Source organism: Trachurus japonicus, chromosome 13 (genome assembly GCF_045865225.1).
Source record: "Trachurus japonicus isolate A0001 chromosome 13, Traja_1.0".
Taxonomy (NCBI): Eukaryota; Metazoa; Chordata; class Actinopteri; order Carangiformes; family Carangidae; genus Trachurus; species Trachurus japonicus.
In genome coordinates, this window is record NC_140919.1 from 43,930,993 (window position 1) to 44,002,887 (window position 71,895).

Genomic DNA, 71,895 nt, shown 5'->3' on the forward strand with positions numbered 1-71,895 from the left:
TATCCGAGCACAGTCTGCACCTTCCACTGATATCAGATGTAAAATGGATTCATGCACAGCAGTAACTGCAGATGTGATGGTGTTGCTGAAGGTGCGCTTGAGTGAAGTGGGGCAAGATGACTTTGATGCTAAGGCAGAAAATGCAAGATTGCACATGAGGCTTGACAGAGAGAGTGCACGGTCAATATTTAGTGCCTCAGTCCCCAAATCTGTTTGCAGCCACCAGTCAAGATGTCCATCAGAGCAGCAAAGTATCACAGTAAAAAGAGCAGACTGTGTTGCACAACTCGCTGCCAAAAGGGCAGAAATTGAAATGGAGGAGGTAATTGCTGCACAAAGGCAAGAACTTAAAAGACTGGAAAATCAGCGGGATCTTCAAGTGATTGCTGCTAAGATGAAAGCTTATTCTGAAGCAGGCTCAGGTGAGGCCCCCGGAGCAGGTGAGGTGAGCCACTGTCCTCCTGTGTCTAACAGAAACAAAGAGATAAAAAAGGAACAATTACATCAAAACGGGGAGCATACGTCAGTCCGACTGCCCACAAGTCCGACGGCTCATTTCTCCGACTACCCATTCTACAGTGTTGAGGTTAGGTTTAGGGTAAGGTTAAGGGTTAGGGCTACTTAAGTCGGAGAAGTGGGAGGTCGGAATATATAAATAACTGGCCAAAGATTAGTTCAAGAGACTCTGTTAAACTCAGACAATACAGTGATTTTCTGATTGCTTGCAGCAATGCCATGCCACACGTCAAAGGTCTTCAAGTATTAAATGATTGTGAAGAAAATCAGAGGATGCTACAAAAACTCCCTGATTGGGTGACATCTCGCTGGAATCGACATGTAACAAAGCAGTTGCAAGAAACACATGAATATCCCAGTTTCAAAGAGTTTGCCAAGTTTTTGGCTCATGAGGCAGATGTGGCATGCAACCCTGTAACATCCCTCTATGCCTTGAAATCAAATGACGAAAGGCCTTCCAGAGACATGAAGCGGCCAAAAGCCAATGTGTTCATCACAAATACAAAAGAATCAGAAAAATACAACACAGTGATGAAAACACAAGGTGCTGTGGACAACAGCACAAGAGACACAAATGAATCAAAAAGAGTGAACATGCCATTCAATTCTACAAGTCCAGTTAAATGTATGTACTGTAGTGAAAGTCACTCCATTTACAAATGTCAGGCATTCGCTATTAAAGCAGAAGTAAGTGATATATTTGTGTTAATATAAGTCTTAAATAGTTATATCTTCCAACAGCAATCACTTACATAGAGTGTTTGGTCTGAAACACGGGTCTGTCAGTCCCTCTGCTCTGCTCTGAGCCCAGGAGAAAACATTTCTCGTATCCTACAGTTTTTATCCAATGAGGAGAGAGAACGGCATGCAGGGCTGTGTGTGCAGCCAAGGGACGCCGTGAATGTGGCGACGTAGCGATGAGGACTGTTATGGTGCGTTCAAGGCAACTCGTAACTCCGAGCTGTGAAGTTGTATCAGTTTGATCTGGTACGAGTTCACCGGTCGGAAGTTACGAGTGGCCGTTATAGTGACTTTCACCGGTAAAACAGGTCGGAGAAACACGAGTGGGTTGCCTGGAACGCTACAAAGTCGTAAGTTGTGACTTGAAGCTGTAATTTACGATTTCAAAAGCCTGCCTGGAACGCAGCATTAGCGAAAACGACCGGATCAGTTACTTCTGCTTTAAGTCACCAGATTCATACTGGACAAAAATCTGTGTTTTGGCTGTCTTAGGAAAGGACACAACTCAAAGGACTGCAGAAACAAAGCAACATGTAGTATATGTAAAAAACACCATCCAACAGCGTTGCATGAGCACCGCAGCACTGCTCCAGACACGTCTCCCCATGCTGTTGTGCAGACAGAAGAAAAGTCATCTTCACTCTGTTGCTCTATAGACAAAGATGATGGTGGGAGCACATCCATGATAGTGCCTGTGTGGTTCTCATCAATCACCACCCCTGAAACAGAGACATTGGTATATGCTTTGTTAGATACGCAGAGTAGCACTACTTTTGTAGACAAAGAGGTGTGTGAGAAAATGGGTGCAGGTTTAGAGCCAGTCAAGTTAAAGCTTACCACTATGATGGGAAAAGATTCCATTGTTCAGAGTGACAGAGTTAGTGGTCTTAGAGTAAGAGGGTTTTCCTCACATAGCTTTGTTAACTTGCCACCTGCATACACCAGAGATTTCAGTGACCTCGTCTGACACAAAGTGTCGACTACACACACAGGTGTGATGAGTTATGGTCAGGTTGTCTCGTCTTATGTTTATTATCCATTTTTTTCTTTGTTGATCGTCGGAGGGGAAAGGATGAAAACTAACGGCCGAGTTGAATTTGGCCGAGATCGTACACTGCGGGACGCAACAGTGCTCGGCTGTCGTCCCCTCACGACGCTGAAATTTAAACGACCTTTTCATCCTTTTTAATACATTTTGTTCTGATACGCCGAGCAATAGCTACACAATTAAAACTATATAGCTACCTCACAAGATGAAGATGATGAGGAAGATGACGGCAAAATGACAAGTCTTTTTAATCTTTCTTTATTATGTAAACAAGATGGCAGAATGACAAGTGACGTTTCAGTTTCAGTACCGGTACAGTACAAGTGACGTACTGCCGGCAAAATGACGTTTCAACGGAAGTTAGCGAGCTGGCTTATCCAGAACCCGGAAGTTGTCACCGACGTTCCATGCATATAGCGAATACCCCCTGTGTAACTGGCTGCTGGATTTTCTAACACTTGGAACCAGGGCCGAGGAGGAACTAAAATGGTACCTGGTACCAGGTACTAGCGCTAAAGCAAAAAAAAGTGTGCCATGCTGTGCCGCGCCGCGCCGCGCCAGTGGAAAAGCGCCATTAGAGGGATTCAAGTGAGTGACACGTTGCCTCTGAGTCCACAGTCAACCTGGATTATAAAACCCTGCACAGAGCTACACATGGCTCATGTTAGCATGTTAGCATGTAGCCCAAAGTGTGTGTGACTCTGCTGCTCTCATGTTGGTCTCATTGGTCCAACTGTGTTGATCCGTGTTGGTTTCTACACGTATGATGCAAAGCTCCCGTCATGAGTCGCTGCAGCGGGCGAGGACGTCATGTTTGGTTCCTCAGACCGAGGGGACGTGAGGAGCTCGTCCACTGGAGAGCACTGTGTCCTGCTCTGTGGAAGGGGTCTCCCAGGCCCAGCAGCAGGGGCTCCTCCAGGTAGCGTTACCTTCAGTCAATAATGTCTCCTGGTTTTATTCTGACTGGACAACATTAGTTTAGTTACCTTTATTTAAACTCGTTAGTACACTGAGGCAAGCCTCATTTACAGTGCAGACGAGAGTACAAAGCAAAACAAACAAAATACAGAACAGATATACACAATAAAATACAGTAAAGGACAGAACAGAAGACATAAGAGGAAACAATGACAAACGGAAGACAGGGAATTATTAATTAATAATTTGAAGTGATTGAATGGGACAAATGAGTTTAATTTAAGAGTTAGTTGTAGATGATTCCAGATGTGTGGGGCATAAGCTGAGAGAAACATTGACCCCCACTTCCTGTTAAAGAAGTTTCACAGCCCTGTGTGTGTGTGTGTGTGTGTGTGTGTGTGTGTGTGTGTTAAGTTAAATATACTTTTCCCCCCCTCTTTTCTTTATTTTTAGACTGTTGCTAATTTTCCTTTTTTGTTCTCTAAATTGCAGTCCAAAATCTGGATCAGGCCGTTTCCCGGTACAAGAAAATTCTCTGGCCGTTTGGTCTGCTGCTTTCAAGCGTGTTGGGATGGACCGGAACACTGCTCCAACCGCAGAGAGCTGCCCCCAGCAAATATAAGGAACTGACTTAATTTTTTGATACAGAAAAAAAAATAAAAAAGGCTACAGAAAGATTTTTTTCAAAGAATTATTTGCTGAACTTAAACTTCTGTGATCCACTGTTGGTGTTGGCAAGTTTTTATTCAGCCATGCTTACCCTTGTTTTACATCAACAGAACAGTTGTACAGTTACAATATGTTGGGAAGTTGCAATAAATACAATGCAATATGAACTATCCCTTTGTGTTGTGTCTCTCCTTGTCTGTTAAGATAACCAAGACTTTTATGATTCTTGAGGCATTGCCAGCCTTAATATCTCATTTGTAAATGCTCTATAAGGCATAGATAGTGCCCACTTTAGATGAGCTCACACAAAATACTTAATTAACGAGTAGTAAGTGCTTTGTAACTGCCTGAATTCATGAATTCCTGCATTAATAACTGTTTATAAGTCATCCATTGGAAATTAAATTTGTGAGTTTTTATAAAACATTTACTAACACTCACTAACCATTCATACTGGACGTGTAAGAGCAGCTTGGGAATGCTGAATCCATCATTTATATAGATGAGCTTATTAATGAAGAGTAAAACATTTACAACTGTGATTGTAAACCACATACTAATGAGTATTAACGTCAGAAACATGCTTTATAAATGATGAATTCAGTGTTTACTGATCCATAACTACTGTGCTTACCAATGATGAGTAAAACATTTATAACTATGTTTACTAACTACATACTAATGAGTATTCATGTGTTATAAATTATGAATTCAATATTTATTAATGCAAAATATTCCAGCGTGTCCTTATCCTGCAGCAGCGGTGGTAGTGGCTTTCTGTGTCCTGACCAGCCGGCTGAGTGCGGGATAATGAGCACAGCCAGAGCGTCTTCGAGCGGGGGCACACCGGGGAACACAGTCTCCGTCTCGCCCTGCACACGCGGAGGCGGCTCACCGGCTTCGGGGGCAGTGGGAGGGGGGGGGGGGGGGGGGGGGCAGGGGAAGCCCGACACACTCCGCTGCAGTCGTCATGACTTACGGGAAGTTGAGCTTGATAGAAGCGGCGCCAAACACCGTCGAGCCGTCGGAGAGGGAGAGTTCATCCTCCTCGTCTCGTAGCGGCGGCGAGTCTGCAGCAGAGGCTGAGGCGGGTCTGGGCGGCGAAGCTTCATCAGGCGGCGTGGAGGTGGTGTACGCTGGAGCGGCGTCCTCCTCCTGCCGTCGCTGCTCCAGCCCGGCGGTGGCGCGCTTCCTCCCGAGACGCCCGAAGCAAAGAAGATGTAGGTCTGCCGGGGCGATGATGCCGTTAGGGCAGGCCGGCAGAGGCGTTGTTCCTGAAGCGGCGACTCCATCCTAGGAGCTAGTGTGACAGTGGGCACTCGCCGACGCTGAAGTAAAAAGGAATGAGGGCAGCTGGCGGTGCATCTGCTTATATAGCCCGCTAAGGGCGGGAAAGGTAGGCACGCCATACTGGCCGGCTACGTACCTGCAAATTTCAGTGGGCCATCGCGCGTACGCGATTGGAGGAGAGATATACCCATAGAGTCCAGTAGAGGGCGAAGCCTGTGTGAGATATAACTGTCTTCCTCTTGCTTGCCGGAGGCCAGGCCACGTCGTTTCCTGACGTCCATCACTTCCGCCCCTCTGGTAGCAGAGGCTTGTTTGGGTGTTGCTGCTGGCTGCACGCTGCTCATGCTGCTCACTGCTCATTCTGTGACAAACTGTAAACTGTTTTCTTGTCTGTAACAACATCTATTGCACGTCTGTCCGTCCTGGGTGAGGGATCCCTCCTCTGTTGCTCACCCTGAGGTTTCTCCGACTTTTCCCTGTTAAAAGGGTTTTCCATGGAGTTTTTCCTCAGTGGATGTGAGGGTCTAAGGACAGAGGATGTTGTTACGATGCCATGTAAAGCCCTTTGAGACAAACTGGTGGTAAAAACGGGCTATACTAATAAAATTGCCTTGCCTTGCCTTGCCTTTCTTCAGCTGTCCTCTCAGCGTTATTAACGCGTTAACGCAAAATTATTTTAACAGCACTATTTTTGTATTACACACTATTGTCATAGTAAATGGTTCAGTTCAACATGTTGATTGTTGTTACTGTAACTTACCTCACTTATGTAACTTCACTATTCACTATTTCATGAAGAAAAGTCCAGCGGAGCAGGTTAATTATTCCAGGTAGATAAGAGCATCACGTCCAACAGGTGAGTCACAGTTCAGTTTCAAAGTTTAACTTTGACCCAGCGGTTGTGTCGCAGTTTATTTCCTTGTGTGAAGGTAAGGTGAACAGTTTGAATGTTTTCCTCGTTAACACCTGTTGTTTCCCTGAGTTCTCTGCCCTTCAACTTGTCGTTGTGTTGTTGTTATTATAATGTTACTGTAGCTGAGTCAGAGCTGTAACTGTAAAGTCTGGACCGACAGAATCGTGTCCGCCATGTTGTGTGGATGTTGTGGGTAGAAGCGCTGGAATGAGAGCAGAAGCAGAGTCAGTGGATGGTCAGTAGTTGAACACAGAGTGGTTCGTTGTGTGCAGCTGGAGGCAGCTTTACCGCCTGAATCAGCCTGTGGAGGAGGTGGCGATGAGCCGCTGCTCTCCTGCTGTCTGACAGCCGCTGGAGAACAGCTGGGACTTTGTCTGTGGTGAGTGGTCTGTCATTAGTCATTAGTTCACTGACTCATTAGAATGAATGAGAAGAGGAGCAGCTGGAAACTGTCTCTGTGTCCTCACCATTCATGTCTGTTATTACACACAGCAAACACTCTGGGTTAATGTAAGTATCTGGGTTGTGCCCATGAAAAATGTGCCAAATCTTCTCTGCCAAGTCAAACATTTTTGAACACTTGTAGGATCAGCTTGGGCGTGCTGTTCATGCCAGAGTGACCAACACAGCCACGTTGACTGACTTGTGACAAATGCTGGTTGAAGAATGGGATGCCACCCCACAGCAGTGTGACCAGGCTGGTGACCAGCATGAGGAGGAAGTGCCAGGCTGTGGTGGCTGTGTATGGTTCTTCCACACGCTACTGAAGCTCCTGTTTGTTAAATGGATAAATTGTAAAATTGCCAATATGTCTTGTTTCTTTACATTTCAATAATCCAATCGACCAAACACCAAACAATAGTCAACAGCAGAATAAGATGTTTGACTTGGTAGAGAAGATTTGGCACAACCCAGATACTGACTTCTGCTGCTCACCCCACAAGCGCATGTTCCTTACAAGTGTGGCACCATTTAAAAGGGTAATAAACAGGCTTTCCGATCCTATCCTATGTTATTTATTTCCAAGAAGCATTGTTACAACAAAGATATAATCTACCAAACACAAATTTCCTTACTTTTTGTGCAATGTTATTTGTATGGATATTTTGTGGTGCATTGTTTGAAACGTTGGGTTATCACTTTTGTTCCTTTACTGGACTTTGGTTCCACCTGCCCTTGTGTTACTGGGGACAGGTTTTTTTTTTGTAAATCTGTGAATTAATGGTCTCACTGTTCTGTCTTTAAAAAAAAAAAAGTTTTATGAAGAATGAACCTTTAACCTGCAACATGCTCATAGAGCAGGGTTACATTTGTTTAGATTATCAACTGAGGGAGAACGAAATGGAGCAAAGAGCAGTAGAGCAGGTTTGTCCAGGTAAGACCACGCCCTCGATGTCCAACAGGTGAGGCAACTTTCATAGTTTACTTTGACCCAGCGGTTGTGTCGCAGTTTATTTCCTCGTGTGAAGGTAAGGTGAACAGTCTGAATGTTTTCCTTGTTAACACCTGTCGTTACCTGAGTTCAGAGCTGTAACTGTAAAGTCTGGACCGACAGAACCGTGTCTACCGTGTTGTGTGGATGTTGTGGGTAGAAGCGCTGGAATGAGAGCAGAAGCAGAGTTAGTGGATGGTCAGTAGTTGAACACAGAGTGGTTCTTTGTGTGCAGCTCCACTTCCTGATGACTGGAGGCAGCTTTACCTGAATCAGCCTGTGGAGGAGGTGGAGATGAGCCGCTGCTCTCCTGCTGTCTGAGCCACTAAGCACGGCCTGAGCTGTGACTTTGTCTGTGGTGAGTGGTCTGTCATTAGATTTACACTACAGAACTGATGTGGACTCAGTGGGGCGGACTGAGGGGCTCACAGGGTTTTTAAAGGAGCATTAACACAAATACAGCAGTAATAGCATAAAATAAGCTGAAATATGCAAAAGATAGGTAGGGGGGAGCCATAACTACATTTACAAAGAAATTAGCCAACAGTGTAGTGTCCGAGGGGCAAATGCAGAATTTGTCTTTGTTATGACACAAGCCGGCCCGGCGCCTGCTGCGTTCGATTGCACTCAGAACTCGGAAAGATTCATCCTCCGAATCGGAAAATGCAATAGTAAATTGTAATGTAGCAGTGTGGCTGCTTACAGTCACTGAATTTCTCGGTAGAACACTTTCTCTCCACGTCTCTGTGTCTTTCTTCAGCTGTCCTCTCAGCGTTATTAACGCGTTAACGCAAAATTATTTTAACAGCACTATTTTTTTTTTAACGAGCAATTAACGCGGGCCACTCTGTAGTTTTGGAAAACAGAGAGGCTGCTTCTCTCCAGACGCGCATGTGTGTAAGTTACTACGGTTACTGCGACTCTCCTGTCCCCCAGATATTTCCGCAGCTGGATTTACATGATCCGGTCTGAGAAATGAAACTTCATGGATTGAGGAGTCGTCCCACTGTGGTCTGCACGTCACACCGACTATCGTGCATTTGTAGGAGGAAGTTGTTGTTGCTGTTGTTGCCGTGTTGTGGTTGTAGAGGTGCCGCTTCGACTAGAGAATTTTTTTTTCCCTTTTCCCAATCGCACGTTCATTCAGCCTGGTGAGGGAGGAGGAGGAGGAGGGAGGAGGAGGGGGTGAAGAAAACCTGCATGTTTGTTCTCCTCATGTCCTACACTAGAGAACTTGTTCTTCTTATCACCAAATGAGGCTTCTCTCTCTCTCTGACAGCTGATTTTTAAATACCATAAAGCATAACATGTATGGAGGAGAGACACTCACTTGTTGTTCAGTTCAGCCATTTTGTTTAAACTTATTATTCTTACAACCACCACTTTTTTGTCCATTAACTAGTCCTTCAGACTTTGTGCTATTTCAACAATTAATATATCAAAACGTTCAGCTTTTCTGCGACATAGGTGCTATGACTTTTCTCTTTTCAACTATTCATACTTTTTGCAATATTAAACTATTTCTGATTTTTTCCCCCCATAGGAATTGGATTGGAACAGTCTTCAAACTCTTCAAATCTTCTTACTTCTTTCAGCCTCTAAAGCTTCAGCATACTTTCTGCTAGAGACTTCATTCAAATTCTAAGCTGTAGACAAACTTTTTAATATGGATATGTGTTGTAATGTGTTTGAATTGTATTTGTGCTGTAATCAGGCTGCCATTGGAAATGAGAGCTTGCTCTCAATTGCCCCCCCTGAATAAATAAAGGTGAAATGAAATGAGCCCATTCCCCTTGTGCATGTTGAAAGTACGGTAAATTATCGGTCCAAGACCGGAGTCAAAAACATTTTGTTGTCAAGGTAACATGTCGTTAGAGTGGATAAGTTCCATTCATGTTTACAGCATCTGGACCCTCACAGACTCTTACACTCTGTCACTTGCAGCTGACGTCACTTAATTCAGTGAGGATTCAGGGCTTCAGTCTTTAGGGGGCAATTGGGCCATGATAGACATATGAGCTGCTGTGCAGATGAATGATGTGTGTTTCTTCTGCAGGTAAAGCTACAAAGTGTGTGTGAGCTGATGTGGATGTGAGCTCAGCAGCATGGATCAGTGTGAGGACAGAGAGGAGGGAGCCCCTCCCTCTAAAACCACTCTGTGTGGGGGACGTCAGAGCCAGACCACAGGTCAAAGGTCAGAATTTAAAACAGTCAGAAAGACTTTACTCTCGAAAAGTCAGATATTGTAACACACTTAATGGAGGCTGTAGCTCCGGGCTGGCCTGTTTTATTCCGAGCATGACAACAACAATCACATTCTCTTCACTTCCGATATCCCTGCACGTCAGCAGCATACAGACTCCCTCTGCTGTCGAAAAGTGGCAATTACAATGTTCTGATTCATCACAAACAAGTTGACAAATACTGATCCTTAATATATAATAATAATAATAATAATAATAATAATAATAATAATAATAATAATTAAAGCCGCAAGCGGCGATGACGGGCCCTCGCTCACCCATGCGACCGCGGGGCCTGAGGCATGTTGGGGCTGCAATGTTTTGTTCATCCACCAGGTGGCGCTAAGCAGTTGTGGGTGGGTGCATTCAGGGGCGGCCCCTCATCACTCATGTGAAGTTTGGAGTGAATCGGACAAAGCATGAGGGAGTTATGAGCAGTTGATGGTTCATCCACCAGGGGGCAGTAATGGGATGCGTGCAGGTGTGTTCAGGGTCAGCCCCTCATCACACATGTGAAGTTTCGTGGAAATCGGACAATGTTGATGTAAAATATGCCACTTCCTGTTTCCACTAGGGGGCAACATGAGTGAGATCGCCTATGAGCATATGGAAACGTTGAGGTCGTGACCCTGGACCTGTGTACCAATTTTCATGATGATACGAGTTCATTAAAGCCATCAAAAAGCCAAACGTATTTTCATGGCGAGGAATGGTCGCCGCGTCGCCACACGGTCGCCATTACTCGTAGCTTCACAGCGTTGATGATGTAGCTTCACCACCTTAGTCTGCATGTTTTAGAAGTGGAATGAAGTTAATGGAACTATGTGGAATCAGTACACGTTAAAGGAAAACCTGGCCACTTCCTGTTACCACCGGGGGGCGCTATGAGTGACGTAGGACATTAATATATGGGGACGTTCAGGGCGGAGCCGTCATCATGTCCAGTGAGTTTGAAGCTGATCAGATAAAGTATGTGGGTGTAACCGATGGGTTCTTTTCATTTCATTTCACCAAAAATCACTTTATATTACAACTTTTAGTTTTAATACATGTTTTTCTTTAATATTCGGTTTTGGGGGCTTTTATTTTGTTAGTTTTATTTTGGTAACGTAACCTTTCCTTTCCGTCAACATCCTGTGCACGTTGCGCCGTTTCTCTCAGTCCGAAAAATGGCTGATGAGAAGAGGTAGGGGTAAAACGTGCTAGTGCTTAAAATATTTGTTGATACTGTGAAATGTATGTTTTCTTTGTGTTTTAACCAGGCGGTTTTAATGCCATGGTTTTTTGAGCTAAACTTGAGTGAATGGGAATGTTATGTGTGCAGTTGTGAGTGTATTTTGCACGGTGCTCCGAGTGACGGTCGTGAGTCTAAGCTAAGCTAGTCTCTCATGCAGTTGTTATTCCTCCCCTCCTCTAGAGGTGTGTGAGACTGAGAAGAAGAGTGCTGTGCTGTACTAACAATAATATTGCTGTACGCAGGTGAGCTCCCATTTGCTTTTGTGTATTTCTTTTATTGCATTTGTGATGATTTCACGTTTCTTATTCACCCTTTTGGTGTTTATGTTCATATGTGTTCTTATTTACTTACTAAAATATTGCCAGTGGGTCTTGGGGGGGTTGTTTGGTGATTGTATTATGACCATGAGAATGAGATTAGGAGTTACACATCCAGTCCGAAAAATGGCTGATGAGAAGAGAGGTGTGTGAGACTGAGAAGAAGAGTGCTGTGCTGTACTAACAATAATATTGCTGTACGCAGAATAAATGTCCCCTGCTGGCCGAAAAAGAGAACTGTGGTCCTTCTTTCCTCAACAACACAACACAACGCAGACCGGTTACAGTGGTGCCGTGACCCGGATCCACGCTGCTTCAGACTGGTTCTTCGTTTCTTCTGGAGCTGTGGATCAACACCAGCTTGGTCACATGGGGTTGCTACCCGCCAACCATCTTCATTAATGTATCTTTTGGTATAGAAAAAAAAGAAAAAAATTGAAAAGTGATTTTGTTCAGCTATTTTGTATTTCCTGTTCTGAGGGTAAATTTGATATTTTTCTGTATTTTATTGCGTACAGTTGGGTGCTGTTTAGAAATTTAAAATGGCATTCTTTTGGGAAAAAGCTGGGAAAGTTGATGATGACAAAAATTCAGCTGACATTTTTAATCTTTCTGTTGGGAGGGGAAGATTTCTCAGTGAGTTAGCCAGTACTCCAGTCAGAGGTGCAGCAAATGTTGGTTCACCCGCTCACTGTTCCACACGTGCACCTGGTAATGTCGCACCTAGTTCCAGTCAGGGTGCCACACCTTCAGGTCTTCCAGACACGACAGACCCAGTGTTAAATGACTTGATAACACATATTGCTCAGCAAGTAGGACAGACCATAAGAGATCAATTGAGGGTTGATTGTGATGGGAGGGATGTTAAAGGCACACAAGCTCAGAGCAGTGTTAGCCAGATACCCAGTGACCCTACTTACCTCAACTTGACTGGTACCAAGTTAGTCCTACAGTCAGACGTCAGAGAGCCTCCAGTCTTCAGAGGAGATGACTCCGACAAGAACACAGTCTGTGAGTGGGAAGAGTTGATGGGAGTTTATCTCAAGAAACGAGCCACGCCTCCACACGAACAGTACTTTGAAATAATGTCCAAGCTCATGGGAAAAGCTAAAGACACAGTAAGGATAACTCTGAGGAGCAGTCCAGACATGAGACCTCAAGAAGATCCAAAAATCATCTATGACATTCTCAGGCGACATTTTAGTGATGTAACTTTTTCATGCATGCCTATGGCTGATTTTTATAGCACCGTCCCAGTGCCAGGAGAGACCCCTGTAGATTATTGGCTCCGCCTGAACAAGGCCGTTGATGCAGCAGAGGAAGGTTTGAGAAGGTTAGGCAGACACATGGAAGATCCTTGTCAGGAGGCAACCATGATGTTTGTTAAATACTGCCCTGATCCCACTCTCACTGCTATTTTCAAGCTTAAAGCACCAGATAAGTGGACAGCTAGTGAAATTCAAGAGCACATTGATCGCTACCAACTTGAAATGAAAGAACACACTCTCACCAAATCAAAGCGCCTTAAGCCAGTGACAGCTCAGGTTCAGACTCCTGCACTTGATGATCTTGGGAAAAGCTGTCATTCAGTAGAGTCGCCTGCGCAGAATGAGAGTCTTGCATCATCCAATCCCCCCTGTAATGAGAAATGCCTTCAAGTATTAGTTAGCCTTTTTGAAAATGCACTATCACAGAAGAGTAATGCTGCTCACAAACCAGTCTCCCCAGGACAGTTTCAGCAAAGCCCCTGCAGGGTCTGTAAGTCCACGGAGCACTCCACGCTTGCGCATTGCAGGCAGAAGCGCCTGTGCCTGGCATGTTTCGAGCCGAACCACATAAGAAGAAACTGTCCTAACCGTAAGTCTGACCAAGCTCGGAGTGCCTCTCCACCACAAAACCCTCAGCCTTTAAACTAGCGGGCCTGCATCTGGCGAGGGGATGTGCGGGTGAAGAAAAAGAAACCCTCAACAGTGTTGACGAGCAGCACTACATAAAAGCATGTGCGGCAGCACCAGTTGGTGCTAAAGTAATAGTCCAAAGTACACAAAGACTGGGTCCTTATGATGAACTGTTTTATACCCCAGTTACAGTAAACAACACATTTCAGGTGCAGGGGATGATAGATTCAGGTTCCATGGCCTGTACACTAAGTGAGCAAGTAGAGCAGAAGATGTTGAGTGAAAATGTGCTTTCAGAACCTTCTCCCTTGACTCAAGAAGTTGTGTTAGTGGGGTGTGGAGGAACATTAACAAAACCTAAGTGTATGTATGAAGTTGAAATGAAGCTGTATGGAGAGACCTGTGTTGTGCCTGTCCTCGTAGTGCCTGGCCAACGTGATGATTTGATCATCGGCACAAATGTCATCAAGTTTCTTATGCATCAACTGAAAGTAACCGATGACTATTGGCGTCTTGTCTCTAGTGGCAGTCTTCTTCCTGAGTGTGAGCAGTTCCTGGACCTCATGGCGAATTCTTCCGGTGGAGAGGTGAAGAGCTTCCGGACAGGATAGGAACTGTCAAGCTCCAGCAGTCAGTCACTCTGCTGGCAAGACAAGAACATCTAGTCTGGGGTAAACTGCCAAATAATGTTCCCATGTCACCAGGCAGCACAGTAATCGTGGAGCCCACCTCATCCAAGTCCCTCCCCCGTAACATCATGATTGGTCGTGTAATCACACCTTTGTGGGGTGATAGGTGGATTCCCATGAAAGTTACCAACATGTCAGACAAACCTATTACATTGAAGAGAAACAGTAAACTGGCAGACGTGTCTCCCTGTTTAGCTGTAGAAGATTTTGAGGTTTTCCAGGGCACCAGTCAACCTGAAACAGTCAAACATGAGAAAACACATGATGAGGGCAGACCAGTGGACCTAAAGCAGCGACTACAACAAGCTGGGCTCACTGACATCGACATTGATCAATGCCACGCTGGTTCGATGGGAAAAGAAAAATTAGTTGAGCTGCTTATCAAGTACAATGACATCTTTTCAAAACATGCACTGGACTGTGGTGAGGCAAAAGGGTTTGTGCATCGCATTAGGCTCACCGACGAAAGACCATTCCGCCTCCCTTATCGGCGAGTACCACCAGCCCACTACCAGAAGCTGCGACAGGTTCTGTCTGAAATGGAAGAACAAGAGATAATAAAGAAATCAGTGAGTGAGTATGCATCCCCACTTGTTTTAGTGTGGAAAAAGGATGGGAATTTGAGACTCTGCACTGACTTTAGGTGGCTTAACATGAGAACTCTCAAAGATGCCCACCCACTGCCACACCAATCAGACTGTCTGGCTGCGCTGGGTGGAAACACCTACTTCAGCACAATGGACCTGACATCAGGTTTCTATAATATCCCGATGGCAGAGGAAGACAAAAAATACACTGCATTCACGACCCCCATGGGACTATATGAATATAATAGGATGCCGCAGGGTCTCTGCAATAGTCCTGCCTCATTCATGAGGATGATGCTGAGCATATTTGGGGATCTGAACTTCAGTAGTTTGTTGTGTTACCTTGATGATTTACTTGTTTTTGCTTCAACAGAAGAGGCAGCTTTGGAGAGGTTAGAGACTGTGTTCCAGCGGCTCAGGCTTCACAACCTCAAACTGAGCCCCAAAAAATGCCACTTAATGCGGTCATCAGTCAAGTTCTTGGGCCACATTATAGATGGCAGTGGTGTTGCGGTGGATCCGGCAAAAATTGAGGTCATCTCCAAGATGTCAAAAGCGGATCTCATGGAGGAAGACGGCTGCACACCATCGGTCAGGAGGATAAAATCTTTTTTAGGGATGGTTTTTTATTACCAACATTTTATCCCCAATTGCTCCTCTATGGCCAAGCCCCTTTTTGCACTCACTGCTGGGCAGAAGAGGCGTGGTAAAGTCCGAGCCAACTCCAACGCTGGCTCTTACAGAAAGCTCAAACCCTCTGATTGGACAAATGAATGTGATGTAGCCCTGTGTGACTTGAAAGAGAGCCTTTTAAACTGTGTTGTCCTCTCACACCCAGATTTCTCTCGTCCTCTCATCCTATCCATCGATGCCTCACTGGACGGACTGGGGGCTGTATTGTCACAAATTCCAGCTGGTGAAAAGAAAGCCCGCCCCATTGCTTTCGCCAGTAAGACTTTGAGCAGCTCTCAGAAGAAATATCCAGCCCATAGGCTGGAATTCTTAGCCTTGAAATGGAGTGTGTGTGAGAAGTTTAGTCACTGGCTGAGAGGGCTCCCTTTCACAGTATGGACTGACAACAATCCTCTCACCTACATCATGACTAAACCAAAGTTGGATGCGTGTGAACAGCGCTGGGTGTCCAAGCTCGCCCCTTACACCTTCGACTTGAAACACATACCTGGCACTAAGAACACAGTGGCTGATGCTCTCAGTAGAGATCCCTTTGCAAGAACAGTCAGTCATAGGCTCATCACTGAACATTACAGCCACCTTCTCGCTGAAGCTGAAGCTGTCAGTCAAGATGGCATCCAGGATGCCTTCCGATTAAAGGTCCAGTCTCATCAGGTGAAAAGGACAGCTCGTGGTGTTGCCAGGTCTCAACATGATTTTCCTAAGTGTAACTGTGATGCTGTAGCTGTTAAAGCTTTGTTAGACAATCATGACCAGTGGGAGGCTGCTAGTGAAACCAGAGCTGTGGAGCTGATTCAGTCAGTTCAGAACCTGCTGCCGCCTGGGCAGGATGCACTTCCTGCATTTACATTGGAGGAACTACAGCACAGTCAGGAGCTAGATCCCACTATTTCAAGCATCATGTCATTTGTCATCCGCAAGAGGCGTCCCTCTAGGCGTGAGAGAGCAAAACTAGACGGGAAAGCTATGGTGTTTATTAAACAGTGGGAGAGACTCCGGGTTCAAAATGGTATCCTCTACAGAGTCATTAAAGATCACATCAGCAAACAAAGGAGACACCAGTATGTTTTGCCTGATAGTCTCAAAGAGAAAGCACTACATGGCATCCATGATGTTGCTGGGCACCAGGGGCAGGCAAGGACCCTGCATTTAGCAAGACAGCGGTTTTTTTGGCCCAAGATGGAGTTTGATGTGAAGGAGTATGTTAAGTGCTGTCAAAGATGCATTCTAGCCAAAACACCAGACCCCTCGGCCCGAGCCCCACTTGAAAGTATCAGGACTTCCGCTCCTATGGAGTTAGTGTGTCTGGATTTTTGGAGCGCAGAAGACAGTAAGCAGCGCTCAGTGGATGTTCTCGTTTTAACAGACCACTTCACAAAGTTAGCCCATGCTTTCCCGTGCACAAATCAGACTGCAAAACAAGTAGCTAAAAAGCTGTGGGATCACGTCTTTTGTGTGTATGGTTTTCCTGATCGCATACACTCTGATCAGGGGGCAAACTTTGAGAGCGAGCTTATAGCCGAACTGCTGTCACTTGCTGGAGTTTCAAAATCACACACTACAGCCTACCACCCCATGGGAAATGGAGGAACTGAGAGGTTCAACCGAACACTTGGAAACATGTTACGGTCTCTCCCTCTCAAAGAGAAACACAAGTGGCCTCAGCAAATACAAACCTTGACATTTGCATATAATGCAACAGTACATGAGACCACAGGATACGCGCCGTTCCAGCTCATGTTTGGTCGTATCCCAAGGCTTCCGGTAGATGTTATGTTCAAGCAAGTGCTTCAGGATCCAGTGGTTGTTGATCACACAAGCTATGTAAACACGCTGATGTCATATCTCCATGAGGCAGCCAGAGTTGCACAAATACATGCAGTGAGAGAACAAGACAAGCAGGCAAGGAGCTACAACAGAAAAGTAAAAGGCACTCACCTGAACATAGGAGACAAAGTACTGATTGCAAACAAGACTGAGAGGGGGAAGAGAAAACTAGCTGACAAGTGGAGTGCAACAGTGTACACAGTTAAAGACAGAAACCTGCAAACTCACACATACAAGCTGGAAGACAGTAGGGGTGACACAAAGATAGTACACCGCAACCTGGTTTTGGACATCAGCTTTCTGCCTGTGGTGACAAGTGAAGAAGGGCTGTGTGACACTGAATCTGAGGACCTGGATTGTGAGGAGGAAGAGGATACAGGAGACAGAACAAGTGATTGGATAATGAGTGGATCAGAGGACATTCAGAGTCAGGAGACCAGGAGTGAAGGATGGGCTGACACAGACCAGTCATGTCAAGATACTCCAGAGCTGGATTATGACGAGCCATCTGAAGATGACCAAAACAACCACTCAACCAGAGACAATGACATGGACAGTTTGATAGTAGAACCTGACTCAGACTCCCCAATCCTGTCAGATGTGTCTTCAGGACACCCAGACACTCAGTTACATCCAGAAGACTCACACGCTGACGCAGAGACCAAGTCACATTCAACAAACCTGAGACATGACACTGACACACAGCATTCTTTAACAGACACAGACAATGTTGTCAGGACACGGGTGGGTCGGGTTAGTAAGAAAGTCAACCGGCTCATTGAGTCTATGGTTCAGAAACCTTTTTATTTTAGAGACTTGGCAGGTTCAGTCAGCAGAAAGTCTCAGTCACTCCTCACATTGTTTTAAGAGGGCAGACATGTTTTTTTATTTTCTTAAGCTGTGAAGATGTATTTAAGGGACACTGAGACAAATTGTAATGTGTTTGATAGAGGCAGGTAGTTGTATGGTGTAAAAGGCATCATATTAATCTAAGAGATGCTAAGGCTTGATCACCCTTATGTTTTCTCTGAACCTATATTAGTAGGTGGCTCATATGGCCGATGTTAAAGCTGAGGTGCTTTCAGTGAGCCCTGGCCGGGTTTAAGCATTAGGGTTCGGGTGTCCCAGTGCTTTACTTTGATTTATTCAGAGGTATGGTCTGGATTTTGGTGAAATTTAGGAGGGGAGGATGTAACCGATGGGTTCTTTTCATTTCATTTCACCAAAAATCACTTTATATTACAACTTTTAGTTTTAATACATGTTTTTCTTTAATATTCGGTTTTGGGGGCTTTTATTTTGTTAGTTTTATTTTGGTAACGTAACCTTTCCTTTCCGTCAACATCCTGTGCACGTTGCGCCGTTTCTCTCAGTCCGAAAAATGGCTGATGAGAAGAGGTAGGGGTAAAACGTGCTAGTGCTTAAAATATTTGTTGATACTGTGAAATGTATGTTTTCTTTGTGTTTTAACCAGGCGGTTTTAATGCCATGGTTTTTTGAGCTAAACTTGAGTGAATGGGAATGTTATGTGTGCAGTTGTGAGTGTATTTTGCACGGTGCTCCGAGTGACGGTCGTGAGTCTAAGCTAAGCTAGTCTCTCATGCAGTTGTTATTCCTCCCCTCCTCTAGAGGTGTGTGAGACTGAGAAGAAGAGTGCTGTGCTGTACTAACAATAATATTGCTGTACGCAGGTGAGCTCCCATTTGCTTTTGTGTATTTCTTTTATTGCATTTGTGATGATTTCACGTTTCTTATTCACCCTTTTGGTGTTTATGTTCATATGTGTTCTTATTTACTTACTAAAATATTGCCAGTGGGTCTTGGGGGGGTTGTTTGGTGATTGTATTATGACCATGAGAATGAGATTAGGAGTTACACATCCAGTCCGAAAAATGGCTGATGAGAAGAGAGGTGTGTGAGACTGAGAAGAAGAGTGCTGTGCTGTACTAACAATAATATTGCTGTACGCAGAATAAATGTCCCCCTGCTGGCCGAAAAAGAGAACTGTGGTCCTTCTTTCCTCAACAACACAACACAACGCAGACCGGTTACATGGGCGTGAGAGCTGTTCGAAGGTGAAATGGCGAGCAAACGAAAAGTCGCCAAAATCCTCAAGGCCCCAGAAGCCACGCCCTTTGACCTAGAGACCTGCGGAGCACAACTTTTGATCAGAGTGGCATCTCGGTGGTCTCTAGCCAATTTGAAGTCAATCGGACGAAATCCCTAGGAGGAGTTAGATCAAACAGGTCAAAAGTTCAAATCAAAATGGCTGACTTCCTGTTGTGATTTCACCATGACATTAAGAGGCTTTTTTGTGCGTCTTGCCATGTTCTTTCTATAAGCCCACCAAATTTCATGCGTCTAGGTGAAACACAAAGGCTTGGCTGATGTTTTGAAATTTTCTAGGGGGCGCTATTTAGCCATTTGACCACGCCCATTCCCAACGACTTTAAAATATAAAATTTTTCGCGAGGCCTGATGTGCATGCCAAAATTTACGCGTTTTGGGGCATGTTAAAGCCCCCAAAAATGCAATCCTTTTGAGAGACAAATAATGAAAGAATAATAATAAACAGAGCAATTACAATAGGGCTTTCGCTGGGCGACTTGCAGTCGCTGCTCGGGCCCTAATAATAATAATATTAAACCTTAAGACATAAACATAGTTTCTCCACTGACCGACCCAATCACTGTTACTGTAAATGTAAACATGAATAAACAAATAGAAGTGGGTGCCTCGTATTTAAACACTTCTCCACAATATTTTTCATAATTTTTTTCTCCAACATGCACATTTATCAGTTGTGTTGTTGTTTCAGATTCCAGCAGCAGAGACCAGACTCTCCTGAACCCAGCTGTCTGTCTTTAAAGAGCAACATGTCAAAGGATTGGGAAATTGACTTTAAAGGAGGACGTGGATCAGCTGATCAGATGTAAGCTGTAACTGACAGTCAGACTCAGGTTATTGTAGTAAAGAACCAGTTTGTACGACATGTTGTTGGACCAGGTCTGAAACCAAAGTGTCTCTGTCTGTTGTGAACATCCTCAGGGGACATATAAAGTCCATCTTGTATTATCTCTCTGTCCTGATGTTGACTTGACACTGATTCCTCCACAGAGTGGAGCAGGAGAGCTCAGAGGTTCCCAGTGGTCAGTCTTCCCAGCAGCATCAAACACACCTGGACTCCATATTTATGGTGAGGACATGTCCAACAGCTGCTGTTACATCTGTTGTGTTCACAATCATCTCCATGCTGCACTTTGATTGTCAGTCTGTCCAACATGAATCTGATGTTTGTGTCCATGGTTTTAGTTTGATGCTGTCACTCATAGAGTTTCTGTTCCAGCTGCTGGAGGAGAACATGGTCACTTTTGTCAAGAACGAGCTGAAGAAGATCCACAAGGCTCTGAGTCCAGATTACCCAGAATGCTCAGGGAGTCAGAGGGAGGATGAGGAGGTGTTGGACGGTGAGGATGAAGAGCAGAGGAGGAGCAGCAGAGAGGCATTAGTGAAGATCACAGTGAACTTCCTGAGGAGGATGAAGCAGGAGGAGCTGGCTGAGCGTCTGCAGAGCAGTAAGAGGATTTCTCTAAATATTCAACATGATGGACAAATGAGACGTTCACTGACATCAACATATGGAGGGAAACATGTTCATATAGTCGTTATTTAGAGGAGTTAAAATGTTATATTTTCTTTATGAGTTTTACTATGTCTTTGTTTATTCAGGAACTCCTGGTCCAGTTTGTGGACGTAAACTCAAATCTGCCCTGAAGCAGAAGTTCCAGTGTGTGTTTGAGGGCATCTCTAAAGCAGGAAACCCAACCCTTCTGAACCAGATCTACACAGAGCTCTACATCACAGAGGGAGGGGCTGGAGGGGTCAATGATGAACATGAGGTCAGACAGATTGAAACAGCGTCAAGGAAACCAGACAGACCAGAAACAACCATCAGACAAGAAGACATTTTTAAAGCCCCACCTGGAAGAGACCGACCAATCAGAACAGTGATGACAAAGGGAGTGGCTGGCATTGGGAAAACAGTCTTAACACAGAAGTTTACTCTGGACTGGGCGGAAGACAAAGCCAACCAGAACATACACTTCACATTTCCTTTCACCTTCAGAGAGCTGAATGTGCTGAAAGAGAAAAAGTTCAGCTTGGTGGAACTTGTTCATCACTTCTTCTTTGAAAGCAAAGAAGCAGGAATCTGCAGGTTTGATCAGTTCCAGGTCGTCTTCATCTTTGACGGTCTGGACGAGTGTCGACTTCCTCTGGACTTCCACAACACTGAGATCCTGACTGATGTGACAGAGTCCACCTCAGTCAATGTGCTGCTGACCAACCTCATCAGGGGGAACCTGCTTCCCTCTGCTCGCCTCTGGATAACCACAAGACCTGCAGCAGCCAATCAGATCCCTCCTCAGTGTGTTGACATGGTGACAGAGGTCAGAGGGTTCACTGACCCACAAAAGGAGGAGTACTTCAGGAAGAGGTTCAGAGATGAGCAGCAGGCCAGAAAGATCATCTCCCACATCAAGACATCACGAAGCCTCCACATCATGTGCCACATCCCAGTCTTCTGCTGGATCACTGCTACAGTTCTGGAGGAGCTGTTGAAGACCAGAGAGGGAGGAGAGCTGCCCAAGACCCTGACTGAGATGTACATCCACTTCCTGGTGGTTCAACTAAAATTGAAGAAGGTCAAGTATGATGGAGGAGCTGAGACAGATCCACACTGGAGTAAAAAGAACAGGGAGATGATTGAGTCTCTGGGAAAACTGGCTTTTGAGCAGCTGCAGAAAGGAAACCTGATCTTCTATGAATCAGACCTGACAGAGTGTGGCATCGATATCAGAGCAGCCTCAGTGTACTCAGGAGTGTTTACACAGATCTTTAAAGAAGAGAGAGGCCTGTACCAGGACAAGGTGTTCTGCTTCGTCCATCTGAGTGTTCAGGAGTTTCTGGCTGCTCTTCATGTCCATCTGACCTTCATCAACTCTGGACTCAACCTGATGTCACAACAACAATCAACCTCCAAGAAGACTGAAACAACAGGAGTCAAATCTGTAGAGACAAACTTCTACCAGAGCGCTGTGGATGAGGCCTTACAGAGTCCAAATGGACACCTGGACCTGTTCCTCCGCTTCCTCCTGGGTCTTTCACTGGAGACCAATCAGACTCTCCTACGAGGTCTGATGACTCAGACAGGAAGTGACTCACTGTCCTGTAAGAAAGCAGTTCAGTACATCAAGGAGAAGATTGTAGAGACTCCCTCTGCAGAGAAAAGTATCAACCTGTTCCACTGTCTGAATGAACTGAATGATCGTTCTTTAGTGGAGGAGATCCAACGGTCCCTGAGATCTGGACGTCTTGCCACAGACAAACTGTCTCCTGCTCAATGGTCGGCTCTGGTCTTCATCTTACTGTCATCAGAAGAAGATCTGGAAGAGTTTGACCTGAAGAAATACTCTGCTTCAGAGGAGGCTCTTCTGAGGCTGCTGCCAGTGGTCAGAGGCAAAGCCTCTAACAAAGCTCTGTAAGTGTAGATATCATTATACAGTATATAAAAAGACTTCTGTGTTTTCAACAGGACAGATGATAAATTCCTTTCTTCTTTAATTCCTCATGATCATCTCATCAGACTGAGCGGCTGTAACCTCTCAGAGAGAAGTTGTGGAGCTCTGTCCTCAGTCCTCAGCTCCCAGTCCTCTAGTCTGCGACACCTGGACCTGAGTAACAACAACCTGCAGGACTCAGGAGTGAAGCTGCTGTCTGGTGGACTAGCGAGTCCACACTGTAGACTGGAAACTCTCAGGTGAGGATCCATCCAGCTGTTTATCTGATGCCACTTGAACACAGCAGCAGGTGTTGACAGAGGGTTCTTGTGTGTTGTTGTGTATGTTCAGTCTGTCAGGATGTCTGATCACAGAGGAAGGCTTTGCTTCTCTGGCCTCAGCTCTGAGCTCCAACCCCTCCCATCTGAGAGAGCTGGACCTGAGCTACAATCATCCTGGAGCCTCAGGAGTGAAGCTACTGTCTGCTGGACTGGATGATCCAGACTGGAGACTGGAGACTCTCAGGTAATAATAATAATATAGAGCACCTTTCATGCCGAAATGCAGCCCAAAGTGCTTGACCAAAGCAATATCAGAACAACAAAACAACAGTTAAACCAGGGGTTTTCACAGTGTGAGAGAGTGAGCCCCCCTTAATGAAAAATAAACAGATGTGTTTTTTGACAAAATCCAGCTTTATAATGGGTGTGTATTGCGTCTAACGAGCACAGCTTAGAGTGGTGACTGTAGCTGAGTTTCCATTACAGATTTTCGCAAAATAAAAGCGATATTTCTGAAACTTCGAAAAAGTGCAATTGCTATTTGCGGGTGTTTCCATTGAAAGGTATTTTGCGAATGAGCCGTAATGCGTCTTGCGTTTCTATGGTGACGGCACAGCAATCTCAGCTGCCTACAGCTGTTGCTGTTATTGTTTTTAACAAAGACAAAAACAGCGCTTGATTACTGAAAGGCAAAGCCCGTGTGGCGCTGGAAGCGGCCACAAATAAGGGCGCACTCACACAGGCCAGTTGTTCCGTACGGTGCTGAAGCCCGAATGCCCCCTCCCCTGTCCCTCGCTGGCCCGCACTCACACCACCTCGAACCCAAACGTGATCAAGCACGGTTGCCTCCGTTGATATAGAGGGATTATTTGTTTACCAACACGGCGGATGTGCGCTTTAACCTGACTGCAGAAAGAACGGAGCCTTTTAAACACCAGCGTTGATGAGGCACTGACAACAATATAGGTGGTTGTGTTCACACACCCGTACTGGTTTATGTGACATAAGGTGACATTTTGGCGCAGGAGGGAGTGGGAGCGTGGATGTGAGCCAATCTCCTTCAACCATGCAGGGAAAAGGGGAATGACAGAAAAGGTTTTTCTAATTTATTGAGAAACAATGCCCAGGTCAGCAATGCATGACAATAAACATGTGATTCATTTGTCCCCTCAAGTTACATAAACCAACACAGCATGGACACGCCTGGGAGCGTACCTATGTTCCCCGGGTTCTATGTTCCCCGGGGAACATAGGACCTTTTGTTTTAAAAAAGGTCCTATGTTCCCCGTTTTTTCCAAAAAAGCTCCTATGTTCCCCGGTTTGTATGGAACCGGGGAACATAGGACCCTTTATTTAAAAAGAAGGTCCTATGTTCCCCGCTGTTGCCGGTTGACACACACGCACGTTTTAAGACATGCGTACAGATGTGATACAGTCAGTGGAAGCTTAATAAATAAACACAAAGTCTCCCCCCCGTGTGCAGGTGTGTGTGTGTGTGTGTGTGTTGGCGCGTGGTGAGGGCGAGTGAGGGAGAGTTTGTTGGTCTGTCCACACGAGAGACGCCGAGGTGACCACGCCAATCCTCTCCCTCGTCCCGCTTGGCTGCAGACGGACCCGGCCGTGCTGCGTCCAGACGGGCCTTTACAGGGTAACAACACACCATAAATAATCCACTATGATGCTTTGGAATCGCCCCCACACCAGCCGTCCAAACGCCGACTGCCACGGTCCCATTAATGCACCTGTGCGCATTACGCACACAACTTACGGCAAAAAAACAAACAAAACATTAATTCATTCATTCATTACAGGTCCGCACATCCCCGTGCGCAAACGCCAAGGATAATTGATAATGAAAAAAACCTGGGGAGCAAAGCTGCAAATCAACGAGCCCATAGCTCCAACAGACTATAGGCAAAACCCAGTGGATCACTACAAGTTGTTGCAACTTTGGGGAATTTCCTCCGGATAAAAAAGGCTTACAAACAGGGACCAGGACAGCTTTATAATATGCATAAAGATCCAAAGGAAACGAAAGGTAAAGAAAAAACAAACAAACAAAAAAAGCAACAGCACGAAGTAGTTAAAATGTGTGTTTTACGCATGCCTCTGTGCGTCTGCCTGTTCAGCTCCACCTACACGTAAAATGACATTTGGCTCAGCCAAGACATCCGTTGTCTATGCTCACAACCATTACAACAAACGAAATTATTCCAAGCAAATCATTTGGTGATTTGAAAGCCTAACAAATTGACATTTTCATTCTTTAAGATGAAGAAACTTTGTCTTGAGCAAAACTTCTTTCCTGCCACTTCTTTCTGTCATTTTACTGCACGTTTGTTACCTGTTTCCATCATATTTGTATCACAATAAATCCTGAGAAAATGTTTATTATAGCAGCAAAAGGAAATGTGCAATAGTAAATCATATGCATTAGGTTCTCAAATCAGCTGTTAATCTGCAGGGAGGGCAGGAGTCATAAACTGAAAAACAAATGTGTAGACGAACAGGAGAGCTGGTAGGAAGAAAGAAAAGAAAGAGTCAGAGCGCAGCGCATCCTGTGGATAAAGATGCATCCGCCGCGATCTCCGTCTCTCTCTCTCTCTCTCTCAGTGACGCGCTGTCATTCATTTCAGCACCGAGACAGCGGACAGCGCGCTTGGTCACAGTTCAGCACTAGACAAAAGATATCAGTAGTTCACTCTGTGGCAAATACATCCATGGCACTGTCCATAAGGCAGAAAGAGAACTCAACACTGTCTTCTCCACAAGTAGAAAAATATAATAATAAAATAATAATATAACGCATTTTATAATGGGCTGGGTTGAGGGTGAGGAAGACAGAGTCCTGTCTGTCTGTGTGTGCCTGTAGGTGTGTGAGTGGGGGGGGGGGGGGGGGGGGGGGTTCGTGTGGGTGTCATAGTGCAGTGGTACTTGACTGGAGTTGAAATATTATCATCAGAAGCTGTAAAACCAGAACCAGTCCCAGAAGCTCCAGGCGGCCCGGAGACCCAGAGAGGGGACCCTCCCAAAGCGCTCCCCGAGAATGGTGCATTGCCGCCCGCGTAAAATACGTGAGGGAGAGGGCTGGAAGATTTGACGCTTTTTTCAAAACTCCGATCTAAAATATCAGATTATACCACTTTTCCTTGGTCGATTGAGTCCAGTAAAAAGTATGAGAGAGAGAGAGAGAGAGAGAGAGAGAGAGAGAGAGAGATTCTCCGCGTCCGGCAACGGTGGGGAACATAGGACCCTTTATTTAAAAAAGGGTCCTATGTTTCCCGGGTCTTTGGGTGAACAGTGGGGAACATAGGACCTTTTTTTAAAAAAAGGGTCCTATGTTCCCCGGTTCCATACAAAGCGGGGAACATAGGACCCGGGGAACATAGGACCCGGGGAACATAGGGATGATCCTGACACACACAACTCCGGTGACGCCGGTGATGTGTAGACCTATCGCCGTGGTAACCTCTGTGATTCTCAGGCAGAGCTCATTAATTTCATAAACAATCCACCTGGCGCTCGTTTAAATGTTTACAAACAGAGACACACAGCTAAATCGGTTCCAGGGTGCCATTCCGAAGGGCCGTCATTCCGAACGTTTACTTTAATGTGTTGGAATGCCGGCCCTTAATTATTTATGGAAAAGCGGTGCCTTTCCGAACCTGAAAAAAGTCAGCCATTAAAAGGTTAATGGCACTGGGTACACCTTTTAGAGCGAATGCTTTGGTAGTACAGTGGTTAGAGCATCCGCCTCCGACGCGGGAGATAAGGGTTCGACTCCCGAAGGAGCTGCATATTAGCAGAGACTTTCTTGGCCTCTACCTGACCTTTTTACTAAATTTAGCCAACTCCTTTCTACATTGCCTAAACCCAACCAAAGCACAGAGCAAGGACATTTATTTTTCATTTTATTTTTTTGTCCCCGCGGCGCGATCGTGTCAAGCCGGGCAGGAAGTCAAACCACGAGAGAATCCGGTTAATTTTAAAAATAAGAGAGGCAAAACCGGCAGTAGCGCCGTGGCCCTTTCAAAATTTCCCCAGAGGAAATTTTCTAGTTATCAGTTACTATGATCAAAAATCAAGCGTAGCGTTAGTTCTGGCAGGCCATGACGTCAAGCTCTAATCAGCACAGCGTAGCTGTTTTCACCGGTGCAGATCAGCTGATGGCTCAGCTGACTCCCCGTGGCCGCTTCCAATTGGGGAACTGCATTCAGAGCGCGCTATTTAAACTGCTCTAGCCCGACGTCACCTCCCTTGCTGCTGCTTCCTCTGCCGGCTTTTTTGCAAGACGGGCTCCCGCATGAGGGAAGGATCGCTGCTCGCCCCGCTGCTCGCCCCGCTGCTCCCGATGTCGTCACCCCCGTCCACGATGCGGACCCGCGGCGGCTGGCACGGTGACGTGTCAAGGGGCTTCAGTGAAGCTCTGGAACGGAGGACGCCATCTGCGACGACGGGGGAGGGGGGCTCCTTCTCTCTCCGCCGGGGCTCTCACCTGGCAGGCGGGGGCGACGTCACACACAGGTGTTCCATTGATCGACGACGGCTGATTCCGGGGCTGTGGAGTTTCTTTTTGCCAGCGTTGCTGCCATGCACACAAGGAACGGTTTGCTTTATTCTTATTTGCGCTGGGTTTCGACCTCCATAGCGATAATACAGAATCATAACACAGAATCACATTTTGCATTGAATTATTCACCGACGCAGCTCCTTTCATGGGTTTTGGGGGGTTCTTTGTCCATTTCCTTTTTAAATGGGCTACGTTTGTAGTGATCCACTCTGTAACAATTTCCCTTTTAATAAGGATAAGGGGAACTGGCACAAACGCCTCACTGCTGCAGGCGGACCTAGGTTTGCGCCACTGGTGCGTCCGGAGAAACAATAAGGAAACAATGAACAAAGTCGCTACTTAGTCTTAGTCTCTGTATTTCACTGAACTCAAAACGCACCCAACGTGGGGCGGCCAATAATAAACAATTACACACAGATCAGATCAACAAAACCCGAAAGCCCTCCCTCCTCCCGCTGTCCATTAAATCCGAGTCCCAGCTGTGGGATTGAGTGTGTGCGTGTGGTGTGTATGTGTGTGTGAGTGCGCGAGCGCACAGTCACTGTCCGTGCCGGCGTGTATGCGTGTGTGGGGGGGTGCGCGAGCGCACAGTCAATGTTCGTGCAGGTGTGTGTGTGGGTGTGTGTGTGTTGGCACGTGGTGAGGGTGAGTGAGAGAGAGTTTGTTTGTCCTACTGTCCACACGGGAGAGACGCCGCGGCTCCGCCGAGGTGATCACGCCAATCCTCGCCCTCGTCCCGCTTGGCTGAAAACGGGCCCGGCCGTGCGGAGTCCAAACGGGCCTTTACAATACACCGGTTAATCCACAAGGAAAAGTAAATCCAATGTGCTGCTTCGGAATTTCCGCCACGCCAGCCGTCCAAACGCCGACTGTGTGTCTCTCTCTCCCCCCTTCTCCCGACGTCACTTCCCCATTTAAACCCTCGGTTCCACTTAATGCACCTGTGCGCATTACGCACGCAACTTACAGCAAAAGAAAACATTCATTCATGCATTACAGGTCCGCACGTCCCCGTGCGCAAACAACAAGGATAATTGATAACCTTCCCAGCCTAATACACAATGAAACAAAACCTGGGGAGCAAATCACCTACCCCAGCTCCCATAGACTATGGCCAGGTAAAATACAGTGGATCACTACATTCCCCCCCCCAGCCAGCGGCTTACCGGGGCCATAGTAGGGCTTCATGTCAACAACATTTATGGTGTCCACCTTATCTTTATCAGTTACCCATTTCACACGGTAGTTCACAGGACCCAGCCTTTTCTCTACCCTGACGGGTCCGACCCAGCGGGGTGCCAGCTTGGCAGAGAACTTGGCGGAGGCTTTAGACAGTGTATGTGACCTAATCCAAACCAGGTCCCCGGCAGCAAAGTGTACCTCTTTGCGCCGAGCATTGTAGTACCTGGCTTGTCTGGCTTTGGCCTTACCGACATGTGTTTCCACCTCTCTCAACAAGCATGTATGTGAGTGTAGTGTATGGTATGCAGGTGTGTTGGGTGCAGGTGCATTGTGTACCAGCCGCTCCAGGGGCCCTTTAAGGCTGCGTCCCAGGGCTAACACAGCAGGGGTCACGCCCGTGGTCTCGTGCACTGCCGTGTTGATAGCCAACTGGAACTCTGGCAGCCACCGGTCCCAATCCTGATGGTGGTCCCCCACGTATGAGGCGATCATCGTCTTCAGCGTCCGATTGACCCTTTCCGAGAGTAGAGAGAGAGACACACAGTCGGCGTTTGGACGGCTGGCGTGGCGGAAATTCCGAAGCGGCACATTGGATTTACTTTTCCTTGTGGATTAACCGGTGGATTGTAAAGGCCCGTTTGGACACCGCACGGCCGGGCCCATTTTCAGCCAAGCGGGACGAGGGAGAGGATTGGCGTGATCACCTCGGCGGAGCCGCGGCGTCTCTCCCGTGTGGACAGTAGGACAAACAAACTCTCTCTCACTCACCCTCACCACCTGCCAACACACACACACCCACACACACACCTGCACGAACATTGACTGTGCGCTCACGCACCCCCCCACACACACGCATACACGCCGGCACGGACAGTGACTGTCCGCTCGCGCACTCACACACACATACACACCACACGCACACACTCAATCCCACAGCTGGGACTCGGACTTAATGGACAGCGGGAGGGGGGAGGGCTTTCGGGTTTTGTTGATCTGATCTGTGTGTAATTGTTTATTATTGGCCGCCCCACGTTGGGTGTGTTTTGAGTTCAGTGAAATACAGAGACTAAGACTAAGTAGCGACTTTGTTCATTGTTTCCTTATTGTTTCCCCGGACGCACCAGTGGCGAAAACCTAGGTCCGCCTGCAGCAGTGAGGCGTTTGTGCCAGTTCCCCTTATCCTTATTAAAAGGGAAATTGTTACACATTTATTTCCAACTTAAATAGCCTCCTGACATCTCTTGTTGCTAGAGGGTCAGGGATTTGCCGGTGTGGTCGTTTTGGGGGATTTTCTTTGCTACTGCGCCTGGCAATAGAGCCATCCTAGATGCTCAAAAAGCCATGAGCCTCTAATTGTAAATAATTGATTTAATATTCATTCATAGGCATGATTGGTTACGTCTGTATTATTATTATTATTATTATTATTATTATTATTATTATTATTATTCATAATAATTATTAAGAAGTAGCGTGTGGCTTATTCCCTATAAAATTTTATAGGCAAAAATTATTTCCATCCTAGATAGCTTCCTGGCATCTCTTTTAGCAGAGGTTCCAGGATTTGCCGGTGTGGTCATTTTGGGGATTTTCTTGGCTGCTGCGCTCCCTGCTTATGCCGTTCATGATGGCTTGTGAAGGGCAGGGAGGTGCTCTTCCTGCCTCAGGCTTTCCACGCAAGCGCATGGAAGAGCAGGGGGTCCCAGAACAGTACCATACCGCCAAATAAAGCGTGCAAGTAAATAAATATTATTTTGACATAGTGGTCCTGACAGAACAATATTTGCTTCATTAAACATAAAATGGTCTTTCCTGTAGGATTTGGGGGGGGGGGGGGGGGGGTATATTGCGGCTTTATGCGGGAGGACACACGGTGCTACTGCTGATTCAATGTATTTATCTGAGCTTGGTCACTGTGAGAGGCACCGGGTCGCTTTGAACTGCGTTCATATGAAGTTATACCTGACGCTGTGCAGCACCTGACGCTCTTCTTTTTCTAACCAGAATAGTTCCACAGCCGACGTACAGTAGTGCTACATTCAGCCGAGGCCAGCTGAGCTCTGCTCTCCCTGACACAGTCTCTCTGATCACTTGCGGAGATGATTGCATAGGGGCACCTTGGGCATCAATGCACAACGCGAAAGGGCCCTGACCAAGCGTCAGTTTATAGCGCGTCAGGAGTGTTGCTCCCTGACACATCAGTCAAGCATAATCGCAGTCTGTGTGTTACAACATCGTGTTTTATCACATTTCGCATTATAATTGCAAATTATAGGCTACTGCAAAAACATTAATCATTTAGCCCTATGTGCAAGTGACATGTAACTCATCTCATGTTATTTTTCTTTTTTTTTTCTTTTTCGCGCCCCCCTTCAAACTAAAAGCAGCTTCACCAGTTCTCTTGTGGGACATCCTGGGAACAACTAAAAGACAGGCAGTGGAGGATCTGAGAGTTCTTGTTGGGGCATAAGAAGAAAGGCTATCGCTGATTTAAGATGGTGCTAAGTTATTTAAGGCTTTATAAGTCAGTAAAATAACTTTAAAATCATTACTAAAAGAAACAGGCAACCAGTGCAATGATGTAAGCTGAGGATTAATGTGATATCTTTTTTTTGTATTAGTTAAATTCCTGGCTGCAGCATTCTGAATAACTTGCAGATTCTTTAGTGAGACCAGTAAAAAAGGAATTGCAGTAGTCCAAATGGCTAGTGATAAAAACATGTACAAGTGTTTAAGTATCATCCTGACTTAAAAAAAAAGGTCTAATTTTGGCAATATTTTTTTTTAATTTAATTGTTTTTGTTCATCCAGATGTTAATATCTGTAAGACAGACAAAAAAGCTGTTTAACGCACTAGGATCTCCTGATGAAACAGAGATATATAATTGCATATCATCTACATAACAATGATAATGTACATTATGAATACTAAGGAAGCACATATAAGGAAAAGAGGATCAGAGCAAGGATGGTCCCCTGAGGTACACCATACTCGACATCAAATGTCTGTGAAACAGAATCACCTAGGCTAACAAAGAATTAAGAAGTAAGAACGAAACCAGTCAAGCACAACACCAGAAAGACCCATCCATTTCTCAAGTCGATAAATTAAAACGGAATGATCAACGGTATCAAATGTAGCACTCAAGTCAAGTAAAAAGAGGACAGCAACGTTATTCCAGTCAGCTGTTATTCTGAGGTCATTAACTACTTTTAATAAGGCAGTTTCTGTACTGTGGTTAGTGCAATAGCCAGATTGAAATTTATCCAATAAATCAGGAATTCCCAAAGTGTGGTGCATGAACTTTTCAATTAAAAAACGTTTGGCCAAAAATTTAAATTTAAAAAATATACCCAAAATGCACTTAGCTTCCACCGAGCTACCTGCTAGCTTGTTGTGATAGCAACAACAATATTATGCCAAACTACTGCAGGCTGAAGAAATCGAGCAGGAGACATGAGCCATTTTCCCACTAAAATTAGTGGGTCGACGCAGGTTTTTTAAACGCGGGTCGACCTGCTAACAATCGGCATTTGGCCCCTTTCCTATTGACCAAAATGAGCCGAGTCTGACCCCCCGCTGAGGGATCAGACAGAGCATAAACCAGTCGCCCCGCTCTCATCCTCGGTGCAAGAAACAGTGTCATGCCACAGCCGCCCGCCACGGAGTGTCCGTCCGCCGAGGCAGGCGAGGCGTCTGGCTGACCTGGAGCACCAGGACCGCGGAGGACAGAGAGTCTGCTGCGTTCGTATGACGGACGTCCGCGGCACAACACATCAGTTAAACAGACTGTCGCTTCTTTTTTTTCAATCGTTTTTGGTCAGTGTTCTTTGATCTTTTGATCCCAGTCTCGAATGAGAGCAGAGTTTTGTTTTGGTGATATGAGACGCGACCGGCGCGATGACGTGGCGGCACATAACGCTCAGCGTCATCACATAAATTAGCGGGTTGACCCGGGTCTGGCGTTCCCACTGCAAGCCGATCGGAGCCGAGCCGATTGAAGGCGATTTTAACCCGCGTCGCTTGCCGAGTCGTTTGACCCCCGTCGACGCGGCTCCGTGCGCCTTTCCCACTGCCACCGAAAGCCGATGTTAGCGGGTTCAAACAGGTTTTTTGAGCAGTGGGAAAGGGGTAAGAGAGTGATGATGATGAGACAGGGGAAAGTGAGCGGCGCAGGGGGGTAGAAAAAAAGTGTATTTCTATTACTGTGTGGAGATCTCCAACAACGGAGTCGGGGAGAAAGCAAGTGGGACAGATCTGCCCAGTCTCTGAGCAGCGCACGTTTCACAGACAAGCCACAACACAGAATGTAAACAACGTCACGCGGTTCAGCACCTTGGACATTGGACAGCTGCGGGGGGGACTGTGTCGGAACAGCGGTGTTTCGACGGAAGGCGGCGGCAAACCCATTCATTGTGTACGTGCTACCGCGGCGCACGGGCGAACGGCTCTGGGTTAGGGTTGGGTGCAGGGTGGGCGCATGCCGCGGCGGTGCGCTGCGCCCAAACTAAAAAAATTGTAATCTGGGCACAGCGCGCTGTGACGACATCTCGGCGCGTCCAATAGGAGAGGATGTAGTGGAGTTTGAAACAAAATCAGCCACTTGCAGAGTGAAAACAAACGGCCAGACGTTCAGTTAAAGTGACGGGATGCATGAAGTGAGTTGTCATTCTCCTGATGATCAGACCAACTCTCTCTAACAGGCTGTTAAACTGCTCCCTGCTCAGCCTGACGCTAAAGTACACCTGGAAGCGGTCGTTTTGTAGCTCCTGGCGAACATATCTTTGCATATACCCCCCCAAATCCTGTCTTGTTTGTTCGGTCGCTGAGCAACCTGCGCCATATGTGTGAGCGCTGCCGCCCTGCGCTGTACCTCGCGGTGGGCGCAGCGCATACCGCGCTCGGTGTGAAAGGCCCTTAACTGTATTCCGTTATAGGTACAGTTTAAATTGGTGTAATTTGAATACAGTTACTTTCTTTTTAAAAAGAACGATTACTTGGATTACTTTCGCCTACCGCACTACATGCAGGTTGCACTGACTGTGAGGACGCTGGTTGAACTGTGGAAAAGTTATAACCATCAAGGTGGGAGAGGGACGGACAAAACAGTGGCGACAATTAACCCTGCTGTGACGTGTGTTTGTGCAGCTTGGGAGTCAGAGAGTGAAAGTGTGTGTCTCACACTTTAATGACATCACATGGAGAAAAGACATGATGAAGTGTTTCCTCCTGGTCTCCTCCTGCTCTGTATCATCACTAGATAAAGACTCCAGCTCCTTCTTCTCTGTGCTCAGTGTTCATCCATACATACCAGCCTCCATGTGAACACAGTGATAAAACAGTGTGTGTGTGAGAGCCATGTAATGTCCATGTGTGCATGCTGACAGAGAAGGTGCTGCTCTGACCCCCCTCCTCCTTTCAGGGTGCAGCCTGCTGGAGTCCCATGGTTGACACCAGGTCTGAGGAAGTGTAAGTGTGTTTTTACTTTGAGCAGCACATTCAACCATCTTCACACTGTCACATCACTGACCTCATGAGTCTTCATCAAACTGTCAATAACTGATCACATGATCAATAACTGCAGCTGTGTCTTGTTCTCTCCATCAGATTCCTGTCCACTCACAATCGACACAAACACAGTGAACACAAAGATCAAACTGTCTGACAACAACAGAAAGGCAACATATGTGAAGGAGGATCAGCCATATCCTGATCATCCAGACAGATTTGACCGGTGTCTTCAGCTGCTGTGTTCAACTGGTCTGACTGGTCGCTGCTACTGGGAGGTCGAGTGGAGAGGAAGGGTTCATATATCAATGAGTTACAGAGGAATCAGAAGAAAAGGAGGCAGTGAAGACTGTGTGATTGGATGGAACGATCAGTCCTGGAGTCTGGACTGCTATGGTGCTGGTTACAGAGTCTGGCACAATAACAGATCGACACCTATCTCCTCCTCCTCCTCCTCTGTCTCTGAAAGAGTAGCGGTGTATGTGGACTTTCCTGCTGGCTCTCTGTCCTTCTACAGAGTCTCCTCTGACTCACTGATCCATATCTACACCTTCAACACCACCTTCACTCAACCTCTGTATCCTGGGTTCGGGTTTGGATTCTCCAGTTCTGTTTCCTCAGTGAGTCTGTGTTGAGTGAAGCAGAGTCTCCTCCTGTCACAGAAACCTTCTCACTGCTGAACAGACAGTTCAGTGTCTACATGTCTGTCTCTGTCTCTCACTCACGTCTTCACATTTATTTAAAGGGACAACGAGGAGTTTCTCCATCGGCAGAACGAAAAATTCTGCGACAATAAAAAAGTCTCAAATTAATGTGGATGAATCTACGTTACCCACACTTGTTAATGGGCCCATTTTCAATAAATATATCGTTTTGTCTCTATCGTTATTTTGTAATTATTATTAGTGGTGGTGGAAATGCTGGGCGAGTTAACCAGTGTTTCTTTACTTTCGGTTTCGCAGACGCTGCCCGGCGAGTGATGAGAATAACGCCGCCGAATTGCCGTTTATGGTCTGAAGTACGACAGTATCTGATCGTCTTCGAACCTCTGACTTTAATTCTTGATGAATGAAAATACTGAGTCTGTCTTGCGCCGGTCGAAGAATTTCACGGTGCGGAGGCTCATAAATGTAGTGTGAAAACACTTTGCTTTTCCAAAACTCCTCGTTGTCCCTTTAAATTCTTCTCAGTGATTCTTAGACTTGTAGTTCTTGAGATCACTTTTTTGTGGTCTTGGTCTTGTCTCGGTCTCGCAATGTCTTGGACTGGCAGAGCTGTCTCAAAGGGATTTGTAGACTATAATATCCAGGCAGGCACACAATTTATTTTGGATATCATTATTTATACGCCCCCTTCAAGTGGTACCAATCACTTGCATTTTGTGACACAGACGTGTTGGCGCTCGTCCTCTGACGTTAGGAGCGCCATAATCAGTCCTCTCAACTTTAGCTAACGAAAAGCTGTAGCACAGGTTCTAAGTTGAATATTATTTGTCTTGTCTCCGTTTGGACTTCAGGGTTTCCCGCTGAAAATCAGTTAATCAAGGTGGTGACCATATGGTGGTGCTAGTGGTGTTGGAGGGTGGGGGGGGGGGGGGGGGGGGGGGGGTTGTCCTTAGACCCTTCTGCTCAACTTATATGCTGCCTTTGGGTCAAATTCTGCAGAATTCTAATGTCTATCATAGACCATCATACTATCATAGTTATGCAGATGACACACAGATATATCCCGCACTGTGTCCAGATGACTGCAGTCCAATAGAGTCATTATGTCACTGTTTAGAGCAAGTCAAAAATTGGATGAACCAAAATTTCCTTTAGTTAAATCAAGAAAAAACTGAGATCATTGTTTTTGGCAATGAAGAGAACTGAACTGAAATCAGCCCCAACTGTGAGCACTTTTAAATCCAGGTTAAAAACATTTCTCTTTTCATGTGCTTACAGCTGAGCTCTTTTTAAGAACTTTATAAACTTTACTTTTTTTAAATTCTTCTTTGCTCCTGCTTTTAACTCTGTGTTTTTTGTTGTGTTTTGTCTTTACGTAAAGCACATGCCTTGGTATGAAATGCGCAATATAAATAAAGATGCCTTGCCTTGCCTTAACCAGATGAAACAAATGAAAACACAACGTTAACAGATAAACTTAAAAACTGTGTGTGTGTGTGTGTGTGTGTGTGTGTGTGTGTGTGTGTGTGTGTGTGTGAGGAGCTGCAGCTGCTCTGTCTGCTGTTGATCAAAACCCAAGGTTTAGCCTCTTCTGAACACATTGATCACATGACCACAAACAGCTGATTGTTGCCATTTGAACGCATTGTTTTTTTTATCACAGTCAGTGTTTGAACACATAGAAGAGCTGTTACTCTCATCATTTGTTTCATGTTTCACTGTATTATTCTGATGATCTTTGTGATGTCATCTTCAGCCATGAGGCGTCTCACACCAAACAGCTTTTCACACACGACCTGCAGCTGACAGCACAAACTAACAGGAAAACACCTTGTGATGTCACACTGACATCATCACACCAAAATCAAACTGACACCATTCATTAGTTGTCAGTGTCTCATATAACACATAACACATGGTTGTGTTGTTTAGTTGTTCCACATGTCCATCCTCAATGTTATTGTTTGTTATTATTTATTTTTATGTTACTGTCATGTCCGGTCGTACCTGTGTGCTGAGGCGATGCCCCCCTCCCCCCTCTGCTCCAAACTGGGGTTGGGTTTCTCTGCAGACTTCTGGATCTGTGAAAGAGGGGAGAGGTCAGAGGTCAAGTCTGCTCAGGAAAGAGATGAGTGGTGTAGGTGCGTCTAACGACCAGCAGAGGGCGGCAATGCCACACACACTCAAACAGAACAAACCACTGAGACCAAAACAAGAGGCTGCATTAGATGGTGAGGAAATCAAGACATGAACTGGGAGCAGATGGAAATCTGAAACCAGACCTTGAGCCGAGCCACAGAAGGTGAGTTCTGTTGTAGGGCGGAGCCTGGACTCCCTTGGGACTGTGGTGGAGCGAAGGATGAGGAGCAAGTTCCTGTGAACAGGGAGTTTAACAATTTACTATGACAATGACTGAATAAATATGAAAGAGTTTATAATACTCTAATCCTGACTAGGGATGTATACCGTGGACCGGTACTTTTTGGTACCGGCTCATAATTGGGTCGGTACCAGAGTACTGTTAAGATTCTGGACAAACGGTACTCTTATTGGTACTTTTTGAACGTCTCCCTAACTGATCCCTGCTGCTCTAATCAGCACTTGGACCGGGCGAGCCGCGGTAAGTCTCAGCAGCGTCTCTCCGCGCCGCAGCGCCGACACACGGCCTGACGGCGCGCGTGAAGCGAGACGAGTTCGGCCCGGTCCGCTCGCCTGTGTCGGGTCGTCATAGTCCTACTTGTAAATGAATGCTGCTCTGGATCGATCAGACCTATTTTTAAACAGTGGCCAAACAACTGAACCATTGTATTATATTAGACTATATATTTTCCATTTTTGCTGAGCATAAGGTTTGTTCTAAATTAAATAAAAGCCTGTCCCATACAGACGCGTGTCTCTCTAAACGGGTCAGCTCCGCACACACACATACTGTCAAAACATGGATGAATGAAACCTATCAACTTTGTATCGGCCGCGTCTTGTAGCCTATTTCTATCGAGGAAAAGTTATTTCAGGATATCCTATGTTGTATCGCCCAGCCCGAAAGTGACACAGGCTCTTGCCTGTTTATTCACGAGAAAATCATCCAGCTACACTCTCAATCAAACATGGTGGGGAATGAGAAATCTGTGGCACTACTGTACAGTAGTTGGTTCATTTTGAAAACACAGACGGGTGTGTTTGGAGCTCACGAGACTGAGGACCGAAAAAAGAGAGTGAGACTTATACTGTAGCTGCCGTTGTCACATTTTTCTCATTGAAAAACTATACTGTATTATTATTATATTGCATTCCCCCGTCGTGTTCACTGCTCTGTGCTGCTGTCTTATGGAGGCGTCCTGCTGCTCACAGATGCCACCTGGCGGTTGTTTGGGCACATTGCAGCTTCTGGTGAAAACACAATTACTCCTCCACAAAAAATCCGCGTGACTCTCCTGTGACTCACACGTGAATCTCGCGTGAAATCGTCCAAATGAAACTAGTACCCACTGTAGCCACGGATGCTATTAGCATAGCTCCAGCATGAAGTGATCAGAGGAGGCAGGAAAGGTAAACTCATCTAGATGATCAGCACCAAAATGCCGAAGCGAAAGCGGATCGCGGAGTCAGTTTCATCAGTTGCTGTCTGAAACCGACGTGGTGACGAATCGAGAGATCAGTGCGGTGCGCCGCTGCCGTGGCCGCGTCCACCGAAGAGGCTGAAGAACGGCATGACGTCTCCCTCCCTACTTCAGAGACGAGGGGAAGCAGCAGGGGGGGGGGGGGGGCAGCAACTGCAGGAGAAGGAGGAGAGCAGGCATCACTCTGTAGAGTAAGACTACTACATGTTGTTGTATTTTTGTTTTTTTTGTTTTTTTGTACAATGAAAAAACATGTGAAATGAAATTTTCTGATGTCTTACATGTTTTTGAAGCCAAAATTAAAACGGATAAATCACTGTTTTTCTTAACTCTTTCGCAACCACACTAATTCCTCAGCACATCTGCTCAGGACCACATGTTTTTGGCTATTTGTTTACCTTTTTCTCACGTCGAACCGAACTCTGTACACAGTGTTGTGCTAGTTACTGAAAAATAGTAACTAGTTACAGTTACTAGTTACTCCATTAAAAAAGTAACTCAGTTAGTAACTCAGTTACTTAAACCAAAAAGTAATGCGTTACTAAGAAAGTAACTTTTTTCGTTACTTTAAAACGTTTTTTTTCCAATGCTCCCATTAAAAAAAGGTTGATTGAATTCCCCTCTAACCTCATCTCAGTTCTGTACTGATGCTGATGAAAAAACATCTGTTTTTATCTGTAAAATGTTACCATCATCATCATGCTGCATGATGAGCAAATACAGCAGCTTTGACCTAACAGAAGTGCACAAAAATCTTGAGGATACGTCTTGACCGAGTTACATTCAATAACCTGTTTTCTGTGACGGAAAGTAAATTCACTCAAGCGGTAATTTTTTCAGATCGATCAGCTGTGTTTACCGTTTCAGGTGTCATAATTGGAGTCCGTCTGTCGGACTCTAACCGCTGCTGCTCGGGTGGAGTGGGTGCTGGTGTGTCTCGCTGTGACTCTGGAGCTGTGTGCCAGTTGAGGGGCTGCAGCCTGAACCGGGACACAGCTTCGGTCTCGGATGCTGCGTTAGCTACGTTACCTTAGCTCGCCGTCATGCCCTGCTCTGTCCAGTCCTCTTCATGGAGCGTGTTTGATTACGTGTGGGACGCTAGAGGGCACCGAGTGCTTTGTTTTTCACAGTCACACAGTGTCAGTGTGCTCTGTCTTTCAATTCAATGAAACTTTATTGATCGCAAAAATGTTATGGGAACTGTGTGCCGCTGTAAAACCTCGCCAAAAGGAACGGAAAGGAACGGAGTAACGCAGCGTCTGGTAACGATAACGGAGTTACTGATTTTAAAAAAAACAACGCGTTACGTTATTAGTTACTGAAAAAAGTAACGGCGTTACGTAACGGCGTTACTAATAACGCGTTACTACCCAACACTGTCTGTACATCACCTAGAAACAAACGGTCTTCACGTGATTGAAGAGTGACTTTCCAACGTGCTTCTCGAAAAAACTGCGAGTTTTTCCGCCGTTTCGTTCGTGTGTACGAAGGAGAAGAAGAGAGCTGGGTTTCTCCAAAAATGGAGCTCCCGCTCTAGTTTCAGAGAAAAACGCACTTTTGTGTCAAGCGGCAATCGGCTCATTTTACCGGTACTCTGCAGTGTGGCGTCTCCCAAATCATTTCTACGGCTAATTAAATATATTTGTAGGCATATCTGGGGGGTGTGGCAGCCTGGAGAGCAGCGGTGCAGCGGTGTGGGTCTCTGGCCGCAGCGGAGCAGCTCCGGGACACTGCTGTGTGACTGGCCGGCGGTGAGTGCTCTGGGGCGGGGGCGGCCGGTCACAGCCCCCGCTGCAGAGCGCCCACTCTGCTGCACAGCGCCGTGAAAACAGCCGTGATAACGGTCTTTCAGATCCGAGTCTCCAAACCAGAAACGTTTGTAACAGAACCGGAAAAAGTCGCCACATTTGTCGTCGGTCGCTTTTGTCAAAAGAGGGTTTGGAAAGTCGCCAGATTCAGCGAGAAAGTCGCAACACTGTAGCTGACAGCCGCACAGCGCTGCACGCTGTCCCCAGAGCAGCATTCAAGGAGAACGATTACTCAAACAAAACCAAGATCACACAGTTTATAAAAAACATTATGTTTTGATTTTAGTTTAAAACAGTTTTACATATCAGAGGAACCATATTCACACACAGGGACCTCAGAGTGTCTATTATCGTAATCTGTAAAAAAACGGTTTTGACGAGTTAACTCGTCAATGGTCGTGAACGTTCGGCAGGCTGTGATGAGTTAACTCGTCAATGGTCGCGAAAGAGTTAAAGCAGAAGTAAGTGGTCCGGTTGTTTTCGCTAATGCTGCGTTCCAGGCAGGCTTTTGAAATCGTAAATTACAGCTTCAAGTCACAACTTACGACTTTGTAGCGTTCCAGGCAACCCACTCGTGTTTTTCCGACCTGTTTTACCGGTGAAAGTCACTATAACGGCCACTCGTAACTTCCGACCGGTGAACTCGTACCAGATCGAACTGGTACGACTTCACGTCGGAAAAATACGAGTTTCCTTGAACGCACCATAACAGTCCTCGTCGCTACGTCACCACATTCACGGCGTCCCTTGGCTGCACACACAGCCCTGCATGCCGTTCTCTCTCCTCATTGGATAAAAACTGTAGGATATGATAAATGTTTTCTCTTCGGCTCAGAGCAGAGCAGAGGGACTGACAGACCCGTGTTTCAGACCAAACACTCTATAGAAGTGATTGCTGTCGGAAGATATAACTATTTAAGATTTATATTAAAGCAGAAGTAAGTGATATATTTGTGTTAATATAAGTCTTAAATAGTTATATCTTCCGACAGCAATCACTTACATAGAGTGTTTGGTCTGAAACACGGGTCTGTCAGTCCCTCTGCTCTGCTCTGAGCCCAGGAGAAAACTTTTATCGTATCCTACAGTTTTTATCCAATGAGGAGAGAGAACGGCATGCAGGGCTGTGTGTGCAGCCAAGGGACGCCGTGAATGTGGCAACGTAGCGACGAGGACTGTTATGGTGCGTTCAAGGAAACTCGTATTTTTCCGACCGTGAAGTCGTACCAGTTCACCGGTCGGAAGTTACGAGTGGCCGTTATAGTGACTTTCACCGGTAAAACAGGTCGGAAAAACATGAGTGGGTTGCCTGAAACGCTACAAAGTCGTAAGTTGTGACTTGAAGCTGTAATTTACGATTTCAAAAGCCTGCCTGGAACGCAGCATTAGCGAAAACGACCGGACCACTTACTTCTGCTTTAACACAAATATATCACTTACTTCTGCTTTAAGAGACTGTCTTTCACTGTATGCATTTTTCTCAGCTTTCTAGAAAAAAAGTGGTCTTTTTGGTGCAACCAGGCTCTATTCAGCTTAAGATATATCAAGAGTGGAACAAGGTACAAACAAATGTTTTTTTCCCTAGTTAAATAGAGAGTCTCCTCTTTCCTTTGAGCTATTTTGTGTTTTCAGAGTCATAGTACAAAATATTCTTTGGGTCTTAAAATATTACTCAAAATTCCTCGAAACGCTGGCACATGGCACTGACCATTTTATAAATGGGCTGGCACTCAAAGAGTTAAATCCAGGTTAAAAACATTTCTCTTTTCATGTGCTTATAGCTGAGCTCTTTTTAACAACTTAAAACTTTATCTATTTTTATTTTTATTTTACTTTTTTATTCTTCTTTGCTCCTGTTTTTAACTCTGTGTTTTCTTGTTTTTATGTTGTTTTGTGCAGTTATTATAGGTATTATTTTTTAATTGTTTTGTCTTTATGTAAACCACCACACCAATAATCTGTTTATCAAATGGAGAGTATTAAAGTTTGTTGACATAGTAAAAATTAAAACTGCACAAAGCCAAGAAAAATGTACTCCCTGACAATATTCAAAAAATGTTCAAGGAAAGAGAGGGGAGGTGTGAGCTAAGAGGGAAACTTAACTTAAAACAACCAAGAATAAATACTACATTAAAAAGCATGTGTATCTCTGTGGCGGGAGTAAAACTGTGGAATAGCTTGTCAGTTGATCTCAAACGATGCAAAAACATACCACAATTTAAAAATAGATTAAAACATAGAATGATAGAAAGCTATAAACAGGATTGAATAATTGGGTGTTGATTGCAACTGTAATGCTGTTAAATTATTTATTTATTTTATTTTTTTGGCTACACTTGTTAATTATTGGGTACTTGTTTCTTTCTATGACTCTGAAATCATGAAGAGCTCTAATGGATATAATGGAAAATTGAATGAAAGGGTAGATATCTGTAAGCTAGATAGCTTCAGCCTACATCTTTTCGATCTATTTATGAACTAGTTGAACGAATGATGGTATTATGGAAGGTTGACTGACTGTGATTGATGCTCAACTGTAAATAATTTTGTGTAAAAAAAAAAAAGAAAAAAGATTGAATAAACTACTACTACTACTACTACTAAAGCACATTGACTTGCCTTGGGATGAAATGCGCTATATAAATTATAGCTGCTGCGCAGCAATGGGTCGGGTCCGGCTACTTTTGGGCAAATTTAGGCAATTCTGAGCAACAAACAGGAGAATAGGAAGACAAGACAGTTGACCTTATAATGTTCAATTTGCATCAGTTGAGGATTGAACCCACAACCTCGGGAACCAAAGACTGTTGTCTATCGCACTGAGCTAACTGACAAGTGGCATACAACAGTGGCTTCACAAATTTAGTAAGCCATTCACTGTCGTGTAGGCAGATTTGAAACCACAGTAAAAAGAAAAATCAGTTTTTGAGGTAAAATAATGATATGTATTTGTCAAACATCTACTATGAATCTAAGATGTTAGGAGCCTTTGCACATGGTCCAGTCCAAATTATTTGGATTTTTAAACTTAGAGGCTTTCTGTGACGCGACAATTAGGACAATTGTCTTGTATTTCATGTTGAGGACATCTGACATTCTGATCTGTCATCGTTATCATCACCCTTGCTGGGTCTCGAACTCACAACCTCTGACACCAAGAACCAGCTCCTAACTCGCTGAGCTAATTAGCTGGTAGTGAGACCTGCTGTGTAGCTTCATTTATCCACTCAGGTGACTCAGTGCCCGGGCAGCTGTTGTCAAGGCAGATTTCAAAAAGTCAGAAATTCTGTTATCTAAACAAAAATCTGTTAATACATAAATTGCATCTAGACAGCAAAACAGCTTGAGGACATGTGACATTTTGATCTGTCATCATCATCATCACCCTTGCTGGGTCTCGAACTCACAATCTCTGACACCAAGAACCAGCTCTTAACTCACTGAGCTAATTGGCTGGTAGTGAGACCTGCTGTGTAGCTTCATTTATCCACTCAGGTGAGTCAGTGCCCGGGCAGCTGTTGTGATGAAATGGTCAAAAGTCAGAAATTCAGTCATCTAAACAAAAATCTGATAATACATAAATTGCATCTTGACAGCATGGAAATGTTGGTGATTTGTTTTTAATGATAAGTGTTTTGCTTCATAAGAGAAAATCTGATGTTTAAAAATTCCACACTCACATTGACTGCAGTTGTTTCCATGAGAGCAGAATTCAAAATGTTCTCAAAAATTCAGTTTTTGAATTAAAATTCTGATATTTGCTAAACTTCATCAACCATGACTCCAGAATATTCTCATTTTTTTTCAGGAAGTTTGAAAATGTATTTAGCAAGAATTTGATGGTATATGTTTACAGTACTGTTTACAGTCAAACGTTTTCATGCACTGTAGGCTCAATTTTTGCTTAATCAAAAATCCGAGAAACAAGTTTTGTGGAGGACGGTCTGGAGATGCTCTGTAGCAAGTTTGGTGACAATTGAGCAAAAATTGTGGGCGGAGATACATTTTAAAAGTTTTACAGTTATTGAAAAAAACAGAGTGATGGACTTCATAATTTATAATAAGTTTAAGTTGACAAAAGTTTCAGCAGTATTGAGGCGACATTGTGGTGAAGTTTCAACACTGTAGCATCTACCGTTGGTTTGGTAGGAATTTTTAAAGTTTTAAATTTAAACGCTTATTGTGCCCCCCCTAGGAGGGGGGGGCACATGTCCTTGGAGTTGAGTGAATCTGGCATGGGGTCGGATGTTTCTGTGAAGTTTGGTGAGTTTTCACCCATGGGAAGTATGACTTCCTTGGGAGAAGAAGAAGAAGATTATAGCTGCTGCGCAGCAATGGGTTGGGTCCGGGCTACTTTTGGGCAAATTTAGGCAATTCTGAGCAACAAACAGGAGAATAGGAAGACAAGACAGTTGACCTTATAATGTCCAATTTGCATCAGTTGAGGATTGAACCCACAACCTCAAGAACCAAAGACCGTTGTTTATCACACTGAGCTAATTGCCAAGTGGCATTTAACAGTGGCTTCACAAATTGAGTAAGCCATTCACTGTCGCGCAGGCAGATTTGAAACCACAGTAAAAAGAAAAATCCGTTTTGAGGTAAAATAATGTTATGTATTTGTTAAACATCTACTGTGACTCTAAGATGTTAGGAGCCTTCGCACATGGTCCAGTCCAAGCTATTTGGATTTTTAAACTTAAAAGCTTGCTGTGATGCCACCATCAGTACAACTGTCTTGTGTTTCGTGTTGAGGACAACTGACATTTTGATCTGTCATCATCATCATCATCACCCTTGCTGGGTCTCGAACGCACAGCCTCTGACACCAAGAACCAGCTCCTAACTCACTGAGCTAATTGGCTGGTAGTGAGACCTGCTGTGTAGCTTCATTTATCCACTCAGGTGAGTCAGTGCCCGGGCAGCTGTTGTGATGAAATGGTCAAAATTTCAGAAATTCAGTCATCTAAACAAAAATCTGATAATACATAAATTGCATCTTGACAGCATGGAAATGTTGGTGATTTGTTTTTAATGATAAGTGTTTTGCTTCATAAGAGAAAATATGATGTTTATAAATTCCAGTCTCACATTGACTGCAGTTGTTCCCATGAGAGCAGAATTCAAAATGTTCTAGAAAATTCAGTTTTTGAGATAAAATTCTGATATTTGCCAAACTTCATCAACCATGACTCCAGAATATTGTCATTTTTTTTCAGGAAGATTGAAAATGTATTTATCAAGAATTTGATGGTATATGTTTACAGTAGTGTTTACAGTCAAACGTTTTCATGCACTGTAGGCTCAATTTTTGCTTAATCAAAAATCCGAGAAACAAGTTTTGTGGAGGACAGTCTGGAGATGCTCTGTAGCAAGTTTGGTGTCAATTGAGCAAAAATTGTGGGAGGAGATACATTTTAAAAGTTTTACAGTTATTGAAAAAAACAGAGTGATGGACTTCATAATTTGTAATAAGTTTAAGTGGACAAAAGTTTCAGCAGTATTGAGGCTACATTGTGGTGAAGTTTCAACACTGTAGTATCTACCGTTGGTTTGGTAGGAATTTTTAAAGTTTTTAAATTTAAACGCTTATTGTGCCCCCCCTAGGAGGGGGGGCACATGTCCTTGGAGTTGAGTGAATCTGGCATGGGGTTGGATGTTTCTGTGAAGTTTGGTGAGTTTTCACCCATGGGAAGTATGACTTCCTTGGAAGAAGAAGAAGAAGATTATAGCTGCTGCGCAGCGATGGGTCGGGTCCGGGCTACTTTTGGGCAAATTTAGGCAATTCTGAGCAACAAACAGGAGAATAGGAAGACAAGACAGTTGTCCTTATAATGTCCAATTTGGACCAGTTGAGGATTGAACCCACAACCTCGGGAACCAAAGACCGTTGTCTATCGCACTGAGCTAATTGACAAGTGGCAGTTCAACAGTGGCTTCACAAATTGAGTAAGCCATTCACTGTCGTGTAGGCAGATTTGAAACCACAGTAAAAAGAAAAATCAGTTTTTGAGGTAATGATATGTATTTGTTAAACATCTACTGTGACTCTAAGATGTTAGGAGCCTTCGCACATAGTCCAGTCCAAGCTATTTGGATTTTTAAAATTAGAAGCTTGCTGTGGTGCCACCATTAGGACAATTGTCTTGTGTTTCGTGTTGAGGACAACTGACATTTTGATCTGTCATCATCATCATCATCACCCTTGCTGGGACTCGAACCCACAGCCTCTGACACCAAGAACCAGCTGCTAACTGGCTGAGCTAATTGGCTTGTAGTGAGACCTGCTGTGTAGCTTCATTTATCCACTCAGGTGAGCCAGTGCCCGGGCAGCTGTTGTAAAGGCAGATTTCAAAAATGGTCAAAAAGTCAGAAATTCTGTTATCTAAACAAAAATCTGTTAATACATAAATTGCATTTAGACAGCAAAACAGCTTGAGGACATGTGACATTTTGATCTGTCATCATCATCATCATCATCATCATCACCCTTGCTGGGTCTCGAACCCACAACCTCTGACACCAAGAACCAGCTCTTAACTCGCTGAGCTAATTGGCTGGTAGTGAGACCTGCTGTGTAGCTTCATTTATCCACTCAGGTGAGCCAGTGCCCGGGCAGCTGTTGTGATGAAATGGTCAAAATTTCAGAAATTCAGTCATCTAAACAAAAATCTGATAATACATAAATTGCATCTTGACAGCATGAAAATGTTGGTGATTTGTTTTTAATGATAAGTGTTTTGCTTCATAAGAGAAAATCTGATGTTTAAAAATTCCACACTCACATTGGCTGCAGTTGTTCCCATGAGAGCAGAATTCAAAATGTTCTCAAAAATTCAGTTTTTGAATTAAAATTCTGATATTTGCCAAACTTCATTAACCATGACTCCAAAATATTCTAATTTTTTTTCAGGAAGTTTGAAAATGTATTTAGCAAGAATTTGATGGTATATGTTTACAGTAGTGTTTACAGTCAAACGTTTTCATGCACTGTAGGCTCAATTTTTGCTTAATCAAAAATCCGAGAAACAAGTTTTGTGGAGGACAGTCTGGAGATGCTCTGTAGCAAGTTTGGTGACAATTGAGCAAAAATTGTGGGAGGAGATACATTTTAAAAGTTTTACAGTTATTGAAAAAAACAGAGTGATGGACTTCATAATTTGTAATGAGTTTAAGTGGACAAAAGTTTCAGCAGTATTGAGGCTACATTGTGGTGAAGTTTCAACACTGTAGCATCTACCGTTGGTTTGGTAGGAATTTTTAAAGTTTTTAAATTTAAACGCTTATTGTGCCCCCCCTAGGAGGGGGGGGCACATGTCCTTGGAGTTGAGTGAATCTGGCATGGGTTTGGATGTTTCTGTGAAGTTTGGTGAGTTTTCGCCCATGGGAAGTATGACTTCCTTGGAAGAAGAAAGAAAGAAAGAAAGAAGAAGAATTCCTAGGAATACAATAGTGTCCCGGCAGCTTAGCTGCCCGGACCCTAATTATAGCTGCTGCGCAGCGATGGGTCGGGTCCGGGCTACTTTTGGGCAAATTTAGGCAATTCTGAGCAACAAACAGGAGAATAGGAAGACAAGACAGTTGTCCTTATAATGTCCAATTTGGACCAGTTGAGGATTGAACCCACAACCTCGGGAACCAAAGACCGTTGTCTATCGCACTGAGCTAATTGACAAGTGGCAGTTCAACAGTGGCTTCACAAATTGAGTAAGCCATTCACTGTCGTGTAGGCAGATTTGAAACCACAGTAAAAAGAAAAATCAGTTTTTGAGGTAATGATATGTATTTGTTAAACATCTACTGTGACTCTAAGATGTTAGGAGCCTTCGCACATGGTCCAGTCCAAGCTATTTGGATTTTTAAAATTAGAAGCTTGCTGTGGTGCCACCATTAGGACAATTGTCTTGTGTTTCGTGTTGAGGACAACTGACATTTTGATCTGTCATCATCATCATCATCACCCTTGCTGGGACTCGAACCCACAGCCTCTGACACCAAGAACCAGCTCCTAACTGGCTAAGCTAATTGGCTTGTAGTGAGACCTGCTGTGTAGCTTCATTTATCCACTCAGGTGAGCCAGTGCCCGGGCAGCTGTTGTAAAGGCAGATTTCAAAAATGGTCAAAAAGTCAGAAATTCTGTTATCTAAACAAAAATCTGTTAATACATAAATTGCATTTAGACAGCAAAACAGCTTGAGGACATGTGACATTTTGATCTGTCATCATCATCATCATCATCATCATCACCCTTGCTGGGTCTCGAACCCACAACCTCTGACACCAAGAACCAGCTCTTAACTCGCTGAGCTAATTGGCTGGTAGTGAGACCTGCTGTGTAGCTTCATTTATCCACTCAGGTGAGTCAGTGCCCGGGCAGCTGTTGTGATGAAATGGTCAAAATTTCAGAAATTCAGTCATCTAAACAAAAATCTGATAATACATAAATTGCATCTTGACAGCATGAAAATGTTGGTGATTTGTTTTTAATGATAAGTGTTTTGCTTCATAAGAGAAAATCTGATGTTTAAAAATTCCACACTCACATTGGCTGCAGTTGTTCCCATGAGAGCAGAATTCAAAATGTTCTCAAAAATTCAGTTTTTGAATTAAAATTCTGATATTTGCCAAACTTCATTAACCATGACTCCAAAATATTCTAATTTTTTTTCAGGAAGTTTGAAAATGTATTTAGCAAGAATTTGATGGTATATGTTTACAGTAGTGTTTACAGTCAAACGTTTTCATGCACTGTAGGCTCAATTTTTGCTTAATCAAAAATCCGAGAAACAAGTTTTGTGGAGGACAGTCTGGAGATGCTCTGTAGCAAGGTTGGTGACAATTGAGCAAAAATTGTGGGAGGAGATACATTTTAAAAGTTTTACAGTTATTGAAAAAAACAGAGTGATGGACTTCATAATTTGTAATGAGTTTAAGTGGACAAAAGTTTCAGCAGTATTGAGGCTACATTGTGGTGAAGTTTCAACACTGTAGCATCTACCGTTGGTTTGGTAGGAATTTTTAAAGTTTTTAAATTTAAACGCTTATTGTGCCCCCCCTAGGAGGGGGGGCACATGTCCTTGGAGTTGAGTGAATCTGGCATGGGGTCGGATGTTTCTGTGAAGTTTGGTGAGTTTTCGCCCATGGGAAGTATGACTTCCTTGGAAGAAGAAAGAAAGAAAGAAAGAAGAAGAATTCCTAGGAATACAATAGTGTCCCGGCAGCTTAGCTGCCCGGACCCTAATTATAGCTGCTGCGCAGCGATGGGTCGGGTCCGGGCTACTTTTGGGCAAATTTAGGCAATTCTGAGCAACAAACAGGAGAATAGGAAGACAGGACAGTTGACCTTATAATGTTCAATTTGCATTAGTTGAGGATTGAACCCACAACCTCGGGAACCAAAGACTGTTGTCTATCGCACTGAGCTACTTGCCAAGTGGCATTCAACAGTGGCTTCACAAATTGAGTAAGCCATTCACTGTCGTGTAGGCAGATTTGAAACCACAGTAAAAAGAAAAATCAGTTTTTGAGGTAAAATAATGATATGTATTTGTCAAACATCTACTATGAGTCTAAGATGTTAAGAGCTTTCGTACATGGTCCAGTCCAAGCTATTTGGATCATCATCGTCATCATCTCCCTTGCTGGGTCTCGAACTCACAATCTCTGACACCAAGAACCAGCTCTTAACTCTCTGAGCTAATTGACTGGTAGTGAGACCTGCTGTGTAGCTTCATTTATCCACTCAGGTGAGTCAGTGCCCGGGCAGCTGTTGTCAAGGCAGATTTCAAAAAGTATCTAAACAAAAATCTGTTAATACATAAATTGCATTTAGACAGCAAAACAGCTTGAGGACATGTGACATCTTGATCTGTCATCATCATCCTTGTTGGGTCTCAAACTCACAATCTCTGACACCAAGAACCAGCTCCTAACTCGCTGAGCTAATTAGCTTGTAGTGAGACCTGCTGTGTAGCTTCATTTATCCACTCAGGTGAGCCAGTGCCCGGGCAGCTGTTGTGATGAAATGGTCAAAATGTCAATAATTCAGTCATCTAAACAAAAATCTGATAATACATAAATTGCATCTTGACAGCATGGAAATGTTGGTGATTTGTTTTTAATGATACGTGTTTTGCTTCATAAGAGAAAATATGATGTTTATAAATTCCACTCTCACATTGACTGCAGTTGTTTCCATGAGAGCAGAATTCAAAATGTTCTCAAAAATTCAGTTTTTGAATTAAAATTCTGATATTTGCTAAACTCCATCAACCATGACTCCAGAATATTGTCATTTTTTTTCAGGAAGTTTGAAAATGTATTTAGCAAGAATTTGATGGTATATATTTACAGTACTGTTTACAGCAAACGTTTTCATGCACTGTAGGCTCAATTTTTGCTTAATCAAAAATCCGAGAAACAAGTTTTGTGGAGGACAGTCTGGAGATGCTCTGTAGCAAGTTTGGTGACAATTGAGCAAAAATTGTGGGAGGAGATACATTTTAAAAGTTTTACAGTTATTGAAAAAAACAGAGTGATGGACTTCATAATTTGTAATAAGTTTAAGTGGACAAAAGTTTCAGCAGTATTGAGGCGACATTGTGGTGAAGTTTCAACACTGTAGCATCTACCGTTGGTTTGGTAGGTATTTTTAAAGTTTTAAATTTAAACGCTTATTGTGCCCCCCCTAGGAGGGGGGGGCACATGTCCTTGGAGTTGAGTGCATCTGGCATGGGACTGAATCTTTGTGCAAAGTTTGGTGAGTTTTCGCCCAAGGGAAGTATGACTTCCTTGGAAGAAGAAGAAAGAAAGAAAGAAGAAGAAGAAGAAGAAGAAGAAGAATTCCTAGCTGCGCTGCCCGGACCCTAATTATAGCTGCTGCGCAGCAATGGGTCGGGTCCGGGCTACTTTTGGGCAAATTTAGGCAATTCTGAGCAACAAATAGGAGAATAGGAAGACAAGACAGTTGTCCTTATAATGTTCAATTTGCATCAGTTGAGGATTGAACTCACAACCTCAGGAACCAAAGACTGTTGTCTATCGCACTGAGCTACTTGACAAGTGGCATACAACAGTGGCTTCACAAATTGAGTAAGCCATTCACTGTCGTGTAGGCAGATTTGAAACCACAGTAAAAAGAAAAATCAGTTTTTGAGGTAAAATAATGATATGTATTTGTCAAACATCTACTATGAATCTAAGATGTTAGGAGCCTTTGCACATGGTCCAGTCCAAGCTATTTGGATTTTTAAACTTAGAGGCTTTCTGTGACGCGACAATTAGGACAATTGTCTTGTATTTCATGTCGAGGACTGCCCGGACCCTAAAGAAGAAGAAGAAGAATTCCTAGGAATACAATAGTGTCCCGGCAGCTTAGCTGCCCGGACCCTAATAAAGATGCCTTGCTTTAATGGAGCACATATTGACCAATGAGACAGAAAACAAGCCAGTGAGTGGACTATGAATCTCTGAGCTCAGTGACACCTACCAGTTGTTACAGTTGATGGCAGCGTAGCGGTTCAGTGCTTTCTCATGTGTCGTGTAGTTTCACAGAGGACAAGGACAGTCACTGTCAGACTCCCATCAGACTTTATTTACATCTGCTAATGAAAAGAGGAGAAATAATCTCTGCATCAGGCTTCACAGTCACAGCTCAGGATAACACACACACACACACACACACACACTGGAACAAAATAACCTTCACAACACTCTCTGCCTGTTGAACAGTCACGCTGTTAGGATTAGCCACAAGCTAACATGAAGCTATCAAAGTGAGTGAAAAGCTTTTCCGTATCAATGAACTTGTCATGTATCTCACTCAGCATCATCACAGAACATCAGCAGTTGTTGTCTGGAGCAGATCTTCACCTGTATGATCAATAAAGTCAACTTTAACCCTCAAATAGAAAGTTAGATTAACGGAGCTCAGTACAAGTCAACCTACCACAAGACTCCCACAGCAGACTGTTGCCTAGAAATGGGGCTCACCCATGAAATCGGCAGGGGCTCGTTAGCAGTGGCGGCTGGTGAAAAATATTCTAGGTGGGGCTGTTCATCCCTGAAGTTTTTGGTGACCATCTTGATAAAAGAACCCCAAACCCATTTTTAGGGATAAACATTAACCCGTTTAATCCCACCGGCAACAATTGTTGCCAGTCATTTCTTCTAACTTCTGGAAGCTCTAAAACTGCTGTTTTAGCTTTGGGCATCTAATGCAAGTTTTAAAATGAAATAATATGCTGTCTACTCTAAATTGTATCAATTTCATGTAAATAGTGCGAAAGGTCACATGACCAGGCCTCTTTACTTCCTGCTTACACCTCTTGGGGGAGATGTCTGCCTCAAACGTGTACATGAGGAAGTAAATAAAATACTTTAATTAACAGATATAACTGACATTTTTTGTACATATATTATTTAAAGGGTCTACTACTGATATGTAATGAGAATTGTATGCCTGCATGCATATTTTGATCATAAGGAGAGTAGATGTAAGCACGGCAACAATTGTTGCCGCTAGCATAACACATAGTCACATAGCATTATACTAGATGTCAAAGGTTTTAGCTGTTTATTCTATTGATCTTGTGTTTTTTTCTACACAGCTTAAAAATATCAGAGGTCTTGGATCTTCTAGACCTAAAAAGACCTGTGCTGTGTGTGTGTGTGTGTTGTGACATGGTTACCAGCCACATCCAATATACCAGATTTTGTGACGGTCCAACTGCAGTAGGCTATACAAACTAAACCCAGACCCTGTTGATTTGTTCTGCTGATGTATCCTTCTCTGAGGGAGCTCACTGTTGAGATGTCAAATGTCTATTCAATGCAAACCAAAGGAAGGCACTTGATTGGAGCATGGATGAGTTGCTGACTTTTCATGGGATTCTGCTCACATATGGATTTTATTATTATTATTACTATTAGTAGTAGTAGTGGTAATAATAGTATTATGGCAAGTATGGCAGCAGTCAGTTTATCAGGGGCAAACCAATCTGGTTTGAGTACAAGTTGTGGAGCCTTGTTTCACCCACAGTGTGCATGTTTTACATGGAGCCCTATTGTGGAGTCCACACACATCCGCCTAAAAGTAGCCTATAGGACAGGGTCCAGGTGTAGTCCTTGGTCAAGGTAAACAAGCAGAAGTTCCTCTAGGATGCACATTTGTACATGCCTTGTTAAAATATGTTTCACATGTTAGTGTCAGTTTTAATTTTTTATATGTGTAAATAGGTCAAATTATAGAATTTGTGAAAATTTAGACTATGCAGTTTCCCACCGGCAACAATTGTTGCCGAGTATAAAACCTAAATTTTCACTAACAAAACCAACATGAAATGAAAAAAAACATACATATTATGTGTTAGGGAGGTCCAAGGAGTGAAATGTATGCACTTATTTTGCAGGGAAAAATTTGGGATTAAACGGGTTAATTATTTATTTGCCTTCATAAATCAGCAGTTTGACAGATAATGACAATGAACAAACAGTAGTCTTTCACTGGTGGCACACAGTGGACGTGAAATATATTAGCAAATACTCTTAATACAAAAATATGGTTATTAAAAGGCATGTGTATGATGTAACCTACAGCAGTGATTAATGTTAACTATAGACAAAGTGTGACAGGAACACTATAGGAGGAGCATAACGTGATTAAGTTTGGTCTGACCTTGCTGATGTGAGATGTTAACTTAACTGCTGCATTATCAGGTTTGACTGATGACGAGTCTAACTATGAACGTAACTTACTGGTCACACCTGTAAACATATTGCGCTGCAGCCTGATGCTCCGCATCACAGACGTCCTGTCACAGCCTGGGTGAGTAGTTTCCCCTGGTGTCACTCAGGAATAACAGTGTCCAGTCCAGCCGGTGCATATTCTCATTTGCCCAGGTCATAGTATTTCAAAGGAGGTTAAATCGAAAGCAACTGGACTTAGTTATTTGTCTAGGAAGACGTTTCACCTCTCATCCAAGAGGCTTCATCAGTTCATGTACGCATCTGACCAGGCTGGGACTGGTCCAACTATCTGGTGTGGAGACTCACTATTTAACCTCTTGTGTGGGCGTTCACAAGGGTGATGATGTCACTGGTTCCCATTTGTGCTCCAAGTGCCAACGACAGTCGTTTAAATGACTGCCTTTGATGGAAGGTTGGTTTCGACTTCGTTAGTGCCCTATTGTGTTATAACGACAGTCGTTGGAGCCACTTGCCACTTGTGAACAGTGGTTGTTCTTTGAGGCTAGATTGTTGAATCTCCTGGGAAGGGATGAAAGGGCAGCATTGTAAATTGGAGATAGGTGGTGTCTCAGGCCACCTCCCCTGTTGAGGGATGGTTTCTCTACTTTTACAAAAATAGCTTCTTTGACTCCTCTTTCAAACCATCTGTCCTCTCTGTCTAGGATTTGGACATTGCTGTCCTCAAAGGAGTGGGCTTTCTCCTTGAGATGTAGATGGACAGCAGAGTCCAGTCCTGAGGAGTTTGCTCTCCTGTGTTGGGCCATGCGTTTATGCAGTGGTTGTTTTGTTTCTCCAATGTAGAGGTCTTTGCATTCCTCGTTGCATTGGACTGCATACACCAGATTGCTTTTGTGGGTGTGTGGTGTTCTGTCCTTGGGATGTACCAATCTCTGTCTGAGTGTGTTGCTGGGTTTGAAATACACAGGGATATGGTGTTTGTTAAAGATCCTCCTGAGTTTTTCTGATACTCCAGACACATATGGAATGACTATGTTGTTTCTCTTGTTTTGTCTTTCTTTCTCAACCACTTTGCTGGTTTTCTTTCTGGAAGCAGCTGCAGTTTTCACAAAGGTCCAGCTAGGGTAACCACAAGTTGTGAGGGCGCCTCTCAGGTGCTTGTGTTCTGCCCCTTGGGCCTGTGAGCTGGTGGGCACGTTATCAGCTCTGTGTTGTAAAGTTCTGATAACCCCAAGCTTATGTTCCAGAGGGTGGTGAGAGTCGAAAAGTAGATATTGGTCTGTATGTGTGGGTTTTCTGTATACCCCAATGTGGAGGCTCCTGTCCTTTTTCATATGGACGTCACAATCTAAGAAAGGCAGACTATTGTCTAAAATCAAAACCAAAGAGGTGCAAGCTTTTACCGAACACATTAACTCAGTGGACAAAAACATCAAGTTCACCAGAGAGGATGTCAAGGACAATAGTCTGCCTTTCTTAGATTGTGACGTCCATATGAAAAAGGACAGGAGCCTCCACATTGGGGTATACAGAAAACCCACACATACAGACCAATATCTACTTTTCGACCACCCTCTGGAACATAAGCTTGGGGTTATCAGAACTTTACAACACAGAGCTGATAACGTGCCCACCAGCTCACAGGCCCAAGGGGCAGAACACAAGCACCTGAGAGGCGCCCTCACAACTTGTGGTTACCCTAGCTGGACCTTTGTGAAAACTGCAGCTGCTTCCAGAAAGAAAACCAGCAAAGTGGTTGAGAAAGAAAGACAAAACAAGAGAAACAACATAGTCATTCCATATGTGTCTGGAGTATCAGAAAAACTCAGGAGGATCTTTAACAAACACCGTATCCCTGTGTATTTCAAACCCAGCAACACACTCAGACAGAGATTGGTACATCCCAAGGACAGAACACCACACACCCACAAAAGCAATCTGGTGTATGCAGTCCAATGCAACGAGGAATGCAAAGACCTCTACATTGGAGAAACAAAACAACCACTGCATAAACGCATGGCCCAACACAGGAGAGCAAACTCCTCAGGACTGGACTCTGCTGTCCATTTACATCTCAAGGAGAAAGCCCACTCCTTTGAGGACAGCAATGTCCAAATCCTAGACAGAGAGGACAGATGGTTTGAAAGAGGAGTCAAAGAAGCTATTTTTGTAAAAGTAGAGAAACCATCCCTCAACAGGGGAGGTGGCCTGAGACACCACCTATCTCCAATTTACAATGCTGCCCTTTCATCCCTTCCCAGGAGATTCAACAATCTAGCCTCAAAGAACAACCACTGTTCACAAGTGGCAAGTGGCTCCAACGACTGTCTTTATAACACAATAGGGCACTAACGAAGTCGAAACCAACCTTCCATCAAAGGCAGTCATTTAAACGACTGTCGTTGGCACTTGGAGCACTAAAGGGAACCAGTGACATCATCACCCTTGTGAACGCCCACACAAGAGGTTAAATAGTGAGTCTCCACACCAGATAGTTGGACCAGTCCCAGCCTGGTCAGATGCGTACATGAACTGATGAAGCCTCTTGGATGAGAGGTGAAACGTCTTCCTAGACAAATAACTAAGTCCAGTTGCTTTCGATTTAACCTCCTTTGAAAAAAAAAAAAAAAAAAAAAAGTGTCCAGTCCAGTGTCCCAGAAGCTGGATGAACTAATAAAAACGCTCTCGGACGAGCTGTGAACGCACCGCGGACGAACCAACAGCATGTAGTAAAGTTGTCTCCGAGCATGAAGAGAGAGCAGTCTCTGACGTGCCGGTTAACGGTGCTCCGGTCCTCCGGTGCTCCTCTCACACACTACGGCCTCCTGTCACATCATAACAGCCTCCCGCCACCGGCCCACAGAGTTTTATCCACCTGTTGGTTGTATTTCCTCACCGTGAAACTGTGTTTTTCATCCAGCTGTGAAGCTCTGCTGCTAGTCCTGCCTAGCTTGGCTAACGTTAGCTGACAGCACCGTTCATGTGTCCCTTGAGAGTTCATGTTTTGTAATCCGTTCAGATAAATAGGTCTCTAACTCCAGTAACAGTCCGTGTGGTATCTGTCCTCACTGTTTTAAAAAAGTAAATTATACGGGAAACAGAATTTGAAACTGATGAAAACTCCGAAGCCATCCTGCTACCGAGGACAGCTCCTCGGTTAATTTCCCCCTCGATTTCTGGTTGCCACGGGAGACCAAAATGTTTGGTTTGGGGCGATATTTTCTGCGCCCCAAAGGCATAAAATCCGAAGACGCTGATTGGCTAAATTACCTGTTGCTCCGTATGTTTTTTACTTAGCAACAGTCACTGATTGGCTGAGCCGGTACACTGCTCGGGCGACTTCTCTAGCGCCCCAGACACAGAGCGATAGATATAACAGAGACAGTAAATGAACCTGTAGGCAAATTAGCCTCTAAATAATGGTTTTATTTTATATACAGCTCGATTTTAAGAATTCCTATCACATTCACAGGTACAATAAGAAAAACATATTAATTTTAAATTATTATTTTGGAAAAAATAATAATCATTAAAATTCACTTTTCATCAGGGGGGGCGGCGCCCGAGCGCCCTCTATTGACCAGCCGCCACTGCTCGTTAGTGTGGCGTTTCAAAATAAGAGCTTCTAGATCATAATAAATAAATAAAAAATAAATAAAGGAGTGAACGACTTCATATTGTCACAGGCAAATAAAAAATAATAAACTAAGTGTAGTGCACCTTCCATAACTGAATTACAGTTAGTGGATTCCTTAACTCTGTTACAGCAACATTTTTTTTTTTTTTTTTTGAAAATTCTTTTTATTGAACATTTTCAAAATTATAAAAAAATTGTAACAGTCCAGTACAGTGCATACAGATTATAGATACAGTATGTATTGTACAGTATATTTCACAGCAATGATCTCAAAGGTCCTTGTTAGGTCTTACATTTCAGGCAGTTGCATTCTGAGTTCCCATGTACTTTAACACTTTGTCAAACTTTGCTGTAAAAAGGTCGTTCTGACCGTTGATACGAGTCTTTCCAGAGAAATATAGTCTGATATCAAAGACTTCCACAGATGTATTGAAGGAGGTTCATCTCCTACCCATTTGGTCATAACAGCCTTTCGGCCCAACATAAGCAAAAAGTGTACAGTGTTCTTATGTGATCTTATTGATTCAGGGATATACCCCAATAAACACAATGTTGGAATAGGCTGTAGTTGCTGTTTAATTATCACACTAACCTCAGAACATACAGTTTGCCAAAACCGTTGAATCTTTTCACATTCCCAGAGGCAGTGAAATCTTGTCCCTAAAATAGTCTTACATTTTGGGCAGTTTGGAGAGGCCCCTGCTGTATATTTACTATACATATATGGAGATAAACATTTTAAGATATTATATTGCATTTCTCTGAATCTGTTACATATGGATATTTTCGAAGGTAAAAGTAAGATTTCCTCCCATATTTCACCGTCTATCGTTGTTTTCAACTGGGTCTCCCATAGTTTCCGTAGGAATGATAATCTGTCTGTTTTCAAATATTGCAATTTGGAGTAAAATTTGGAGACAAAGTGACCTTGTTTTAGACTATCTAAAAGAGTCTTTTCTAATGAGTTAAAGTCATCTGGAAGATTGAGCGTATCCATTTTAGTATACACATAGTGTCTGACCTGGAGGTATTTGTAAAATTCTTTTGTTTGTAGTTTGTATGTAGCCTGTAATGATTCAAATGTTTTAAATTTTCCCCTATCCCAAAGGTCATGAATATGGTAAATTCCTGCTTCATACCAGTTCCGAAAAGTTGGGCCCAATGCCCCCCTTGGTTAATTCAGGATTATCAGTCAGTGTTGTTAAACAACTCAATTTATGTTTAGTCCCAAATAATTTCCATAAAGAATTCCAGGTACCACACACATTAGTAATTAAATAATTGTCTTTCGCCATAATTGGTCATTCGCTCCTGTGTTTATCAAGTAAATTGACAGGAGAGTACGGTTTGGAGAAGGTTGCTTCAATTTCAAACCATGGCGGCTTCGGTTTAGCAGTTGCCCATATTGAGTTAATTCTGGCTTGCATTGAGGTTATATAGTTTGTAACGTTGGGGAGGCCCCATCCACCTTGTTCTTTTGCCTTAATTTTAGGCTTTCTGCCAGCCCATATAAAGTCAGAGAGGGCTTTATTTATATCTTTGATGTTGAGCATAGATAGAGGGTAAATTATTTTGGGGAGAATTGTCATCTTAATAAGATTGACTCTGCCAAGAAAGGTTACAGGAAGCTTTTTCCAGCTCAACATCTTGTCTTTAATGTGTTTTACCATAGGGTTAACATTTTCAGCATAAAGTTGACTAATTTTAGGTGTTATTTTAACTCCCAGATATGTGAATCCATCTGGTGCCCACCGAAAAGGTTTTACAAAGTCGGGCTCATATGAAAAACCGAGAGGCATGATTTCAGATTTTGTAAAATTGACCTTGTATCCAGATATTTGACCAAACTCTTTCACACAATTGATTAGCGCAGGTATTGAGTTTTGTGGGTCTGTTAATGTTAGGAGGATATCATCTGCGTACAGCAGAATTTTGTGCTGTGTTGTTCCTATCACTGTTCCTTTGATATTGGAAGCTTGCCGGACAGCAATTGCTAATGGCTCCATAGCTAAAGAAAACAACAGAGGTGATAGTGGTGATCCTTGAACTGTGCCTCTGTTAAGTTGAAACTGGGCAGAAATTAGACCATTTGTTAAGACTGAGGCAGTAGGTATTTTATATAAAAGCTGTACCCATCGAACAAAATCAGATTTAAAGCCAAATCTTTTCAACACTTCAAGCATGTATTTTCGCTCAATAAATGCTTTTTCTGCATCCATCGTTACTATAGCACTTGGAGTTTGATGAAAATTAAGATAGTGAATAATGTTAATTAAACGTCTTGTGTTGTTTGATGAAGTACGGCCCTTTACAAACCCTGTTTGGTCTGCATTAACTATATCAGTCACCACTCTTTCTAATCGATTAGCCACTATTTTTGAGAGTATTTTTACATCCACTCCAAGTAGGCTTATGGGGCGATAAGAGGCACATAGTTCTGGATCTTTCCCTTTTTTGGGGATAACTATAATATGAGCCAAGTACATAGATTTTGGGAGTTCATCCTCTTCAAAAGATTTGTTGAACACACGTTGTAGTAGTTTGTTAATTTTGCTTTTCATCTTTTTATTAAACTGAGCACAGAGCCCATCAGCCCCTGGACTTTTACCTGACTGGAGTGAGGAGATTGCTCAATTTCTGTTATTGTAACAGGTCCTTCCAGCAGTTTAGCTCGTTCATCTGTTAGCTGAGGTATCTGTAAGCCATCTAAAAAAGGACTACTAGTAAGTGCATCATTGTCCAGTTCTGAGGTATACAACGTTTTGTAAAATCTCTGAAAACATTCATTAATTTTTGTATTATTTGTTTGACGAATTTGATCCTCATCAGATATTGCAGAAATAAAAGCTTTTTGGGGAGAGTTTCTTGCAAGACGAGCTAAGAACTTATTTGGCTTATTTCCAAATTCAAACATTCTTTGTCTAGCAAACAAAATATCAGACTCAGTCTTCTTTGTTAGTAAGTTAGTCAGCAGTAGTCTCGTCTCCTTTAACTCTTTAGGCACCCCATCCGATTCGGATCTATGAAAATCTTCCTCTAATTTTTTGATTTTATTTTCAATTCGTAATTGTTCCTGAGTGCGCTCTTTTTTCTTCTTACTAGAGTATGATATTATCATGCCTCGCATGTAAGCTTTATAAGCTTCCCACACCAATCTTGGATCAGAGTCGTTGCAGTCATTTACTTCTAAATAAAGGTCCGTCTGCATTTCCAAGAATTTGTGACAGAAGCATGGTCTGAAAGGGTAATGGATCCAATATCAGATTGTTCTACTAAATGGACTAGGTGTTCAGATATAAATATATAGTCAATTCGTGAGAATGACAAGTGAGGTGGAGAATAAAATGTGTAGTTTTTGTTATTAGGATTCATGTATCTCCAACCATCTAACAAGTTCAATATCTCAAGGAAACTTTGTAGTGCTCTGCCAGATTTTGACTGATCTTTATGAGGGGGGTCTTTATCTAAAGAGGGAGAAAGATAACAGTTAAAGTCACCTCCAGGTAACACTTTATTTTAAGGGGTCCTTGTTCCTGTGTAGTTACCTAATTAATTACAGTGTAATTACCTATGTAACTACATGTAATAGCATGTACTTACATTGTAAATACATAGTGTATTTTGGTGTACTTACAGGTCCTTGTTACACTTGTAATAAGAAATGCTTGTTACAATACCTGGTCAAAGTGGCCTCTCTCTTTGGGGAAGGGGTACATCTGCAAGAAAAATGGGTGAAACCACAACCCATGTTGCCTGGGAAAACTTTTCCATCAATCTTCCTCCTGTCTCTTGAGTCTTGGAACATGTGTGCTGTTACACAACTTAGTCTATGTAACAGTTGTGTTAATACACACTTGTTACTCTTTGATACAGTGGAATGAGCACATTGAAGTGTACCTGCTGGGATACCTCAGTCCTTACACATTAACTGCAATAACCAGTGTCTTTGATAGTGTACCACGTGTGCTGTTACACAACTTAATATATGTAACAGTTGTGTTAGTACACCGTTGTTACTCTTTGATACAGTGTAATAAGAACATTAAAGTGTACCTGGGATACCTCAGTCCATAAACATTAACTGCAATAATCAGTGTCTTTGATAGTGTACCACGTGTGCTGTTACACAACTTAATATATGTAACAGTTGTGTTAGTACACCGTTGTTACTCTTTGATACAGTGTAATAAGCACATTAAAATAAAGTGTACCACGTGTGCTGTTACACAACTTAGTATATGTAACAGTTGTGTTAGTACACCGTTGTTACTCTTTGATACAGTGTAATAAGCACATTAAAGTGTACCTGCTGGGATACCTCAGTCCATAAACATTAACTGCAATAATCAGTGTCTTTGATAGTGTACCACGTGTGCTGTTACACAACTTAATATATGTAACAGTTGTGTTAGTACATCGTTGTTACTCTTTGATACAGTGTAATAATCACATTAAAATAAAGTGTACCTGTTGTGCTGTTACACAACTTAGTATATGTAACAGTTCTGTTAGTACACCGTTGTTACTCTTTGATACAGTGTAATAAGAACATTAAAGTGTACCTGAGATACCTCAGTCCTTAACTGCAATAATCAGTGTCTTTGATAGTGTACCACGTGTGCTGTTACACAACTTAGTATATGTAACAGTTGTGTTAGTACACCGTTGTTACTCTTTGATACAGTGTAATAAGCACATTAAAATAAAGTGTACCACGTGTGCTGTTACACGATTTAGTATATGTAACAGTTGTGTTACTACACCGTTGTTACTCCTTGATACAGTGTAATAAGAACATTAAAGTGTACCTGCTGGGATACCTCAGTTCTTAACCATTAACTGCAATAACCAGTGTCTTCGATAGTGTACCACGTGTGCTGTTACACAACTTAGTATATGTAACAGTTGTGTTAGTACACCGTTGTTACTCTTTGATACAGTGGAATAAGCACATTAAAGGAGTCATCACCCGGAAATCGCATTTTTCCTTGTTATAACATGTATACTGGTGTTGGACCTCAGTGGAAACTTGCCTGAAAACCTGGGGTTTGAAAGTGGCTGAGTTTTTTGGTTTGGGCTCTTTGTTTAAGCCAGAGTAGCTCATGAGGCTGCACACCTCAACATTACGAGATTTTGATTCTGCGCCTACACTGAAAAAATGGAAGAAGGGGGGTTGTTCAATTTACAAGTATGCATTTTGTATATGCTACATAATTTTTTTTTATTTCTCTCTAAAACATGATTAAATCTTAAAAAACTATTTCAATACTGAGCAATGTTAAACCTACACGTCTCTGTCATTTTAAGAAGAAAGAAAAAAGTTATGTTTTATCAGCCGGAAGTTGAAAAGCCCGCCTCTAGAGGGCGGTCTTTTCCGGGCTTTTTTTTTTTCAAGACAGAAGACGGTTGTTGAAGACAGCAGGCTCCGCCATTTTCTCCCTCGCTGTCCTGGATTTGGGCTGCTCTGGACCATGCTCTGGACACGATAAAGGTAATAAAAAACGTACCGAATATGAGCTAGAGATAGAAGTTGAGTGTTTATAATCAAGGTTTGAAAACGTTTAGCTTTTTTTTTGCCCCGTAACGTCGAGTAAAACCGAGTTAGTCTTTGGGCTAACTGCTAACGTTTTGTTTGGCCATTCTCTGCTGATGGCAGCGGTCATGGGTGCCGTCCTTAAATGTTTTTTCATTAGTTTTTATTTCTGGTAACTTAAGGTAACTGTTAATGTGTGCATGGCAACTAGTTTGTATGGGAAAATTCAAAGAATATAGGTCTATTGTATTTTCAAACTGGCACTTGGAGGTTAATTCGTGTGGGGGGTGGGTAGCTCTGGCATTGGCTTTGGCTAAACATGGCTGCGGTAGCGTTAACAAAATGGAGGAAACTGACTCGGCGACATGAAAGTAATTTATCTCTTAATATTAACTCTGTCATGCTGAGGTCTAGCGGTGTTTCTCATGTTCAGCTGCTTCCACTATGGAGGTGACTATGGTCAGTTCAAATTATCCGTGTGTGTGTGTGTGTGTGTGTGTGGGGGGGGGGGGGTCGTCGTACATGTTCGTACATGTTCGTACATGTTTGCAGCATGCTAAGTTAATCTATTAGCTAAAGTACGGCAGCATGAGAAAGGAGAGGTAGAGTGACGGTATCTTTTTTTCTTTTTTTTTTTACAATAACTTTGTTCACATTAAAATTACTGGACTACAGTCCGTGACTTCTCGGTTTTAAGTTTTCTTGTTTTTTTTTTAAAAATAGTATAGGCTATTCCTTGGGAGCGAGAGCTTTCGGCACGACACGCTTATTCTGTCGTGCAATGCTAAACTCTCGGTCGCTTTTCCCATGGGGAAGTAAAGCCGTCGCCTCCGAGATGTAGAATGTAAGAAGACATCTCAGGACCGCTGACTTAAATCGGCTTAAATCATCGGAGCAGAAATGGCCTGTGATTTTATTTTTTTATTTTTTTATAATGAAGGCTGTCGTTCTTGCTACGGTAGCTCTTTTATGTCTATGTCCTGCTTTGAGTTGATGTTGCCTACACACCCACATACTTGATTTTTTTTCAACATTTTTTTTATTTTTACTGTGTAGATATCCTCCAGCCAAGGTCCATAATACATGTCTCTGGGTGTTGCTGTGTCAAAGGCTCTGTGGTGAGTATTACTATTCAGTTGCTTTTTTAAAAAATATTAAAAATGAGTGAGTAAAGATAATTACTGCAAGTCCTACTGCTGTTAAGATTATGATATTATTTTTTAAATATTAAAAATATTGTGAGTAAAGATAATTACTGCAAGTCCTACTGCTGTTAAGATTCTAATGTTCATTTTTTGTTTAAACTATTTTGGAGAGATGTGTCTAATAATCAGTCTCTCAGTACAAGAAAAAATAATATAATGGCACCACAAACAACACCTTCTAAAATGGCTGTGTAAAGTTAGTAAAATGGCAAGATTATGGGTTTAAAAGGATGGTAAAGATTTGCTGTATTTCTGTTCAATGTATGTGAGCTGAACTTCCATTTGTGTCTCTTTCTCTAGTGAATGTGGCAGGGTAAAGGGTAAAGGTTCAGTTGCTGTGGGTGTTGCTGTGTCAAAGGCTCTGTAGTAGTGGTGAGTATTACTATTCAGTTGCTTTTGTTGGTCTACTGGATCTGTTTAAACAGCATGATGATGATGATGATGATGATGATGATATATATATATATATATTTTTAAATGTTCAACATATTATGAGTAAAGATAATTACTGCAAGTTCTCCTGTCCTTTTCTAATGTTCATTTATTGTAAGTTTTTTGACAATTACTAAACTATATTACTATAACTTTTATGATAAGATTTCCTGATTTCTGGATTTGTGTGTGTGTATGCTGAACTTCCATTTGTCTTTCTTTCTCTAGTGAATGTGGCAGTGTAAAGTTGTTAATAATGAAGGCTGTCGTTCTTGCTAGGCTTTAAGTCAACTAACATTATACGGTAGCTAGGGCTGGATGATTATTGCAAAAATCATAATCACGATTATTTTGGTCAATATTGAAATCACGATTATTTACACGATTATGCGGGGGGGGGGGGGGGGGGGGGGGGGGGCTATGCAGGATTTATAGCTTGACCATGCTACATTATTACCTTAAATAAACAGTGCCAATGTGTGTTTAAGGTTTTTAAGTTTATAATTTTAAACATTTATTCAAAATTTTATTAAAACTTCTTTTTTTTTAAGTTTTATGATCCAGCAGCAGAAACTATAGGCTACAGGATGTTTAGCTTAACTTTTCTACATTTTTACCTTGAATAAACAGATTTGGAGTAATTGTCATGGTTTAACTTACTAAGAGGGAGAATGGAGGCTCTCTGCTTCCGTGTGTGTCGCTTATTGCGTCTCTGGGATGAAATCCAACCTGGGAAGATCAGAGCCTCCGCCCCGCTGCGCTGTCCCAGCTCTCGTCACAAACGCACCCCATAACTTTTTTTTTTTTTTTTTTTTTGACGCGCCCCATAAGTGATCTCTTGTTTATGACAGATTAAACTACACAAATACACGTCGTAACATCGTATAACGTTATACGCCGCTCTACAGACTGCTTCCTTGCCGGCTTTGTAAACATATGCACATGTAGCCTACGGGCCGGGGGAAGAGGAGGAGGAGGAGGAGGAGGAGGAGGAGGGTTGTTGTTGTGCGGCCGCTTTGAGGAGACGAGCGAGTGTTTTAAATTATTATCTCCCGTTCATTCGTCCTGAGCGGTGGCCACTGCTCTCTCTTCACTGGCGCTGATTTTTAAACGCCGCCGTCAACACATGAGTGGACTCGTCCACAGCATTAACTGAGAGAGGAGTGCAGTCTCTGGTGCAGTGCAGGCGCGGGGGCGGAAGCGCGCATGTGTGTTTTTCAGAATAAAACACCAATAGACAAAAAAAATAATCGGTTTTCTTCGATTACAGTGTTTTTATGATCGTGAGAAGCCAAAATCGTAATCACGATCAAAATTCGATTAATCGTCCAGCCCTAACGGTAGCTCTTTTATGCCTTGAGTTGATGTTGCCTACACACCCACATACTTGATTTTTTTTCAACATTTTTTTTTATTTTTACTGTGTAGATATCCTCCAGCCAAGGTCCATAATACATGTCTCTGGGTGTTGCTGTGTCAAAGGCTCTGTGGTGAGTATTACTACAGGGTATCCGCGGGGTCTTGAAAAGTATTAAAAGGTGATAAATCAATTTTGGGAAAATTAAGACCCTTAAAAAGTATTAAAAAGTCTTTTCACGACTTTATAAAGTCTTAAATTTTGAAGGTATTTTTTCTGAATTAGCTGTCCAAGAGTTTGAGTCCAGTACATAAAAAAGAAAAGAAGATTGTTGTTTTTGTTTTTTGAGAGTGGAGCAATGTTTTTTTTTATTTTTTTTTATAAACTTTGCCTTTTATTTATTATCCCAGCCTATTTTGAATTCTGTTGTATCATAGTGGTCTATAGTCTTTATCACAAACTAAAACTGTTACATTAAAAGTGTCACTGATGTAAATTGAAAAATATTGAGAAGGTCTTGAAAAAGTCTTAAAAATGTATTAAAATTAACTTCAAGATTCCTGTATAAACCCTGTACTATTCAGTTGCTTTTTTTAAATATTAAAAATATTGTGAGTAAAGATAATTACTGCAAGTCCTACTGCTGTTAAGATTCTAATGTTCATTTTTTGTTTAAACTATTTTGGAGAGATGTGTCTAATAATCAGTCTCTCAGTACAAGAAAAAAAATAATATAATGGCACCACAAACAACACCTTCTAAAATGGCTGTGTAAAGTTAGTAAAATGGCAAGATTATGGGTTTAAAAGGATGGTAAAGATTTGCTGTATTTCTGTTCAATGTATGTGAGCTGAACTTCCATTTGTGTTTCTTTCTCTAGTGAATGTGGCAGGGTAAAGGGTAAAGGTTCAGTTGCTGTGGGTGTTGCTGTGTCAAAGGCTCTGTAGTAGTGGTGAGTATTACTATTCAGTTGCTTTTGTTGGTCTACTGGATCTGTTTAAAGGTACATTGTGTAAGTTCTTCTGTTATCTATTCGCGAAAATCGATTATTTCGTTCAAAAGTCTGTTTTTCATTCATCAATAATCCCCCCCATCAACAAACTGAAGTGTTCTGGTAAGCTCCGAATTTGCCGTTCATATCATTCATATCTACACATAAAAATGGCCTTCAGTAACAAACCAGATGTCATTTTAGTCACAGAAGTCGAGAGAAAGCCGGTAAAACGTGGGTCAGGTAAACAATACGACATCGCCATGACAACATATTGTCACGTGTATTATTTTGCCTCGTGCTGACGGGCCACTTGTTTAAATAGAAGCTTGTTTATGCCGTTACGTGCAGCGGCTGTTGTCCGTCTGCCTTAAGCCCGATTTCACGTGAATGCAGCATGAAAAATACGACTGAGTTGCTTGCGATCTACAACCGCACCACTAGATGGGAGTAATTCTTACATAATGTACCTTTAAACAAGACTGAATGGATTTCTCTGCATGATGATGATATTTTTTTTTAAATGTTAAACATATTATGAGTAAAGATAATTACTGCAAGTTCGGCCCTTTTCTAATGTTCGTTTTTTGACAATTACTAAACTATATTACTATAACTTTTATGATAAGATTTCCTGATTTCTGAATTAGACTGTGTGTGTGTGTGTGTGTGAGCGTATGAGCTGAACTTCCATGTCTTTCTTTCTCTAGTGAATGTGGCAGTGTAAAGGCTGTTCAGTTGCTGTGCAAAGTAGGTCTGAATTACTTGATCATTATAAACTCAAACACCCACATTTTGGACGCACCACAAGTTATCCATGTACGTATTCTAGATGTCCCTGTACATTTAAGACATGGAATGCTTTAATCGTACATCAAAGTAGAGTGCATTCCACACAAGATAATCAGACATTGAAAGAGTTGTCCATTTTCAGCTGTCACTTATGTGCATGCAAAAATTTAGCTAATGAAAGGGAGTTTTTTGTCCATATAAACACACATCTGAAGAGAAATGAAAATGTTAGTTGCATGTTTGTCGGCTGTAGTTTTCAAACCAGTATTTATGGAACTTTTAAGTCTCATAAAAGTCGCCGACACACACCTCACACATTAGCTGATTTCTTACCAGGTATTGTAAAAACAACTACAGTAGCATCTCCACCATTAGAAGATTTGTTTTCAGATAGCCAGGACGAGGACTGTTTGTTGGAGGAAGTTACTGATTCTTCACGAGAGCAACACAGCGCACTTCCAAGTGCAATTGAGCAGCAGCTTGCAGCAGCCTTACTAAAACTGGAATATTTAGTCCACGTGCCAGGTACAGCAGTTGACGATTTTTTACAAGAACTTTACTACTTGATAAACACAGCATCAGTCACACTATCTAAAAGTGTTGTGACTGATATTCTTAAGCATCACAACGTACAAGTTGATGACTCTGTAGTTACAGAAATCACCAAAGCAGTATGCTCATCTAACCCTGTTCCAAAAGCAATTGAAAAAGGCGGGCCTCTTAGTACTTCATATCATCGTAAACTATTTTATAAGGAAAAATTCTGTGTTGTTGATCCAGTTACTTACATACTCGACCATAAAAAGAAACACACCTTTCAGTATGTTCCACTGTTGAAATCATTGCAGCAAATTTTAAATAACAAGGCCATTCTTGATAAGATTATTGAAAATCATAGAGGAAAGCAGGACATTGAACTTGACCCATCTGTTGAATTCAGGTCCCCTGAAGATGGTTCGCATTTTAAGAAAAACAGCTTCCTAAATGCAGATGAGTTAAGGCTATCACTGCGTCTGTATGTGGATGATTTCGAGACCTGCAATCCCTTAGGCACCTCTCGTAAAAAACACAAGCTTTGCGGTGTTTACTGGATACTAGGTAACCTGCCACCAGGCTCCCACTCATCTTTATCATCTATTTATCTTGCAGTGCTTTGCAAAAGTTGTGATGTAAAAACATATGATTATAAGACAGTTTTGGAACCCCTTCTTCAAGATCTTAAAATTCTTGAGGACCATGGTGTGTATGTGCCTTTATTAGGTAAGTCTCTAAAAGGTACAGTGCTGAGTATTGTGGCTGACAACTTAGGAGCGCATGGTATTGCAGGGTTCATAGAAAGTTTTTCTGGTGATTACGTCTGTCGCTTTTGCACAGCAAAGAGTTCTGAGTTCAGGAATCACTGTGTTGCTTCTGGTGCGTTCAGCCTTAGAACTAGAGAGGGCCACGCAGATCATGTAAAATCATCTTCTGAAAAAAATACACATTGCTTTGGAGTTAAGAAAGAGTGCATTTTTACCAAAACTCTTTCTCATTTTCATGTTGTCTCCGGGTTTCCACCTGATGTTGCTCATGATATATTTGAAGGTATTGTGCCTGTTGAGCTGGCCCACTGCTTGGCATTACTGATATCAAAGAAGTTTTTTACATTAGATGAACTGAATAAAGCTATACTGACTTTTCCATACAAATGGTCGGACAAAACAAACAAGCCACATATTGTACCACAGAGTTTCTTAGGTCGGAAAACTATTGGTGGCAACGCTCACGAGAATTGGAGCTTACTGAGGTTGCTCCCATTTGTGATAGGTCCCCTTGTCCCAGAAAATGAGCCAGCATGGCTTGTGTTGATGGATTTAAAAGATATTGTGCAGTTAGTTGTTGCTCCTGTGCATACAGATGAATCCATCTCATACCTTGAAAGCAAAATTGTTGAGCACAGACAGAGGTACCAAGACCTGTTCCCTGGTGTCAGACTTGCACCCAAACACCACTATCTCGAACACTACCCGCAGATGATAAGGTGTTTTGGCCCTCTAGTCACAGTTTGGACAATGCGATTTGAATCCAAACATAGTTTTTTCAAGAACATTGTAAGACACACAAGTTGCTTTAGGAATGTACCACTGACTTTGGCTTCAAAACATCAAATGATGATTGCCTTTCACATAAACTCACCATCATATGGTAAATCTTGCCTAGATGTATCTACTGTCTCCACAGTTCCAGTTGATGTACTGAAGGAGGAAGTAGCTGAGGCTATAAAGCTAAAATGCCCTAGCACATCTGAAGTGCATCTGGCTAAGAATGCATCAAGCAATGGCATAGCCTACAGCAATGGCATGATAGTTGCCTATGGATCAGTAGCTGGATTACCAGAGTTTGCTGAAATTAGTCAGATTTGTGTAATAAATGAGATGTTGTTCCTGATTGTGAAAGTGCTGTGTGGGTGGTACACTGAACACTACAGAGCCTTTGAGCTAAGCATGTCACCATCCAGAGAAGTAAAACTTGTGGCACTCAGTGAACTCACTGACCCGTATCCACTGGCCTCTTACATGGTTGGATCAAGCCATATGGTGACCTTAAAAAGGCAGATCATCATTAAAGGTTCGTAGACCACCAAAGTGGTGATTAATAGTCGGGCTGAACAATCAATCACAATATTTTCAGTCCTAAGTAATTTTTTTTAACACATACATTTGGTGATGTGCATGCTGAATTCTATGGGGTTTTTTGTCACTAGATATTTGTCTTTGGAGTCTGTCACTCTGTCTGCCTGTGTATCATCACATCTATTTTCCCTCCACATTCACACTGTATTTTTTTGTTTGCTGTGTACTAATAATGGGAGTTTCTCTGAAATCTCTTTGTCTATTATAGGTCATACTGTATTGCATGTCATACTGATTCTTTTGGGTCACATCATAGGCTTCTCATTTGTATCCACCTCTGAGTATTTTTTTAGGTTGAACTTGAAGCTAGTACAGATGGATTTGATCAGCTAGTGGTTGGGCAAATTACAAAATGAAAGTGAGGGGAAAACACTAGGGGAAACACTGGTCATACTATATGAGTAAATTGAAAATGAGAAACCTATGTTGCATCAATTATTGTGTTGACAGAGGAAAAATAATGTGATTAACATAAAACAATAAGCATTAACCTTTTTTTCCTCTTTGTTACTTTATTTCTTTTTACAGACTGAAACGTAGAAGCATGAATGCCCCGGCACTTCTCAAAGTCATCTTGGGTGACAACAGCAGCCAAAGGATGACTTTCCCAAATGGACTCCCAGGAACTGTTAATGAACTAGTTGGTGAGGTACAAAGACAATGTGGACTTGACTCTAACTTTAGACTTCAGTTTATGGATACACTATTTGGAAATGAGTTCATGAACCTCACTTCAATGGATGAAGTACAGGATAGAGGGACAATTAGAGTGATTACCATGACAAGTACCTCCACTCCTCAGTGTGCTAATATACCCCCCACCTCAGCTGCCCATCACTCCTTTGATGAATCCTCATCCCTGTCCAGTGGATGTGTTGACACTGACATACTCTCTTCACCAGAGTCGGAGTCACCCAGCTCTCGGTCATCTTGGCCGAGCATCTTTCATGTTCCCCAGTTTAGTTATGATGCAGAGTTGAAACTTCAGCAGGGCAATGCAGCTTACAGGGAAAATGGTACATTGCTAATTCCAGATCCTAAACTGAAGTCAAACATTCTCGAGGGCCTAGTGCAAGAAATTGTTGGGTACAAACTTTATGTTCCTGACAAAGACTTTAACACTGTTGGAGAGGCTCTAATCGCAAAGCATCCCTGCCTGACTGAGAAAGGCTCATTCTCCGGATATGCTGGATGGAAATGCAGCTTGAAGAACAAACTTGCGATCTATCGCACTCACCTGAGAAAGCTTGGGTGTCCTGAGGTGACAGTAAACTCGCTCAAGCACAAACCAGAGGGCAAATCAAGCCCTGCCTTTGGCATTAAAAAACCAAGAAGGTCGGAAGTGAACTACTGTCCGCCCT

At 43.1% G+C, this 71,895-nt stretch overlaps 3 protein-coding genes across 4 annotated transcripts in view; all 3 read left to right on the forward strand.

Moving 5' to 3' along the window:
- The first annotated feature begins 7,520 nt into the window (after positions 1–7,520).
- LOC146976701 (uncharacterized) lies at positions 7,521–21,054 on the forward strand. 2 transcript variants are annotated; one of them, XM_085794558.1, is made up of 5 exons: positions 7,521–7,564; positions 9,584–9,721; positions 19,837–19,950; positions 20,136–20,214; positions 20,365–21,054. In XM_085794558.1, exons 2-5 carry the CDS (start codon positions 9,633–9,635, stop codon positions 20,689–20,691), a joined length of 609 nt encoding a protein of 202 aa, XP_085650684.1. In that variant the 5' UTR covers positions 7,521–7,564; positions 9,584–9,632; the 3' UTR covers positions 20,692–21,054. The 2 variants fall into 2 exon arrangements, with proteins under 2 accessions (XP_085650684.1, XP_085650683.1); XM_085794557.1 differs by lacking the exon at positions 7,521–7,564 and having other exon boundaries at positions 9,537–9,721.
- Positions 21,055–21,679: 625 nt separating this feature from the next.
- LOC146976702 (neoverrucotoxin subunit alpha-like) lies at positions 21,680–34,753 on the forward strand. The gene is made up of 5 exons (XM_085796729.1): positions 21,680–21,726; positions 22,663–22,836; positions 22,928–23,101; positions 34,033–34,079; positions 34,218–34,753. The coding sequence occupies exons 1-5, from the start codon at positions 21,680–21,682 to the stop codon at positions 34,751–34,753; spliced, it is 978 nt and encodes a 325-aa protein (XP_085652855.1).
- Positions 34,754–71,078: 36,325 nt separating this feature from the next.
- LOC146976703 (uncharacterized) overlaps positions 71,079–71,895 on the forward strand; it is a 3,080-nt gene continuing 2,263 nt past the window's right edge. Inside the window, exons 1-2 of the mRNA XM_085796730.1 lie at positions 71,079–71,178; positions 71,362–71,895. The exon at positions 71,362–71,895 is cut by the window's right edge and continues 200 nt beyond it. Of these exons, the coding sequence (XP_085652856.1) occupies positions 71,079–71,178; positions 71,362–71,895 (634 nt within the window). The remainder of the gene's footprint in view (positions 71,179–71,361) is intronic.

Excerpts from the sequence above, each read along its gene's own strand:
- LOC146976702 (XM_085796729.1), top strand. The coding sequence starts at position 21,680 with ATGTACATCCACTTCCTGGTGGTTCAACTAAAATTGAAGAAGGTCAA. Across the intron at positions 21,727-22,662 it reads CTAAAATTGAAGAAGGTCAA|ACTGAGCGGCTGTAACCTCT; the intron begins GTATGATGGAGG and ends TCATCTCATCAG. Across the intron at positions 22,837-22,927 it reads TGTAGACTGGAAACTCTCAG|TCTGTCAGGATGTCTGATCA; the intron begins GTGAGGATCCAT and ends GTGTATGTTCAG.
- LOC146976701 (XM_085794558.1), top strand. The coding sequence starts at position 9,633 with ATGGATCAGTGTGAGGACAGAGAGGAGGGAGCCCCTCCCTCTAAAACC. Across the intron at positions 9,722-19,836 it reads AGCCAGACCACAGGTCAAAG|ATTCCAGCAGCAGAGACCAG; the intron begins GTCAGAATTTAA and ends TTGTTGTTTCAG. Across the intron at positions 20,215-20,364 it reads ACCTGGACTCCATATTTATG|CTGCTGGAGGAGAACATGGT; the intron begins GTGAGGACATGT and ends TTTCTGTTCCAG.